This window comes from Lepisma saccharinum, chromosome 30 (assembly GCF_977018435.1).
Source record: "Lepisma saccharinum chromosome 30, izLepSacc3.1, whole genome shotgun sequence".
Taxonomy (NCBI): Eukaryota; Metazoa; Arthropoda; class Insecta; order Zygentoma; family Lepismatidae; genus Lepisma; species Lepisma saccharinum.
The window spans coordinates 4,573,121-4,645,209 of record NC_139258.1 but is presented as its reverse complement, the minus strand read 5'-3'; the positions used below and the strand labels follow the sequence as shown (position 1 = coordinate 4,645,209).

General features: G+C 37.2%; 1 protein-coding gene, 1 non-coding gene and 1 pseudogene across 2 annotated transcripts; all 3 read right to left on the bottom strand.

Moving 5' to 3' along the window:
- Nucleotides 1-8,499: 8,499 nt before the first annotated feature.
- TRNAP-AGG (transfer RNA proline (anticodon AGG)) lies at nucleotides 8,500-8,571 on the bottom strand. The gene has a single exon. It is a non-coding gene; the product is annotated as a tRNA-Pro (tRNA).
- Nucleotides 8,572-16,141: 7,570 nt separating this feature from the next.
- Nucleotides 16,142-36,148, bottom strand: LOC145981704 (electron transfer flavoprotein beta subunit lysine methyltransferase-like). The gene is made up of 5 exons (XM_083115106.1): nucleotides 35,888-36,148; nucleotides 27,600-27,751; nucleotides 23,358-23,618; nucleotides 17,286-17,416; nucleotides 16,142-16,517 (listed from the first exon to the last, which is right to left on the bottom strand). The coding sequence occupies exons 2-5, from the start codon at nucleotides 27,692-27,694 to the stop codon at nucleotides 16,153-16,155; spliced, it is 852 nt and encodes a 283-aa protein (XP_082971232.1). The 5' UTR covers nucleotides 27,695-27,751; nucleotides 35,888-36,148; the 3' UTR covers nucleotides 16,142-16,152.
- A 2,614-nt stretch (nucleotides 36,149-38,762) lies between these two features.
- LOC145981738 (vacuolar-sorting protein SNF8 pseudogene) lies at nucleotides 38,763-39,967 on the bottom strand (annotated as a pseudogene).
- Between the last annotated feature and the right edge of the window lie 32,122 nt (nucleotides 39,968-72,089).

The window sequence follows — 72,089 nt, the reverse complement described above, 5'->3', positions numbered from 1 at the left end:
ATGGGCCCCTATATAGATCGACCACAAGGAAAAAAAACCTTGGGACGAAAAATTCAAAATTGAAAAATATTTTTTTTTCAAAAACGAACAAAGAAGGTACGAAAAAAGAAAACGATTTTTTTTTCGATAAACGAGAAACGACATTTTTTCTCGAAATACCGAAAAACTAAAAATTCCATTTTCGAAAATCGAAAAACATTGTTTTCGAAAATTGCCATCATTAATTGCTCTCCAAGGAACACGACAATCGTGTAGTATAATTTGTTCATCTTTGCAAGACCATTGTTGTACGGAGGTATAGAATGACAAAGCAGAAGAGAATGATATATGATAACTGGAAGGCATTGCTGCAAGACAAGCATGTCATAACAAACCTTTCAATTAGACCTAAATTCCTTATTTTCGCATTGTTGTACCTCAACATCTGCTTTCGTCCCGGCGGCAGAAATTGTTTTATCGTGATTCAAGGAAATAGGCAACTGCAAGACGTTGCTTTTGTGTACACAGTTCACCAGGACAAATGCATTACGTCACAGCCGCTTTCGCTGTGATTTCTTTTCTTTTCAGCTACGGCCAATATTCGATTAGTAAAGCGATTTCAGGAAAGGACAATAAAAAAAATTGGCACCACAGTTCGTGGTCAACCAATCACCGTGCTGGGAGACAAGCACGTGACATTGTCTTTGGCCCAGGGAAATGTGCAGAACATGTTTCGTATCGGTAGAAAGTCGCAGCTGTTTTACCACCTCTTAGACTTTTTCAGTTCTAAAAAACCAAAATTTTCGCAAATCATGAACCCCAGATGTCTCATTGCCGCAGGCCCGTAGCCAGGAATTCTTTGTAGGGGGGGCAAAGTCAATCCTAGAGGGGGCAAATTTTTAATATATTGTGTCGCATTGGCAGATATAACAGGGTACACGGAGGCACTTACCCCCTCCCCAAAAAGAGATAAGTAACAGAAAAGGGATGATATCTTGAAACTGCAACGAACAAACTAACTTCGAGCAACATCAAATAGCAATATTTCGATAATGACCTTTCCAGATTGCCAAAGAATATGAAGTTTAACATAAATACCAAGGTAGGCTAATATGGACTGTATCTACTTGATATTTACAGGTCGATAATGTTAATAGATTATTAATATGCACCAACAACTTTGGGCCTCTCTGCAGAACTGATTAAGGGAGCCCTTTATAAATCATGCTTCATAATGATTCCCTCTAGTTTCCAGTATGCAAGATTTTTACACACAAAGGAATCTAACGAGAATCCAACAACACCATTGTGTTGTGTTATGCAAGAAAATAGAATTAATTAAATATTGATGGTTACATATTATCTATACTTTGATGAATTGTGTAAACATTTGTAGCTAATACATTTTTTTTGACCTTGCTAAAACATTAAAACATGGGTCCCTTAGTTCACCACGGACTTTATTTCTTCCAAAGGAGAGACTCTTGCATCACTACAGACAACGTTTGCCTACTGGTTACGTTAACCATTTTGCAAATTATTGTGTGAATTGTATTATATTATAGTTGAAATACATGTTTTGACACCTGACAAACAAATAGGAATCCCTTGATTGATCAATGACTTATTGGATTACAGTGTCATCAGTAATATTTCATATTAAGTTTCATAGAAAGAAATTTTTTAATAGGGTGCAATAATTTTACGGGGCACCATGGCATTCTGTTTAACATATTTTTTTTTTCATATAGATCGTTTGGCTTCCAGAGCCGACTCCTGCCGCCCCATAGCTATGGCTCTGGACTTGGACTGTAAGAATAGTAGATAATGCGAGCGAAGCAAGCAAGAAAATTTTACGAAATGTTTTTTTATTTGTATAAAATTTGAAATCGAGGGGGGCAATTACCCCTCTGTGCCCCTTGCAAGTGCCCTTGGCCGTCTGGTAGAAAAATGCAAGGAACACGTAAAAATTAATTCCATCATGAGTATGCAATTGTCCTGCTATTCTTAGATTCTCCTAGTCTTGTTTTTTTACTTCAATGTTTGCTTCCCCTAGAATGGATTTCCATCCAAGGTCGGGGAGGGACAATGCCCTCTGCCCCCTGTAGTTGTGGCACTGTTTATGAGTGTCTCTTCATCAATTTCACGTCATCCTTCATTGTTGCGATTAGCTATAAGTGACAGAAAAGCAACGCAAAGTAACAAATATCCACTCCCTCTCTCTACCACACTATTACCAAAAGATAGACTTGGGAAACAAAAAATTAAGCACTTCCAAGTTCATAGCAAGACATCCAAGAAAAACATACAAACACATTAGGCACCTTTAATACAATACTACTCAAAATGTCACTAAGTGTCTTTGTAATGTTGCTAGAGTAACACATGATATAATTGTAAAGATTAGTAAGAATTCCAAGTAGGAATGTGTTCTGTATTTTTCACAGGGGGGGGGGGGCAGTTGCCCCCCTTGCCCCCCCTCTAGCTACGGGCCTGCATTGCCGCCATGCTAAAGCACGGGAGCATCCCCAGCTAACCCCAACGCTCGACCAAACATACCCCGATTTCAAGTTTTCTACTTCCAACACCTCAACCTCAATTTCTAAAATTAAATTAAATGCTGTAACTTTATCCTATCTTGTGAGTGAACAGTCTAAATTTGTCATTTGCATAAAAATTCAACTATTATATATAATTAAGTTAGAAGGTACAAGATATTCTACATATTAATCGTTTGTTTTAACTTTTTGATTGACTTATGTTTTTTATTGTATCCTACCCGGGATGACTTAAACGGTTTAAAAAGTTTTAAAAAATGACCTTTACTCCAAAAAGGGTCAAAAAATGCAAAAAATGTCCTAACAAGGCATCCCAATTTATTCACTTACGTGTAGTTGTTGATTTGTTGTTTTAAGTCCACTTTATGCACAGTAAGGCTAATCGGGACTGGACCTACAGTTTAAAGTGGGATCCGAACCACTGTGCCAAGTGCCTCCACCGGGTATCGAACCCGGGACCCCTTGATTACAAGCCAACAGCCCTACCACTTTTTTTTTTAATTTAAGGAATACCCCTACGCGGTGGTATCCCCCGTCATTCACACTTTTTCAACTTTTACACTTTTCAATTTTTACAGTATTCTCAGTTTTTCATGTTTTGGACAAACACAAATACCCATGCCTTACCCGGGACTCGAACCCGGAACCCCTGGCGTCGTAGCGCGCTGTACTAACCACTCCGCCAAGGAGGTCGACATCACTGCTCCATTGGGGAGGACCTCACTCACGTGTAAAACACGTTCCTATCTACTTATGCAATGTTTCTGCCTTACCAAAAAAAGATGCATTTGCATCAAAATCTAAGCCCATTTACATTCTAACAAAACCCAAACTCATGCACAAAAACGTCTTTCGAACTATTAACATCGAAAACCTGACCAAAGTCCTATTGCTATGTATATATATTTTCTTAATTTAAACTATTACCACCTGTTATTTTTATCAAGGCAAGCCTGCCTCTTGATTTACTATTGTTTACTTAAAAATTAGCTATATATTCAGTACTTCGGCTATCTAAATGGTAACCGCACGCCACTGCCTTATTACATGTTTGGTGAGGTTCAGGGATGCCCCCCAATCATGTCATTTGTCCCCTCAAACCATGTGAAGTATTTAATTACGACAGCCTCTCTACTGAAAGTAACTTTTTCCTTAGCTTTACTGAACACTATACTTGATCTGCCCCTCCTCCCTAAACAGGGGTGCCCACCACCCCAACGCCGTGGATGCATTACCCTCCCCGCCAAGAAAATAGTTTGTATGAATAGTCCCCCAAATCAAAACGTTCCTTTGCCACTGATTTTGACCTTGAATTAATTCAATGGAATCCCTATCAACCACGTGTTTCCGTAACGGTTGACTTTCCAACGTCTTGAAGGTATAGAAAAGATTCCCGAAGGCAGCAGGAAGTCCATCGAAATGGCTGCCTGGAAAAAAGTGAAATTTTTGGGCGAAGTTCTTCCGCCTTCGTTGGCCAACTTTCCCTGGCTCGATCAGGTAGGGCCAAATTACACCTTCGGAGCCCAGGAGCAGGCGCTTGGGACGACATCTATCATTCGGCAGGAATTGGCTTTTCTTTCCTTTCTCCGTTTGCCCCATTCTCACAATGTGAAAGCTTCCCGATGCTTTTGGCGACATTTCCCAGCATGCAGTTCGGCTAACTGACGTATCAAGTAACTGAGCCCTGCTGGTATTCGATTTATTTGTTAACCAAGGACGTACTTAGGAAGGGGTCCAGGGGGTCTGGACCCCAACCGAAAAACTTACTTAGTACTTAATTAAATAATAAAATAGCTAAAATTAAATAATGAAAATATACTCGTTTAATGGAGAGTTATTTAATTCCGCCAAACTTATTGGAAGGCAAGGATTATGTATTGGGATCATTCAAAGAATGACAGTATCAAAGAATATGCAAGATTTATTACTACTTGTAACAATATGCATAAAATATTACCAGGAACTTTACTTTTCGTCAACTGGATCTAACATCCTTTTTTATATTCAATAAATATTCAATTCTTTATCTATATGACATTAATTTTCTTGCCAGGGCAGTTTATTTTTACAAATTTTGCTGATCTTCACTACACGTAAGCTAGATAATACGTGCTGTTATATCACTGTCCTTATACCGTATTTTCACCTATTCATGAAACAAAACTATAAAAAAAGGTAAAAAAAAGGTAAAGTGTTCCCCTGTGCATAGCACCACGCCATGAAGGCGTATAGGGGGTGTGTGGGTAACGCCCCACACTTTCTTGATCCGGTCGTGAGTGGGGGTGATGTGATCAGCACCACGCCCCTGACCTGACCCTGGGTTTCCCCCAGGTACCCATGTTATTCGACGCTGGGTGGGCGCCGGGGCCGCTTCCACCGTTAGAAAAGTTCCCGGATTTGAACCGGCCGGGTATCGAACCCGGGACCTTTAGCATGGTAGTCAGACGCGTTACCGACTGAGCCACCGCGGTTCACCTATTCATGAAACAAAACTATACTATTCATTAATTTTAATATTTTAATTAATGCTATTTTAATAATTTTAATATAATTGTAATTCTTTTAATTTTAACATTATTATTATTATTACTGTTTTGACGGCCGCGGTGGGTCAGTCGGTAACGCCTCTGACTACCATGCTGAAAGTCCCGGGTTCGATCCCCGGCCGGTTTAAATCCGGGAACTTTTCTAACGTTGGAAGCGGCCCTGGCGCCCACCCAGCGTCGAATAACATGGGTACCTGGGGGAAACCGTGGTGGGTAAAGGCGGTCAGGGGCGTGATGATGATCACATCACCCCTACTCACGACCGGAACAAGAAAGTGTTACCCCCACACCCCCTATACGTCTTCATGGCGTGGTAAAAGCACAGGGGAGCACTTTACCTTTTTTTACCATTTTTCTTTGTTTTACTATTTTGAGACACTTGGTTCGTCCGAAACAGTGGCGTACGCGAGGGGGGGTTATGGGGTTTAACCCCCCCCCTTGAGCTTGTGAAATGTTATGAAAAATGCTGTGGAAAGAAATTAAATGGCCAATTTACCACAGTCAAAGATCTGGGACAATACTATTACTATTACTACTACTACTACTACTACTAATAATAATAATATGTATTATTATTTCCATGCAGCACGGAGAAAAGCACAGCATTCCAAACACACACGTCTTTCAGAGTTAATGCCTTGAAAATTAACACGAATCCTTGCGAAAATAAAATATGAGGGCAACTATGATTTAAAAGAGAGAAAAGTTGTTTTGTATCTCAGTTGCAACAATGTTCAATACACTGGCGTACGCAGGATTTCTTTTTTTCGGGATGGGCTGGAATAGTAAATATGGAAAGCACATGGCTTCGTTTTGGAGGGCAGGATGCATAATAAAATATTTCGTATTTTTTGGAGCTTTTCAGTCTATTAAAATTATATTCAAAGACAAAAATGGTAATCGGGACTCGCTTTAAAAGAGATTTCGCATTTACACATTTTGATTTTTTAAAGTTCTTGACGGATTTTTATTTAAAAATTCTGATTTTCTCAAAATTTCGGTAGGGGCTGCAACCCCATCAGTCACCCCTCTACGTACGCCAGTGTTTAATGAACATGTATTTTTTGTGTGAAGAATTAGAATTAACTAAAGAAAGTTCTTGGTTCGTTGTAAGCGGCTAATGTATAGACAAAGGCTAGGCGGACAAGAACAGTCACCAGTCCACCTTCCCATTGTTTACCGCAGCATGTTTGAATGTCTCGCTTTTAAAATGTCTCACCTTGTTGACTAGACAATTATTCAAACGACAATAAGCTTAACTATTGTAAGATGTCTTGTTGGTAAGAACAGGGAGACAATCCAGATGTGAATTATCGGGGACATTTATGCCTGAAAAATTCCAACCAATTCCGGGAATCGAACCCGGATCTTCCGCGTGATTGTCAGAAGCTCTACCGACCAGACCACCGCAGCTCCTTGGATGAGTTCCATACTTTGATTATTTTAATTTATTTTAATATATTTTCTTGTTTTTATGGATTTTCTTCACACTTAAAATGTCTCATCTCGTTGACCAGACAATTACTTCGTAACAAAGAAACAAAAAATGCTCCCAGAATTTGATAAATATCGAATGACTAGAAAGTGATATTGTTCTATTGCTTCCGAAAATACTATATTTATGTAGATCTCTAGTACATAATAGTAGTAGTGGTATTTGTAGTATTATTAGTAGTAATTCAGTATTTTTAATTAATTGTGATTATTATTATTTAATTAGAGTGTAATAAAGCAATGGTAATGTGAATTTGGAGAAAGTTTTAGAAATAACCCCCCCCCTGATAAGATCCTGCGTACGCTACTGGTCCGAAATATATTTCTTGATACGTGCCTGTTGTCAGGCGTTTTTGGAAGTATAGTCAGAGATGTATGGTAACAGAACCAAATCTGATCTTCCTAATCTATCCACTTAGGCATATAAAAGCAGAAATAACCATGTAAATAGGTTAGGTAGTTTTGTTTATTTAAGCTATTATATGCATACGTGGATAGGTTAGGCACTTGGTGCTGTTAGCATGTATTTCCAAGTTGCTAAAGCTGTCCCTATAGACGCTTTCGTTACTTGTGACGAAGTTACAAGTCATTACTTTTGGAGAAATTCTCACTGTAACTAAGTAGCTACTTCTAAAAATAAGTAGCTGTAAGTGTTACTGAGAATTCACACGAAGCGACACGCGACACATGTCGCTTGGGAACTAGTCAATCAAGAACAACGCTTCGCATCGTATTGACATGACATGCCGCGCAAGCCAGCGTTAGGAATTCACACCGAAGCGACAGGCGATACGTGTCGCTTGAGTATTTTGCCAATCGAACAGGCTTGTGCGGCCTGTTATGCATCTACGGTGTGAAACGTTGCTGTTGATTAGCTCGTTTCCAAGCGACACGTGCCACCTGTCGTTTTCTTGGTTCTCCCTTAGATTGGTGAAATCTTCAAGCGAGACGTGTCGCTTCGATGTGAAATATCCCCAAAGAAGATTTCAGACCGAAGCAACAGGCATCAAGCTACACGTGTCTCTCGGAAGCGAATCATCAGAATCAATGCACGACAAGCTGCATGCGTCGCTTCACGCTACGTGTCGCTCGGACTGGGCCGTTTTCGCAATACCGTGCATCGTGTCCTCTTGGTCTGTTGTCATACTCGGCGGATAATTTGCTTTAGACTAAATGGGCTCGTGTTGCTTTGGCGTGAATTCTCCGTGTTGCGTGTGGCTTACAGCTTCGGTCTGAAATGCCCCTAACAGTTATTTGTTCAATATAAATAACGTTATCAACAGTTACTTTACGTGCAGGAAGGGCTAAATTTGGCAAACTCTGTTCCCAACCTGTGTCCTGTCTGGATGCTAAGGTGAAAGGATTTGGTGGAATCGTCTAAGGCAAGGAGGCGAGGTTTCGTTGCATTCTAAATTTAGAACATGCACGCTTTTGCAATTTGCCATTTTTAATTTCACGCGAAGATTTTAGTGTTTTGGGAGATTGTAAAATAATGTAAATGATCATTTAAGCAAAGCCGATTCTGTGCCATCGTTTGATTCTTGCAATAAAATAAATAAATAAAAATAAAACACATGTAAGTCTACACACGTGTAATTTATTACAGTTAATGATCATTGATGCTGTCTAATATGTTAGGAAGAAAATTCCTAGCACACAGTAACTGTGTTAAAAGTAATTTTACGAGCACTACTCATTAACAGGGCCAGGATATCGACCTAAATGCCTATTTAACTTCTGTAGTCAGTAGCTTGTGTTGTACGTTTCAAGGTAACACAATCATTAAGCGTAAATTATAGAGTATCTATAATTGTCTACTTTCGTTATTACCAAAGATTGCTTGCAGTGAAATGAAAAATATTTGTATCATAAACAATCACAACATTAAATAAACTTGAGATAGGGGAAGAAAAAGTTACACAGGGCTCGTCCGGGATTTGAACCCGGGACCTCTCGCACCCTAAGCGAGAATCATACCCCTAGACCAACGAGCCACGAAGGAAGTTACTCACAAATTACCAATATCATCAGTGTCCTATTCATTTCTGATTTTCATAAATTATAAACATGAGATTATATCTCCCAATGTTGCTTCTATTATAAATAATAGTATTACTATCGACGTTAAAGAATATTCGCAAATATCAACTTCAATAGTGTGAATATACTCGTCTCTATTTCCTGATTTATTGATTGATTTGCTACTGCTTACTACAGAAAAGAATGTATTGGTACGATATTTTTATATATGTAAACATTACATATATTTTACATAAAGCCAGATGTTAATTAAAACGAAACAAGTTGATATTGGGAAAACCCTACCATGAAATTCCTTACCACGAAGAGTGGTCTACTGCGTACGCTTCTGCCATCTAGTAACGAAAATCTCTAACAGCGCACGTTCCTGCCCTCTGTTGTTGCATTGGTAAACTATCTGCAACAGTACAGCATTGCTTCCGCCATGGTATAATTTTATTTACTGCCAGTTTTTTAATTATATTTATACATATTTTTTATTTATGACAATTGGCATGCCAAAGGGGGTACTGGTGGGGTCATAACCTTCCCTTGGGCCTGCAATGCTAAAAAAAAATGTCAGATGCTGAAAAAGGCTGACCACTAAAGAAATAACACATATTTTGAACTGGAGTTCAGTGCAAAAAAAATATTTTCTTTGAATAAAGTGATTACTGTAAACATTAGACAAGCCATAGATTTTATAGCAGCAAAATGTAATTTTCATATGTTCTTCACTTACTTCTTTTCACTTTTACAAACAACTTGTTTTTAAATTTATTCACTTTTCAGTTCTGAGGTGATAAGGCTGATTTTTTTTGATTTTTTTATTTTATTATTAATGATCCAGTGGCGTGCCCAGGATTTTTGAAGAGGAGAGGGTTGCCTACCTTTTTTTTTTTAGGAATACTGAACCAAAGAGAGGCTGCGATATCCACCGAGCCCCCCCTTTGGCATGCCAGTACATTGATCTGAGATAATAATGATAATAATAATAATAAATTCTTTATTTCCGTAGACCCATATCCATGGGTGTGAAAAACGTCATACAATACTAAATATTACAAATGGAGTAAGATTACAATAAAAAGAACAAAATGCAAACACAAAAATACACATAAATCATATGGGTTAAACATAAACAGTTATAAGTGTTACATACTAAACTTGTAAAACAGATAATCCAAATATAGGAGACATACAATATCAAAAGAATTTAAATGCTTCAATTTACTAATCCAGTTTAACTATTTAAATTCATTGAGATTATAAAGAGGTATATCTGTTAAATACTGTTTGATTTCAGTTTCTTGTGAGTTTCTGTAATTTCTTTGATGTATGTGGGAAGTTTGTTATGGTATTTTATTCCTGCAACATGAGGTGATTTGTCTGAGAGAACAAGTCTGTGTGCTTGCATGTGGAAGTTCTCTTTTTGACGTGTGTTGTGCTGATGGACGGTCAAATTCTTATCTAATTTACGGTGTTTTAGTACATATTCAATTACTTTGTAAATATATAAGGAATATATGGTCATAAATTTATTTTCTCTAAATAATTCTCTACATGAGTTTCTAATTGGTATTTTGAACATATACCTTATTGCTCTTTTCTGTAGAGTAAGCAATCTTTGAGTGTATTCCTGAGCAGCTCCTCCCCATGCTATTATGCAATATTCTAGGTATGGATATACAAGTCCATAGTATAGATTTGTGTTTATTTCAGACACATTATATTGTGTTAGGAGTTTTAGGAGATATACGTTTTTCCCTACTTTTTTGCATACATGGTCAATATGATATGTCCATCTTAATTTGTCATCAATAACTAAACCTAAAAATGTAACTGGATTTTCATAATTGATTTGATTACAATCTATTTGTAAGTTTATATTATCAAAATTGGGTTTATTTCCAGGATTGAAAGCCATATACATTGTTTTTTGATAGTTTACATTCAAGTTATATGAATTTAAGTGCTGAGTTATTATAATTACTGATATGTAGGTTTGTGTTTCTAATTGTTCTTGTGTATTTGCACTGCATGTTATGGTTGTGTCATCTGCGTGTTAAAATATTTGTATTGTCTGGAGCGGGTAAGTCGTTGGTATATAGTATGAACAGTAGCGGGCCTAGAGTGCGCGTCAAATCTCCTGCATATGGCCTTGAACGACTGAACAGCACCAGCGAATCACGGACGTGCGGTGTTGCCTAGTTCAGAAGCTGTTTCACCTCGCTACTAAATCGTGTACCTGGCGCTCGGATATAAATAGATTATTTCAAGTGTCAGTAGTTCAACAGATGGAAAGATAATGAATTTGCGAGTATGTACGAAAAACAAGCGTGATTGTAGCTTATACCGTTCCCTCTGTAGAAGCAATGTTATTATAAACGTATTTGCATTGTATCCTTTTTGCTCTCCCTTCGTTCCTGTTGCATTCTGAAACTTTCCGATTAGCTAAGGGAACAGGGCACGTTCGTTCCCAGTGATGGCAGAAGAAGTTGACGAAGAGGATACCGTCATTGTTAGTTTTTTTTTTCATGTGTTTAGTGGGTGTGTGCAGCATGTCATTGAGTAAACCAAGTGGTAGTGATGGCGAGAGAAAAATACAGTGTCGTACGAAGCCAGGCACGACAGGTGATTTTTCAGGTGTAGAATTTTTTTTAAAAAAAGTGTTCGAGTGACGAACAAAGAAGTAAAATTGACTTTAAGAAGTGCCAGGATCTAACAGCTCAAGCGTGTGGTGTGAATCAAGCTACCGTTTCTCGGATATGTTCGGGGCAAAACAATGTGGATCGGGGCCTGCTCCAATGTTTCAATAACCTAGACTAGAAAGCACATTAACATACCGAAAAGATCAACAAATTTAGATGACTTTGAAAAAAGACGTAGTTCGTAGAACAGTCTTTGAAATTTACGATCGTGGCGAATTTTCTACTACCAAAAAGATAACTTACTCTTTACGGGATAAAATATCTTACAAAGGCTCTACAACTTCCACCTTGAGAATATTGAAAGAATTATGCAGTCCCTAATCAGGTATGTTCTTTTCTCCCATTAAGTTTATAATATGTTATATTATCTAATGTTGCGTGCTCTCCGTGACAAGGCGTTTCGCTCGACCACTCTGTCTCTTTCCGTGTGAGATTTCGACATGGCACCGCTGCAGTGCGCTGCTATTGGCTATCGCCATATGCAGGAGATTTGACGCGCACTATAGTATAGAGCCTTGAGGGACTCCTGTTTTTGCATATTCAGTGTCAGATATAATTTTGTGAACCACGGAGTTTTCAGTATGTAGTATCTGGGTGTACTGTGGTCTATCCGTGAGAAAAGATTTTATCAGTTTGTATGTATTTCCTCTAATGCCAAGATTGTATATTTTTTGCATGAGCATAGAGTGGTCTAAGCAGTCAAAGGCTTTGGACAGATCCAGGAAAATAGCACAGGGTATCTCATTATCTTCTAATGCATCTATAATTATCTCAATAAATTGAGAAGTAGCTGTACTTGTCGATTTACCCTTTTGGAAACCATGTTGTAGTGGACTAATTATGTTATATTTGGCACAGAATTCATATATTTTGTTACAAATGATTTTCTCTAACAGTTTTGAGAAAGATGATGTGATCGTTATTGGTCTAATTTTTTTATTTCTGTCTCCATTCCTTTTTTGAGTATTGGTTTAATTATACTTTTCTTCAGTACTTTTGGGAAAATTCCACTATTGATAGAGGCATTTATAGCATACTGTAGTGGTAATGTTATGTATTGAGAACATTTTTTAATTAGATGATTTGACCAACCATCTGGACCTGCTGATTTCTTATTATTTAAATTTTTTATCGTAGTTTCTAGTTCATTTAAGGTTATTTCATCTAAATAAATGGAGTTCAGTACAGTATTTGATTCAATTTTAGTTGTTTGGGCACTTGTGGGGTCAATGGGACAGTTTACATAGGAGTTTGAGAAATACTTTTATTGAATGTATCCGCAATGTGTTTAGGGTTAGTTATTTCTACTTCATTTTCAAATAATGTGGTATTTTCATTACACTTATTGGTTTTTTTGCCTCTTCACTCATTTATGATATTCCAAATAGCCTTTGATGTATTACTATTATTTCTGATATTATCTTTGAGGTGTTTGGATTTTTCATATCTTATTAGTTTTTTATATTCATTTTTCTTTATTCTATATGACTCACAAAGTTTGTTTTCCTTAGTTATGCACATTTTGTCATAAATATCTTTGAGAACATTCTTTTTGTGTATTATTTCATTTGTGACCCAGGTGTTTGATATTTTGTTTGGTTGAACATGCTTTATTTTTAAGGGGCATGCAAGATTTATGAAGTAAGTTAGTATGGTCATGAACTTCTCCCATATGTTTTCGGTTTCACTTTCTTGAAATACTAGAGCCCAATTCTCTTTACCTAACAGGTGTAACAAATAGTTTACGTTGTCTTCCCCCATGTTTCGGCTTTCTATTTGTATAGGTTTTTTTGCGTTGTAATGTGGTTTGATTATACTAACTTCAACAAATTGTGCTGTGTGATCAGATATTAAGTTGTGTATCACTTCTGCTTGTATTGTGTCAGAGGGGAGATTGGTGATAACATGATCTATTAGACTTTCGGAGTTACATGTTATTCTAGTTGGATCTGTGATTATCTGCGAGAGTCCATAGGACCTAAGGAGATCAATGTATTCTGTGTTTTTATTATTGCTCTTGAGGAGGTCAATGTTAATATCTCCCAGGATAATGATTTTGCAATTTGATCTTGTTATTTTTGTTAACATGAATTCTAGCTTTTGATAAAAGTCTCTTAAGTCACTATTTGGAGAACGGTATAGGGTTATTATCTTCACAGATAAATTTCCCATATCAATTTCCATATCTGCTACTTCAAAGCCCTTTTCGATGCATAGTGATTCTAACCAGTGTATTTGTTTCCATCCAATTAGTTTTTCTTTAATGAATATGCCTATACCACCACTTTTGAACTCTTTTCTTGTAAAGAATGAGATTAATTTGTACCCTTTTAGCCTACAGAATTCTGTTTGTTCTTCATTGAGTCCATATTCAGTTACAGTAAATACATCTGCTTGTAATTCTTCTAGAGATATGATTATCTGATCTAATTTGTTGGTAATGGATTGAACATTGTTATGCATAATTTTTAACGAAGTGTTATTTTTGCTCATTTTTTTACTCTCACTTACCATAAAAAAGAGTCCCTTAGTTTGATTGGTTTTTTTATATTCCTTTTCAAAGGCCTGTCCGTGACACTAATTTTTTCTTCACCTTTTACCGTATCATCATTTTTGTTTGGAGTTACGAGGTTAGTATCACACTGCACTTCACACACTTCACTTTCCGTTTTTTCCTTAAGAGGGTACACTGATTTCTGCGAGGGTGGTGTATTAGTAAATAGTGCATAGAGATTATCACACAGAAGTGTTTTCCCTTTTCCGTTCAGATGTTGGCCATGGTTTGTGTGGCCATCTCTTCCAATTTCACTAACGCTTAGCATTTTTGCTGTGGGAGAGGATTTACACACTTTGTAAATTTTAGAGTTCACACTGTTAATTTCTAAATTTACACAGGAAGTTGGTATTAGGTCGTATCTGTGTGGAATGGCAGTAATGACGACGTTGGTATGTTTTGTTGTTTCAAGGCAGTTTTTAAGTACTGAGATTACCAATTTTCCTTCATTTCTTGATATATCATTGGAACCACCCATTATGATCACATGTTGGCAGTATTCACAAATAACATTGTCATTTAACACAAAAATGACAGCTTTGTCCTCACCTCTTTTGTAATTATAAATTTTGACCTGCCCCATATCATATTCTGGCCACTACTCTAATATTGTTAGTGCCCACACATTTTCCTGAAATGATTTCATCTTTTATCTTTAAGTAGAAAACTTCGAAAACATTTTCAGCAGAAACCTACTATAACAGAGCAATATATTGTCTACCAGTCTATAGTCTCTCCAGTTTATATTATTCGCAGTTCACATGGTGTAGTGGCAACGTTGCCTCAAGAGATCCTAGATTTAATCTTTGGTGGAGGCTCATTGTACAGTGATTGAAATCTCACTTTAAACATAGTTTCAGACCTGATCAGACTATGTGATCTATAGCATAAAGTGGATTTAACACAAACTTACATTACATTTTTCATGTTAATGTGTAAAACCTGGTGTTATTCTAACAAAGTGACTAAATCTGTATTATTTATTTATTCAGAAGGCTGGGAAAACTGCTACCTTAATCTTCCAATACAGATTCATCCTGAAATGTTCTTTCTAACTTTAAGATCTGAAAATGATCCTAGGGTTTAACATGATGACAGTGAGGCAGCTGGGGAGATGCATAGAGAAACATTTGCTAGCTGGGGAGATACCACCCCCTCACTTCGATCACTGGTTCCAAGGTTGCAACAACATACATTCTTGTTGACATCAAACGTTTGGAGACTTTCCAGACGAACCTCGTATATTGCTTTCTTTACCTTAAGGGTACGACGAACAGTTTCCATGTCCAGCCAGATGCAAGGACCTGAAACTAATGTTCCCCCATGACAAGCTGGAGAAAGAGAGGTCTGTGCACTGGATGGTTGTAGCTGGAAATTTCTACTGTTTTCAGTAGACAGAATCTACTGTTATCAACTGTACTCTACTGTGTGTCTCGAAAATCTACTGAAACTCAATGGTTTCCTACTGTGCATGTACAGTAGAAGTAATACAAGTGAAATATTCTCATCAGTATTACATGTAATATTGTATACATACAGTGTATGTAAGTCAACATGTTGGCTGTAAATATAACTTTTCATTCCTCCCGATTTAAAATTTGTTTTTATATCTATTTGAAAATCTAAACACAATAGATTCAAAACACCTATAGATCTACTGAAAACAGTACAGTAGAGAAATTACAAGTGAAAATAACTTCTTCAGTATTATATTTAATATGTATGTAGTGTTTTTAACTTAAAATGGATAAGTATTACATTTCATTCATCTTTATTAACAATTTTTATTTATATCTGTTTGAAAATCTAAACACAGTAGATGTTTCAAAACACCTATAGATCTACTGAAAACAGTAGGCAAAATTTTCAGCAGGGGAGGGGGAGAAAACTTACCATTGCACTCATGAGAGTAGATGGTGTAGAAAAACACATGAATGGGAACAGGCCAGGTTGAAGATTTGTTTGTGTCTGGAAAAGTTGAAGTTGTTTGTCCATAAGGAATACATGGGAGTCCATAAATAATTATTCTTTTTTGTACATATTATATCTAGCTTATCTATTATCATATCTATTATTATTATTATTATTATTATTATAATCAACTTTAAAAACTGCTTCTACTTGCAACACACTCTCTTGTGCTGGTTTTTTTTCAGTAGTTTCCGACGATACTGAAATAAATGCATTCCTGGTGTGATACTGTCACTCTTGGCCTTAAGACAGAAAGTTTACATCCCTACCAATGCATGAAGAAAATCAGTCACAAAAATACAAATATGGATCCTTTAATATCAAGTATTTACAGATTTGTGATCACAGGTGTACGGTTTGTTTCGTGCCAATTCCCAGACGGAACTTCTTGTGAATCCGTGATCTCCAGAGTTGGTGAAAACCTCGTACTCTTTGACTCTGTAAAAGTGGTTCTTGTACTGAAATAAAGTCCACCTTCCTGGATCCCCGAGCAGCACAAAGCTTCCACGATCATTCAGTTGTTCAAGCCACGGCAGAACAGCTTTCAGGAGCTGTAGATCGTAGCACATATCTCCCAGGAGGACACAATCCCATGTGTGGTCTATGTGGCCTATCAGATTGTCAGTCGAAATGTTCAAATTGACATTGTTGAGGTCAGCATTCATTTGGATGGCAATTCCTGCAACTAGAATAAAGAATATATTGGTTATTTAATGTTTCTGTACTACAATGCTCATCCTTAACCCATTAACGATCAAATTGCAGTGGTTAATGGTTTAACATTTAATCTTCATGGTCTCAATAAAACTGTTATGAATATTCCTGGATTTTAACATTGTCCTGCATTTAAACCTTAAAATCAAGGTTGTACTGTATTTTTCACTTATTTTTATAACATCTTAGGTTATTTTCTTCCAGTTTACAAAAGGAAAAGAGCCGATGCCGATAATTTTCCGGAATTTTGATCTTTCATGGGGTCCGGGAAAATGCTGCACCACACTTTCATGGAGTCTAATTATCCTGAAAGTTATGCAAAATTCAAAATTTATTTTTATTCTGCACCAATTTTAAGGTAAGACAAACTGGATTGTGTGATTAGGGAGTGGAAGTTGATGACCTAAAAAATATAGGTATATGACCTATAGAATGTCCTAAAAAATGGGGGGAAATGACGTAAAAAATGCAAAAAATTACCATTAAATTTATTAGTTTCAGGTTAAAAATTAAAATGAAAAGGAAATTAAACAAAACTTCTGAAAAAACACAATCTGGAGCCAGTATTTCCAACTCTGCGCCATCTCTCATCTAATTTATATGACTAAAGAAGATATTAAACATATCGCAACTAATCATTTAAGAAATTAACAGAAGTTGCTAAGAGGGAAAAAATCTGATACTGAAATTTGATGTGGATACATTAGAAAAGCATGTTTCAAAATATTGCGACAGATACCTGGATCAATGTCATTGGCTATGACCTCCTTTGCTCCACCTTTAGCCGCTGCTATGGCACATGCACCACACCCGCTTCCAATGTCAATGACCTTCTTTCCTTTCACAACTTTGGGATTATCCAATATGTATCTGTGGAAACAAGAATTGTGGTCTTAGCCAGATATCAAAATTCTCCAAATCATACTTACATGTTTACTATTGTCACTTTTTATTATTTCTGCAATTTTTATGTATTATCATTCACCATATGTATTTTTCTTTTTTTAATTTCTCTTGTCACTTTCCTATGGACAAGGGTTGGTTGTAAGAGCTGCTCAAGAGGCTGAAACATGCTTGCTTTAATAAAGACGATTACAGTGGAAACTCGATTTTACATTTCTGGGGGGGACCAAATTATTGAATTTATAATGCGGAAAAATATAAAATCAAGGAATGTAAAATCGAGATAACACTGTATTATTATTATTATTATTTAATTATAGTTGCCAGTCTTCTTAGGTGCAGGGGTGCCCATAGGGGATTTTCATGATGCACCTGTGTCATGCACTAGAATACTTTGTAATTGACTGAATGTTTAACTGCGCCTTTATTATTTTCCATCATTTCAAATTACGAATTCATCCTGTTCTGCTGATTAACCTACAGTCATGCCAACTTGCGAACTAAGGTGGACCGTCATTTGTTTGTTTGTTTGTTCCTCTTGCAGTCAGTGCACCCAGCTGGAATTTTCTATTGGTTCCAATTGGAATGTATCAGATTCTATCGGATGCCTAATATAGCAATCGGAATGTATTGGTTTCAATTGGATTCTCAACTGAAACCAGTTGGAAAATCAAGACAATTTCCAATTGGTGAATTGTATCGAATTGTAAGTTTGTATATATTGGAGAATCAATATGTTATGAAGTCATTTCATGACTCAAAGCATAGGTAGTTTAATTCTTGACACCACATTTCCTGTGATTTAGAAGATCATTGGAAAAACAGCACACTTGAACTGAATTTCTTCTGAATTCTAATGCATGCTACTGAAGTCATATTTGTCTTAATGAATACCTAAGAAGAACTCTTTCTTAAGAACCAACTCAAGCTTAAAGCAGCTAGTAGTTGGAATAAATGTTCATATTAATTCTTGATTTTTTTGCAACATGGAATTTCCATGGTTATTCTTGTGTGTACGTAATGCAATTGGAAAACGAATCTTTTGATCAACTAAGTCGATCTCGACAGTGTTTTGTTTGTTTATCACTTTTTCAAGTGTTGTGGGTCAGATTCTTTGTTTAACCTAATTTGTTGCTGTTTTATGATGTTTTATAAGTGTGTTAAACACAATGAAGCTACAGGTTTAAAAATCGTGTTCATATATTTTAAAAATTTTTGTATGTGAAAGTTCTTCTAAGTTACAAATTCCAGATGCTTTACCAGAGATTTATTTTAGTTGTTTTATATCATTCCTCCAGCATTTACAGTTATATAGATAAGAATTTTTCATAAGCAATATATTGAAAACGATAAAATACTTTCCAATAGAAACCAATTCATTACAATTGACCAATCGGTTCCGATAGTGTGTCTAAAAACTCATATTGGCTATCGGAACCAATTGAAAAAATTTCCAGCTGGGCAGACAAAACTTGTTTCCCTTCCCCCCATTTGTGTCCAAATGCCCCCATATTGTCATATCTCTAATTTCCCACCCTTGCTTTATTGCAGGGGTGCCCACAGGCAGGCCCGTAACCAGGATTTTATTTCGAGAAGGGTTCATCCCTTATCAGCAGCCACCATCTAAAGGCAAAAAAGTAAGGGGGTAGAAACCCTGAAGATGAATTTCTCAAGATGTTTAATCATGCTAAGGAAGTAAAATTAATTACCACTTTACACTGTATTTAAATTAGATATTTGTAGGATTTCGGAGGGGGGCTTCAGGCCCCTTAGCTTTCCCCCTGGCTACGTGCCTGCCCACAGGTGGATTAATGGCACAGACCACACAAATAAAATTTTGGGGAGAGGGGATTTTGCCTTAAAATAATATACAATTCGCATTTATATACTTTTCAAAAATGCAGTGGGCTCTCTTTAATTCAAACTCAAAGGGGAAATGACAAAAAGTTTGAATTATCCAATATTCGAATTAACAGAAGCTTCATGTCATTAAAGATGATTTCAAGAGATATAAACTTCTGTTAGAATTATCCATGTTAAAATTCCGGTCATCGTGAGATGCGGCGATGACCAAGCAAAATAATAAAAAAATTGCATTTTATATATTTTAGAGAAGCAGTAAAAATAATAAGTTAGAATACTCGCATATTTGTGCAAAATAAGCCAAGCGACAGCATGAAACAGCTCAAATACACAAGAGATTTGCTAATTTTAGCGCATCGAAATGAAGCCTCTCGCGCTGAACCCTCCCGCCAAGTTGCCTATTGAAGGCAACGGTGCTCGTCGGCCCAGCTCATCGCAGAATGGTGCGAATCTCTCTGATCTCTGCCAATGCCGAGAACAGACAACTTCCGAACAGGCAGACAGGTTCAACAACCTGTACATTCTCCCACTCTTGAAGGTCTGGGTCATAACAGGCCCTTTCTTCAGCCCCCATCCCCATGTTTACAGCCATGGCAGGGTTTGTCTGGAGTCATCAAGATTCTTCCGAGTGTCCAGTGGCATGCTCAAGGAGGGGTGGTGAAGATCATAATTCTGCTTAGGCTCAATATTCTTTGAAAAAAAGAAGAAGAAAGAAAAGGCAGGAAAAGATAGCAAAATGAGGACTTCAGGAATGACTTCTAAAAAGTACACGTAACACCCCCCCCCCCCCCTTCAAAAATCCTGGGCACACCACTCGAATGTCTGATTTTTCCACTTGTTAAGAGGAAAAGCACACATTGAACGATATGAATCTGCTTTTCATTATCAAAACAACAATTGGCGGCGAACCATAAAGGTTCTTCTTACCTCTAAACGTGACAATTGAGGTGCTTGCATTTCAGTTTGCATCATATTTAATAATTCTCGTCGTATCGGATAGAATTATGTGTCTTTTGTAGTCGTAAGATCTGTGGTATGAGCTTTTACATTGAATTGGCAGTGACCGTGGCGTTTATCACAGAGAAATATTGTGCTGTCTGTTGAAAGATCGACCCTGATGTTTGGCAAATCTTGCGATGACTACGTAAAAATGTCACGCTTTGCCACTGTTAAAATTAAACAGAATCCACTGCATATGTAAAAAAGTTTACACTATGCCACCATGCTGCAATATGTGTGATGGGGTGGGAAGAGAAGGGAATCAGAATATATTTCCTTCGTATTTCATTTACTTCAGCTGGTTCCAAATTACTTTAGATACTCGGTACACTATATTTAATTCGTTAGATGAAGAAAAGAAAATTTGTGTTCGGCAACAACGTCACCTTTTCTGCTAATGTTGCACTCGCTTTGATCCGATTTAGAGCCTTTTTGCATTCACTTTTCATTAAAAATATCACCCTTCCTGCAATGCTTTTTCACATTTTGATAACTTTTCGTGTGTTCATATTTAATTATTCGGCAACAATGGCAGGAAAGTTAACATTGTTGCCGAATAATGAAATATAAAGACATGAGAAGTGATTAAAATGTGAGAAAACCTTGAAGCAGAGGGAGGGGGGAGAGGTCAAGTTAAGTGTTTAGTAAACCAAAGTGACTTTCAGCAATATGATACTAGTAGACATGCTGTCGTAATTAAATACTTTATGGAGAGTATGACATGATCTTGGGGAACGTGCCATTGTCCTTGGCAAGGGACTTTCACTAGTAAAAAAAACAAGATGAAAAGCATAAATGACATTGGCAGAAAGTTTTCAAATATGCTGGAGATTATTTTGTGGAAAAAGACTTTCCCTGACCAAAGCAAGCAGTCTTTGATTCTAAAAAAAAAAAAAAGAGAGAGAGAGAGAGAGAGAGAGAGAGAGAGAGAGAGAGAGAGAGAGAGAGAGAGAGAGAGAGAGAGAGAGAGAGAGAGAGAGAGAGAGAGAGAGAGAGAGAGAGAGAGAGAGAGAGAGAGAGAGAGAGAGAGAGAGAGAGAGAGAGAGAGAGAGAGAGAGAGAGAGAGAGAGAGAGAGAGAGAGAGAGAGAGAGAGAGAGAGAGAGAGAGAGAGAGAGAGAGAGAGAGAGAGAGAGAGAGAGAGAGAGAGAGAGAGAGAGAGAGAGAGAGAGAGAGAGAGAGAGAGAGAGAGAGAGAGAGAGAGAGAGAGAGAGAGAGAGAGAGAGAGAGAGAGAGAGAGAGAGAGAGAGAGAGAGAGAGAGAGAGAGAGAGAGAGAGAGAGAGAGAGAGAGAGAGAGAGAGAGAGAGAGAGAGAGAGAGCTCTCTTTGTTTTTTTATTGATTTGCTTTATTTTACTTTTGCCTTTGTGCCACTTTTGTCTAATTTGCAAAGATGAGGATGAGTGATGATATGATGAAACTGATGAATGGACAATCACAAACATCCATGCCCAGGCTGGGATTCGAACCCAGGACCCCTGGCATCGTCAAAACTTTGTGAAGTGAATGAAAATCCTAGAACCTTAACTCTTTCGCTGCGGTCGTCGCATTTATGCACAGCACGCCAGGTGCCTTGCTCTGCGGAAGTCGCATTATTGAGAGTTCATACTTCCACTCGCTGCGGGTGTCGCATTTCCGCAGTACGTCACTTTTAGTAGCCTTCTGACATGTGTAGATACTATTTGAACTTGTAGTTTTGTTTATATCCGTATGATGTCGCTAATTACGCCTCCGTTTAGAATACGAGCGTTGAGTGCTCTGACATGTCCGTTTCAAATGCATGTTCGAATGTAAACAACATGGCTTCATCAAGTCGTCAACACTTGTCTGATAATGATGTTACTCAACTGTTGAATCAGAAGGTGAATTAAGTTGTGACGATAATAGCGACAGTTTTTATGAGACTTCAAGTGGTGACAGTGATTGTGTAGTGTCTGATGAAGAATTTGTACCGCCGTCCGTAACATCATGGAGCAGAGTGCAAAGCAGCATTGATCTAGGTGCGGGAAGTTCGACACAGGCAAGTGCTCAGTTACTTGGTGACAGTACAGTATTTAGCACACCATTTTCTTGTTTTATCAAATATTTCCCCCGCTCAGTATTTGAACACACAGCAGAACAAACTGAAGTTTTCACCACCCAGTATCTTGATACTACTTACGAATTTCCACGCCGCTCCACCACTCTGTGTCATCCCGTGTTTTGAGAAATACCATACCATCAGGGACTACAGAATGGTTTGCCAGTGCAAGGAATGACTTTTGTAATTTCTCTATAACATATTTTGCAATGTAATTTTTTAAAATTATTCTTTCTAAAATTTTTTTTTCAAAATTTCAAAATATTTCAAAATATCATACCACCAGGGACTACAGAATGGTATTCCAGTGCAAGAATGAATTTTGTAAGTTCTCTCTCATATATAACGCAATGTAATTGTGAAAACTATTTGTTTATAAAAAAAATATTTTTTCAAATTTAATTACGCAGCCAAGGGATATTGTGTGCCAGAGAATTCCGCAGCGAAAGAGTTAAGTAATGTTCATGACAAACCATTTTTAAAAATTGCAATAGTCGTCAGTATGAAGATTAATACACAAATACAATTATACAATAATACATAGCATGTCAGCATGTATGTACTTCAGGTTCATGCGGAATACATCTAAAATCATTCAGTAAACGGTGCTGATAGGGAGTCTGTAGGTTTAGAAAGGCCAGGAGATGTGGTGTTGGAAAGTTGCGTAATGAGGGAACCCTGTAACGAACTATAGCCAGGAAAAAGTTAAGAACAGAATCGATTCTGGAGAGCTGAGTGGGACATGCCACTTCAAGTTCATGCAGAATACATCTTGCTGGTGTGGAAGTCTTTGGAACAAATGCGATATTGACAAAAACTTTGAAATTTGCATCACAGAACCTGCACAATAGCATTGCAAGCTCTACCCTTTCCTGTTGATTGTGGGTAGAAGTGTTTTCAAAAAATTGCTGAAAGTGACTCGTGTTTACTTCAATGTTTTCACTTATTGGGCACATTCCTCCTACATACCTGGCTAATGGTTGACCGCCTGGCCAGTAGAATGCCCAGAAGGGATCTTTGAAAGGGCACGTTTCCAGAGTTGCTGTCCAGAGGGAACACGATGGGGTGATCAAGCGAAGGGCAATCTCAGGGGTCATGTGACTCCTGGTCACTTGCGTGTGGGCGATAATAAGTTGTTCTGTTTCTTTCCGGGCGATATTAAGTTCTTCTGTTTCCTTCTGAGTCTTGCTTTTGATTCGTGTTCTCTGCATTCTCCTCACAGGCCCTGACCTACAACCAAAGAAAACTTCTTGTTGAGTCAACTTTAACATGTTGTTGCCATGGGCGGAGTTTGAGCTCTTGCATTGGGGTGGCCAGACTCGGGGGAAGTATATGATGTACCTGAGGGTTGTTGAATATCCCCTAGCTTAAAAGGGGTCCGGAGACCTTAGCCCGGAAATTAAAAAACAACAACTTAAAAACACTGAGTTTTAGGCCTTTTAGATTTGAAAATGTTAAATTTCCTCGCTTAAGTAAACAAATATTAATTAGTATATTGGTTGTCAGTTTTAAAAGAAGCAAAACAGTACGATTATTGCATTTTGCATTTCATTATTTTTTTATTGATACAATACTCGTATTACTTTAAAAAAGTTATGGTACAATAGTAAGCTTTAGAAATTGTAGAAAAATTAAATTGAGAAGTTCTTTTCATGCCTCAGCCATAACTGTTGACTCAACACAAAGTCATTTTACGTTTTTCTTCCATCAAACTGTACACATAAATCAAATTGTCTAAGACCCGCTATTGCGGCGCAATTACCACACATGCCAAAGTCAAGATTTGCGATATGGCTTCATAACAAATGTAGTAACTGAACTTAATCATGTGTTATTTTTTTAGTCTCTCTTAAGTTGGGGGGGGGGGGAGCAGGCCCCCTCTGGACCCTCCAGAACTCCACCTATGGTTGTTGCTTTATTTTACTTCGTCTTGTACCACTTTTTTCGCTAATGGTGAAGATGGGGATGAAATGATGAATGGATACTGACAAATATCCATGCCCAGGCCAGGATTCGAACACAGGCCCCTGGCGTCGTAGCGTGATGTGCTAATATTCCGCCATGGGGGCTGACAATTTTAACATGTTGACAGCTACAATAGATTTTTTTCCCCCTGGGGCCATGATGTTTTATTACGATAACAAAGGGTGTCTCAAAAATATGGAACATTCAAAAACAAGTGTATTCATGGTTTGACTGATTGAATTATTGTTTTAAGTCCACTCTATGCACAGAAAGGCTAATCGGGACTGGACCTACAGTTTAAAGTGGGCTCCGAACCACTATGTGCCTACACTGGGTATCGAACCCAGGACCCCAAGTGTATTCATGGAGATGAATAGTACAGGGTATGCAATTAATTGTAAACATGTTCATGGATGTACGCATGGTTTTTTCCAGGGAGGGGCAAGGAAGGTATTTTTTCCAGGGGGGGCAAACAAGGCACATTTTCTCCAAAAATAATGCTATTCCCTAAAAAAAAACATTGCTTAAATTTGAATTTATGGTGATCATGCAATAATTAACACATATTATTGTGGCTAAAATGAAATTATATGTGTGAAATACATAATTTTTGGTTGAATTTCATTTTCCAGGGGGGCCTTCATGTTTTGAAGATGACGTGAGGAAGATGGCTACCGTTTGGCCAAACAACTGTCTTAATACTGCAATTGATTGTTTGTGGATGTCAGACGAGGCCCATTTTCATCTCAATGGCTTTGACAACAAGCAAAATTTCCAATATTGGGCCCTTGAAAACTGAATTAAGTGCCATTACACAGCAACAAAGTGACTATATTGAGTGCAGTGTCATTGTCCGGCATCTTGGGCCCTTATTTTTTTGAAGGTCGTTACTCTTATAACACGCTGTGCAACACTCCACTGCTCCATGACAACTGAATGGCATGGCACCTATTTCATGTTTTGTACGTTACGTGGCTCCACATTCCTTGCAGTGTTGCCAAGTTACGAATTAAAAAAATCCCATATTTTTGAGACACCCTTTATAATAAAAATGTTGAAAGTAATATGTTTCTTGATGATTAGATGAAAAATTGTCATTTCTAATTATTTTATGCACATGAGTCATATGCAACACATGCAGTGCTAGAATCAATTATTGGGGCGTTATGTGTGTGACGTTTCACACACAAAATGTAAGGTTGTAGACTTGAGATTGCATTAAAATATTCATAATTAACTGCTTTCATAGAATTATGAAGTACTTTCTGCTACCAAATGAAACAAACTTTAGTATGATGACAGTCTGAATGTATGGAAAGCATTAATGAAAATGTGTTACGTGTGCGACATTTTAAAAATGAAGCAAAATTTCACTTCATTTGTCTTGATAATTACTGTTGGTGAAATATGCAAATTGTAGGCATTTACAAGCATTTAGACCTTAATGCAATTAAAAACAATAGCATTTTTTTTGGATTTTTTAAAAATTTTATTTTTATTTATTTCACTGCTTTTTCGTCACTTTTGTTGGTGAAATATGCAAACTATATGCACTCACAAACATTTAAACCTTAATGCAATTAAAAACACTAAAATTTTCAGATTCATTCATTTTGTTATTTACATGGAGTACGACCAGTTTTCGTGGAACCCCGGCATATCTATTGTGTTTTTTTCTGAGCATTGAGTCTTTTGTCATTTTCAACATGACTCTGCTGTATACTATTGTATTGATATTGTTCGAGGATCTGGCTAGCAATAATTCAAGGCCAAACGCACAATCGGAAAACCTTGAAAACAGTTTATCAGTAAAAATGTTTGTTTTTTTTGTTTACTTGTCAGATTTAAGTGAAATTTAAAGGCAAAAATAAATATAAAAGAAGTTAATGTGCATATATTAATTTGATCAACACTTTTTAAATAAGATTTTCATGAACTACCTGAAAAATCTTGTCCACAGTGTCACTCTTCATGTAACATGTATGTTACAGCGCGGTTGCCTGTGCACTCACATGTGAGTTAAAGACCCTTCACAAGGCTCCGGGTGTAAAACTAGTGAGAGCAAAATACAACTCATGTGGCAGCTAACGTGTTAAAATGTTCGGAATCTTACATTTTCCTGCTTTATATACGAGGCATGTTCAGAAAGTAGTACCAAAATATACCAATTGCAAAAAATGGCAAACGCAAAGGATTCAAAATCATTGTGGAACAATGGAACTCAAACTTTATTATTATTATTAGCAAGGTGTGTCTTAAGTCTACCTTATCCTCAGGGCATACAAGGATATGGTAAGATATGCTAATCAGAACTTATATAGAATTTCTATTATGGATACTTTAGTTTACTTTTCTACCTTGCCATGTTAATTGCCATGATCTCTGATGAAGATGGATGATGATTAGATAAAATAGATGAAGGAACTAATACAAATTTGGCAGTATAATTCATCACAAATGCATAACAAATACAAGTGTTCAAGAAGAGTTACAACAGTTTATTCATAATATATTAAATTGTAACCTTTCAGTCATTTATGATATTTATGATTTAATGCAATTTTACATATTACATTATTTTCGTCCCATTATCCATTTCGTAAATGCAAAGTAAATAAAGTTTTAAAATATTATCATCACTTTGAGTATATTACAATACATTTAAATTTTAATAAAATAAAATACAGGATGTCCAAGAATTAAAATGCTCAAATGGCAACTGCCTGTAACTCCACATGTATTTGATATATCCAAATGAATTATACATCAATGAATATACATTGTCATGAAGTTTATGTGAGCAAAGTAGTAACTAGTACATTTTTTGTATGTTTCTACATATGTGCCCCACAAGTTGCATGAAGGATGTCCAGTGTATTCAACCAAAGTGACACTATGGAACAGCTTCGTGAAAGGATTACAGTTGCCATTGGGACAGTCACACACACATGCTACAGGCAACCTGGCAGGAAAACATGTATCAGCTGGACATCCTCCGGACGACTTGTGGGGCACATGTGGAAATGTACTAAATGTACTAATTACTACTTTGCTCACAGAAACTTTATGACTATGTATATTCCTTGATGTATAATTCATTTGGATACATCAAATACATGTGGAGTTACAGACAGTTGCCATTAGGGCGTTTCAATTAGGACACCCTGCATGAAATGATCACTTTAAAACAAGCCACTGAAATGCATGTATGAAAATTGAAAAAGGTGCTAATATATAAATACTTACAAATACTCCATAAAGGAAAGGGCCTGATTCTGAAGTCTTGATCCCAACTTGTTCACCATTTTGTATAGCTGTGACATCTTGTATAACTGTGACATCTTGTAATTAGGTTTTGGACCAATGGGAATTCAATACATTTTTAATCAGCACAAATTCTGAAAGAAAGAAATTATGAAGACAACAACGTCAAAAACTAGATGCAGTGCCTTAATTTTCTGTTAGCACTAAGAACACAGAGAGTTCAGAATGCAATGTTACAATTAGTTATGATTATTTTACATACATTTTTTACATCTGGGGTAAATAACAATAATGAGAAGGATTTGTAGTTTGTTTTTTTAAGTCCACACTATGCACAGATAGGCTAATAAGTACTGGACCTACAGTTTTAAGTGGAATCTGAACCAGTATGTGCAGTGGCATCGCGTGCTGTTCACATACGGGTGTTCACAATAATGTTTTTATACTGAATGGACATTTACTCCTCTCCCCTGTAACTTCATATTCAGTTGAAAAAGTAAGAATAACCAATTCAACTTATTTTCAACAATTTCCCCCAAAACTCACGCTATATTTGAATACAAGATTTTTATTCAATTAACACCCTTTTAATTACGTTATTTATAATTAGTAGTGGCTAGTGCAAACTAATTAGTATAACAGGCAATCTCATGTATGTACAATGCAAGACTACTTACTGATTTGCCCGAATAAGTGGCTAAAGAAGTGCATGTTTAGTGTGTGTACTTTAGCCACTTATTCAGGCAAATCAGTAAGTAAACTGCTTTTCCGGATTCTCTGGAGTAGCGACGCGCAGAGGGGAAAGCTTGTGGGAAGGGCCAGACTAGGTGGGGAAGGGTGCCTGATGAAAGCAACGAAGTGCTGCGCGGTGTAACGGCCGTAAAGCAAAACACTTTCTGCTGCCAATTTCTTCTTTTATTCTTAACAATGGCCAGTGTATTGTTTTACACAAATGACAAATAATATTGCACGTTTATTTGTCTTTTGAAGCTACGAAGAACAGAAAAAAAATTAAAACAAATTTAAACATACATTTTCAAAAAACATGCAAATAACCACAAACTATGAAACATCATGTATCAAAATGTGTTTTAAACAAGTCTGAAAAACATGTTTAAAACACTTTGTTTTAAACGTTTTAAACATTTGTAAAAAAATAAAGCCATGTGTTTTAAACTTTTCAAACAAGTTGTTCTCAAACACATTCAACACTATGAGGCACTCTCCTGAATGCAGAGTTCCCCTAGACTTGCGAGCTGACATGTTTACTACAGAACTACTGGACCACGAATGAGCAGTTGAGTCGCCCCCTCCCGTGGATGCCCCTCCCCTCCGCATGTTCATTGGACGAGGCACACACCCTTCAACATGCGCACAGAACGCGTTCGCGTTCTCTTACTCCAGAGAATCCGGGAAAGGAATATAGTCTTGTTTACAATAGATAAATTTGAACGAACTCGCTCCTGAAGGATGACAGACCGAAGCCTTGTAATTGAGCTCTAGATATTACACAGAAAATAAAATTCTCACTGTGGGTCAAGTAATTGAACGCTACACACCGACGCACAATGCACTTAATAACGATATCAAGAGAAATAATTAAAATTAAATTTTAAATATTCAACTATGTAGCGCAGACCGTCTCAAGTACCAATAGACATGCCTTGTATATGCTGTGCTCTGGTGCCTAATGCAAGAACTATTGCCGCTTGCATCAGGGCTCGCGTTCGCACAGCGCAGTGAACATTTTCGGGGTATAGTGGCCAACAGCCCCTTAGCTGTCAGTTTGATACAACACGCACAGCAATTGTGTTCAACGCCCTCCGTGGAACACCGTGCGAGTCAGTGTTACCAACTATCTAAAAAAGTTATCAGTCGTGAAAGACATCGTGTCAGAGTAAATTGTGTATACACTCGAACATCAAAGAAGGATTTTTTCGAATAAATATGTGTGTGTGTGTGTGTGTGTGCATTTAATATGTACGTAATTTAAAACATATATACATGACTGTTCACGTGCTCATGCGAACATTATCAGGCAACGTGCCTTCAGTTATCAAACCTGAGACTCCTTTGTTACAAGATGGCAACATTACCACTTTGCTATCGGGGAGGTCCTGAATCGTGGGATATACACAAAATCCTGTCCAAGGTATGCCATTATGTTAACCAGTGACTAACTGAAGCACTGACCCCAGCATGAAGCACTATGATATAAGTAAATTGGTCATATTAATAAAATAGGATAATAATAAAGTATTGCAGTGCACAGTGGGCCAGAAATAAAAATACAAAAATGGTCAGATTTATTACCGGATGAATAAATGTGAGTTATTATTTCCAATAACATAATGATAAGCATAGGAAACATAATTCATGTTAAGACTCGCAGAACATGACAGTTAAATAGAATATGCTGAGCTCACGCACACAGAAAAAAATGTAGGAATTGTAGCTTTCCTTGCGACATGATTCGAGCAAGTGTCCCTTGGTTACCAGCCAGATTAATACCACATTAGTGTCCAACGCTTCAAGAACATACTCATCATCATATTCAAATCTCTTCACACAATACTACCATTTTTGATTTGATTTGCTTTATTTTACTTCGCTTTTTGTGCCACTTTTGGCTAATTTGCAAAGATGGGGATGGGTGATGTTATGATGAAATTGATGAATGGACACTCACAAATATCCATACCTAGGCCAGGATTCGAACCTGGGACCCCTGGCATTGTAGCGTAATGTGCTAACACATGCATTGCTATCATTCCCTGATAATGAAAGGAATTTATGTGCTCGAAACGTTGGATGCTAATGTCAAATAAACCTGATTGGTAATCTGAGAACACTTGTTCGAAAAAATCTTAGTTCTCACTACCTTTGTAGCTAGAGTAGAGATTTTCACTGGCATACAAATCATGATCAGACAGGTTAAAGAGTAACATCTGATGATGTTCCTGGATGAGTGATCTGAAAATAAAGGCAGCTTCTTGTTGGCAAAGGATGAAGGCTTAACATTTGTGGACCAGACTAGATGAGATGATGTGCAAGATCTTTTTTGTGGAAATTCAGGGATGTCACTCTTTTTGGCTCTTGTGTTCTTCCTCCTTAAGCCTCCTCAGACCAATTGGAAGCAGGCTGACCTCTGTGGCAGAATGGTTAAACAGCAAACTACAACGCCAAGAGTCCCAGATTTGAATCCCGGCATGGGTGTTCTATGTGAGTGTCCAGTCATCAATCTCATCTTATCATTACTCATCCTTATCACGTTTAGCCAAAAGTAGCAGAGAAGTGAAATCAAATCAATCAATTGGAAGCAGAACTGTTGCTAGGAGCATCTGCTTCATGAAACATCTGCTAGGAGAAGTTTGGCATTGTTCAAAGCATATTCTCCAAAAAGTAGTCAAAATGTAGGATGTGCTGTTTATGATGTACAAAAGAAGGAATCAATTATGATACATTTACCGGAAGATTTTTCCATTTTTACAGCTGAAGCTTATGCAATTTACCAAGCACTAATTTATACACATAAATTGCAAGAAAAGAAGATATTAATATTAACGGATTCCAAAAGTGTATTATATTCAATTCAGTCCAATTATGATTTATTATTTAAATGCTCCCCATACATTATAAACTGTGTAAAAACTTTACAAAATTTAAGGAGCAGGGGAAAGATAATTCATTTAACCTGGGTTAAAGCACATTGTCAAAATTTAGGAAATGATATGGCAGATTTGTATGCAAAACAAGCTAGGGTAATTCAACCTGTCCTGGAGCAAAAAAACCTGGTACACAGACCTTCTACCGAGGGTGAAGAAAAAGTTGAAGGAAAACTGGAAGGAATGGTGCAAAGGTGAATTTCAAAATGCAGGCAGCTTTTATCAGAGGATAGCTAATTTCAAAAGAATGAGGCCTTGGTTTACAAAAGTTCAAGGTTCACGGAATGTGATAGTATTACTAAATCATATTAGGTCAGGACATACAACTACTAAAAGCCATTTACAAAAGATCCGGATTGTACAAAACCCAAACTGTACATGTGGCAACAAGGAAGATATACACCATATCATGTTTGAGTGTAATAGATACACACAAGTAAGAGAGACATTCTATAAAACTCTTATAAACTGTGAAATTCCTTTTCCTCAGTGTTTGGAATCTTTGATTTGTGAACCTAACCTTACAGTTGGATATATATTGTTATCTTTTTTTAGAAAATGTGGCTTAACTATTTAGTAGGAAAAAAAAAATTGTTGATAGTATCTTTTAATAATAAGGTTCTAAAAAATGTAAGTTTATGTACAGTACATATATCAATATGGGAAAAACTGCTTAGCGGTAATCCCAAGTAAAATGTAAATAAATAAAAATAGATGTTGATGGGTGTAAACTGACAATATTGCATGAACAATGACCCCACATTGCTGCAGTACAACCTTTTTGAACTCTGTGAATGCATCATTAGATATGCCACTCCCACCTAATTTTGTCTTGTCAATCATGATGTCAGTATTCTGGATTTCAATTTCTATTGGTTATCTTCGTGTGCCTGTCACCACAATCAAGTTGTGCTTGAAGTGGTAGTGATACAGGAGATGATATCTCCCGAGTTAATTTTCATAAAACCCCTATCTAGGATAATTTTTGTAGGCATCACCGCCCACCTACTGCATTGCCTCCGTGTTGATCGATACAAGCATTCTCCTGCCTATCTCCAAATTTAATCAAGCATCACCCCTCAGCCGAGAACTTCCACTTCCAGCACTGGTCGATAGGGACATGTTAAGTTGGTACCTAAAGAATTTTGCTGTACTATGGGTGACCATAACTAACAAACTCTCTAGCCTTCTTAAACCTGAAGGTTTATGGCTGCAGCCATGGGCGAAGTTTGAGCTTTTGCTTTGGGGGGGGGGGGCAGCCTCGGGGAGAAGCATATGATGTACCTGAAGGTTATTCAATATCCCCTAGTTTATAAGGGGTCCGGAGGCCTTTCCCTGGAAATTAAAAAAAACAAAAACTTATAAATACTGAGTTTTAGGCCTTTTAGATTTAAAAATGTTAAATTTCCTTTCTTAAGTAAACAAATATTAATTAGTATATTGGTTGTCAGTTTTAAAAGAAGCAAAACAGTACGATAGTAAGCTTCAGAAATTTTAGAAAAAGTAAATTAAAATGTTCTTTTGATGCCTCAGCAGTAACTGTTGACTCAAACTGTACACATCGATCAAATTGTCCAAGACCCGCTATTGCGGCGCAATTACCGCACATGCCAAACATCAAGATTTGCAGTATGGCTTCATAACAAAAATGATAGTTGGGGGGGGAGGCTCCCCCTGGCCCCTCCAGAACTCCGCCTGCAGCAACACAACCATGTAGGCTTAGAGCCACAAATATAGCACACCTGGCCAGATAAAAGGTAACGGTAAAGTTCCCCATGCATATAGCACCCCACACATTATCGATCTCTGCCATTTTTGAGGTGATGTGATCGGCACCATGCTCTGGCCATCTTTACTTCCCAATGTTGTCCACAGGTGCCCATTGATTTGAGACTGGGTGAGCCCCAGAGCCACTTTGGACAGATAATATACTATTTACTGCATTGAAAACTTGACTGGTCACCATATCCAGCACAAATTTGTGAGAAATCATGTGTGATATATTGAGCAAAGGTAAGGCTAATCAAGACTACATCTACAGATTTAAAATGGGATCTGAACCACTGTGAAATGTGCCTTCACCAGGATTCAAACCTAGGATGCTTTGAATTTTTTAAGTCCACTTTATGCACAGATAGGCTAATCATGATTGGACCTACAGTTTAAAGTGAGATTCGAACCACTGTGCAATGTGTTTCCACCAGGTATTGATACGATACCTTGAAGCAAGAACATTACTACTATGTCTGATCAATTAGTTTTGCAGATCCTTTCATTTCTTACCTAACCTTCCTAATGCAAGGAATAAGTTCTGCACTTGGGGAGGGGACATTATCACATCTTCCCAGGATGCAGAAGATTCAGTTTTTCAAGTTTTGGCCATAGTTAGGTATTATTACATCTATGAGGGTGGATCAAATGAAAACGGAACAGGGGTCACAGAATGAAATCAACAAGGTTTATTTCAAACGTAATCTCCAAAGTTACAAATGCACTTGTCCCACTGTTTCACCCAGCGGTGAATACCCTGCTCGTAGAACTCCTTTGGCGAACATTGTCCATGACTTTATTGTCCAAGTGGAAGCGCCGACCCTTCAATGCCTTTTTCAACGGACCAAAGATATGGAAGTCGCATGGTGTTAGATCAGGGCTATACAGTGGGTGTTCCAAATGTGGCCGCACGTTGTCATGCAGCAAAACCACTTTGGCCTTGATTGCTGTGCGCAAACGGTGGAAGGTACTGCAGTAACAAGCAGCGTTGATCGTGGGGATCCTTCATGATTGAAAAAACATGTCAGCATCACTTTGCCACTACTCTGCAAACATTCCACCGCTGCAAGTGAAGCACTGACTGACTGCCTGCTCGCCTTCTTGGACGATACTGCTGCCCGACCGCCTACGCATATCACATGCTCACATGCAAGGGTGAGCGAGTCCATTTTGCAGCAGGAGTTTCCTTCCTTACCTCCCGCCCTACCTCTACACAGGGTTGTCGCCACACACATACATAAATATAACCTATACATCCACTGTTCCGTTTTCATTTGATCAACCCTAATATTACTCTTTACAGTGCTTGAAGTGGAAATTTATAGTTGCAGCATACTTGGTCTAGTTTGAGGACGGGTGGGGGAATGCTCTATGCAAAATTCCTTAACTGGGAGGACAGCATCTTCTTCCCACAAACTTACTTCAAGCTCAGCTAGAGTGACATTTTCTAATTTCTGACCTCCTCTATGTAGAATTATTTTAGCTGGGCTAAAATTAAAGTAATACCTCGTTAATCCGTTATTCTTGATAGTTCTGAGTATAGAACAGTGGTTCTCAACCTTCATGAGCCTGTGGCCCAGTAAATTCATTTTTTAAAAAAGTCAATGTCCCAATCCGAACAATTTTACTCATAAATAGGTTTCTATTTTTTAAACTTTATACGTTAATTACTAGGTAGTCTTGACATTTCATGTTAATAAAAAATTTAGTGTAAATTAGATGACAACGATCGAATCTAATGGAATATTATAGTTTCCTCTGGCCAATAGCATTAAATTAATTTGGTAAGTGCTGGTTTTCATTGGCATATTCCATTTCGGACACAAAAAAGTACAATTAATCAGAATATTTGAACTTCAATATATTTGTTAAAAGAAAATTGCTGCACAAACTAAATTAACCGTGGTGCCCATCCGTCCAACCTACAAATTTATAGGTGGAAGCAACACGCACATTGTTAGATCCTTTGAGTACTCACCACTACTGTTGTGAAAGCATTTCCTATTATAGCAGCTGAACTCATACCCGAGCGAAAGGCCATCTTTGTAAGTGGTTGCCAGCTCAGGCTGCAAATTGCTTCACCCTCCCGGCTCTAACTCGAGAAAGACCCAACCGTTAAAATTCAAATTTGGTTTTTATTTCTTACCAGCACTGGCGAGAAAGGATTTCCTCTTATCGCTCGTGAATCCCGAACGAAAGGCCACCTTTCCAGGTGGTTACCAGCTTGGGCTGCACGTTGCAGCCTTCAGAACTTCGCACAGCCTGGTATAATTGATGCCAGGGTCTGCAGCCAGGTGGATCAGAAACACTGGTATAGAACAGTGGCATGCCGGGGGGGGGGGGGGGGATGGTGGGGTTATAACCCCCTCCCCCCTTTGGCATAGTATTCCTAAAAAAAGAACATCAAAGGTAGGAAAAGATGATAAAATGAGGGCTGACTACCAAAAAAAGTAGTCCCTTTCGAAAATCCTGGGCACGCCACTGGTATAGAATGATGACTTATAAGTAATTTTCTGAATGAAAGCCTAAACAGAAGACTTAATATTATTGCTGACATAGATATTGCTATTCCATAGCAAGATATCTTGCAAGAACATATTGACATTCTTCTCTTTTCTATCAATGTTACATCCATGCCCAGATCCAAAGCCTCGTGTCACAGCATGCTGCGCTAACCACTCTGCCACAAAAGTCTGCTTTTTCCTATGGAATAGCCACTCTGAAAAATACTCAGAATGTTCGATCTGTGTCCATAGCCTTTATTATAGTTATCATCACAGAATATTCACCTGTGTAACCAGTATAATTTAATTTAGAATTTCTGATCAGGCTTACCATTTTACGTTGAATCCATATCTTTCTTGAAAACTGCCTGATGAATGAAGAAAATTTCAATGGCCTCATTTTTTTGGGAGAGAATTTTCATATATTCCAGACATGTCTCCGGTTTTTTGGAAGCAAGGTTTGTACCCTCACTCCATTAGCCACGGTTGAAGAGGGTGCGAGTCATTTTAATTACTAATTCTTTTGGGAGAATTAGTAATTTGCTAATTCTCTTGCACGAAGCAAGCACTATTACATTCTTGGTATGGTAGATAGGTTTTGGTTACTAAGCAACAATGAGGTTGTGTAAGAAGAGAATTGTAGTTCCTGTTCCCTCATTGTTGAATGTCTTTCACATTTTGCAAAATATGCAGTGAATCAAACAATCCAATGGCCGTTTTCAATAAAGTTTCCATCTGTAGTTTTGGATTCATTGATTGAGTTGGTGTTTTAAGTCCACTTTATGAACAGTAAGGCTAATCGGGACTGGACCTACAGTTTAAAGTGGGATCCAAAACACTATGTGGCTCCACCAGGTATCGAACCCGGGACCCTTTGATTACAAGGCGACGACACTACCACTGTGCCATCGAGGAGGCTGTAGTTTTGGAAGCACATATTAAAAAAAATATTACTTAGTGGCTCACAAAGTTTGTGGACGAATACTGGTACTCAATGCGGTAAGATATACAGTGGTTGTTCGCTTTTTATCCGACCATTGTCAATTTGGTGCTGCCACCTGGTGTATAATGCTGGAACTATGGGTCTGCTGGTGGGAACAGTGCCGTGTCTGACCTTGTAGGTGCGTGAGTGTTGGTAGAGAATGTTATCAAATGGCGCCGAAAATCAACCGGTATTGGGAGGCTTACGTAATGGCCCTTTTCCATGCTAAGTTTTCATACGTACACATTGTGAAATTGTATGAAAAGTACCTGGCAGGTTACAAATGGAAGAAAGTTGTCACAATGGATGAATCATATGTCCATCTCACTGCTGGTGGTCACATTCAGGCGATCACATACCGTGACACTGACGGCAAGGGGCGCAGCAACTTTTTTCAGCAGTGCAGGGAAAGTTTCCCTCATGGCTTTATGGTTGTGACGGGATTCAGATATGAGGGTAAGTTGATGATACGCAAGGTGGACAAAAACGTGAAGGTGAATGCCAGATACTTTCAAGACTCCATCTATCTGAGAGACATCAGAATTTAGATGTTAACAAGGATAGTTTATTGACATTTAAAAGAAAGTGCAACATAGGATTATAATGGGGAATGTTTATATTTGTTTTCATAGACCTATTATTACTTCTGTAAAATAACAGAAAGTCCCACACCATGGCCATGCAGTCTAAGGTCCAAGTTTTGGGTTCCAGCTATGGGATGTGTGCACATTCGAGTCTCCTGGTGAAGCGTAATAGCTTTTCTCCTGAGATTTCGACTCTGTGTGGGGCAGATGACCGATCCACGATTGTCAGGATATTGGGAAGCTATGAATGGGTAGTGTAACCCAGTTGATTGATTTGTTTTATTTTTATTTCGCTTCTTGTGCGAAGCATGCATGTTTCGTGGGGTTTTTGAACCTGGAAAAAAAATACAAAATCAGTAACACGAAAGTAGGTATTTTTCGATGAAGAAGGTTGCAACACTGCATAACCACTGATCATCAACAATGCTAGTCAAGATTTCTCCGCCATATTGTGTGTAACGCAAGCGAAAACGAACAAACAAGAATTACTCAATACGTCGAAAATTGAGATTATTTGCGTGATAAAAGCTAAATCCCACCTTCACGAATCCTCAGCAATGCAGACAGTATATTTAAGTACCAATGTGAAAAATAAGAAAAGAAACCAATTTGAGACGTTTCCCGGAGATTAAAATGGTAATGATGAAAGTATGAAAATATATGAACTGATGCTTATTTGATACCCTGTACATACATAAGTGTGTGTTATGATGTGTCGGTAACAGTATGGTATAGTGAAAACACATTTCACTCGTTCATTTCCTAATTATTTACATTTGTACTTAACTGTTATGCATAGCGGAACATTTTTGAACGAGGGATTTTGCTTGTTAGGGTGTCTGACTACCATGCGAGAGACCCAGGTTTGAACCCCGGTGGGGGAGAAGCAGATTTTTTCCACCTGTTCAAGGCAAGTGGCTCCAGCACCCACCCAGCATCGTATAAAGTGGCATTTTTCGGTTAATAAGTTTGGAAACACTGCATATCAGCTGACGATAGACAACGTGAGTCAAGATTTGCCCTCCATATTGTGTGTAACAAAAGTGAATTAGCAACGAACAATAAATACTTGTAATGTGAAAAATTACGCTTTTTTCAGTGAAAAAAGCAAAATCCCTCGTTCAAAAATGTTCCGCTATGCATAACAGTTAAGATACATTTATGTCAAAAAATACATGATTTACCGGCCGAATAAGTTGAACAAAGGGAGAAAACACTTCCATGAGCTTCCAAAAGTCTACAGAAACTCAGTTCCATAAGTAGTTTCTCCTGTAAATTTGAAGAAATGTGTTTTCACTATACCATACTGTTACCTGATGTGTCTGCCACTCACTCATTTTGCCCCTGTGATCACACAGCATATTTACGAGGTATATATATAGCGTATCCATATATTACAGGTCAGTCAGTGTTAGGATGCATGTGAATACAGTAGTATTTCTCAAATAAAATGAGCAGAATTGCTCCAGAATTTTATGTACATTGGCCACATTTTGGAACCAAGCATCTGGTGCTTGAAATACGTTTTACATTAAATATTTTTGGAACCAGGCATAGAACATAAAATGCAATATATAACAATACATACTTTTTCTTAATTGTAGTTTTCTATGTTTACTTGTGAATTACATAGTCCAAATTTGCATGCATTGTGATAATGCTGTCCTCTGTCAACATAGTAGTAACAAATTAAAAGATGAATTATATTTCCCATTGTACAGAATTTGAAGGGTTGCACTGAAGAATGCACAATAAAATTTTCAATTGTTATTTTTTTTTAATAAAGCAAAAGCATTCCAGTATTTACATGTATATTTTTATTCCTACTTTTAAGATATACAGTTCCACGCAGGTTTCTTTTCCCTAAGAAAGTAAAGTCAAATTGACAAAGTGCAAGGAAGAAACAAACTGGGAAACCAGTACAAAGTTTCTCTTGGGCACTGCTTATCAACCCATGATAATCCATTCCTTATCATGTAATCAAGAATCCTCTGCGACCTTTCTTTCTCCCAACCCAAATCTCTATGCAAGAGCTTCACTGACGTAAAAGCCTCATTGGAAGAAACGATTGCCTGAAGAAGTCTAGTGTGATCCATGTTGAGCTCTCCTGGCACAGATTGAACTAAATGCTGACCCCGTCCCAGTGGGAACACAGAAAACCCACTACCAAACACACGAAGCTTTCGGCTTGCACGTAATAAGTCATCTACGGTGATTTCTTCGTGACTTCGAGAACGACCCCGTGCCTTTACTAACCGGTTTCTAAGCTCATGCAAACTTATTAGACCCCCATTATTGTGTGAGGTTGACAAACACACTTCAATAATTTGAACTGCGAGTTCGTAATAAAAACTACCTAGTCCCAATACAGACCAAAAACCCTTTCTGGAAGAGAGGGGATCAACACCAATTGCGGCGCACATGTCCTGAAATTGCTTGCGAAAGATATGATTTCGCTTGATTTCATGTTTATATTTGATTGCAAAATCCTCTAACTTTTTTCTAAAAGTTTCGATCTCTCTGAAAAGACGTTGTACTTGATTTTCTTCTAATTCTGTTCGCTTCTCACGATATTTCTCTTTCGTAAACTTGTCCGTCTCTATACCAGCAAGTCCTACTCGTCGCCTCATAGTTTATGCTCATGTCACACAACTGGAAAAAAAAGTGTGCTCAATTGATAAGTTAACGTCTAGGAATTAGAAAATGTAGTTTTTATGGCCGCCAACACAATGTTCCTATTACACAAATCACCATATATAACAAAGCACATCTGTGTCACAAACTTCCAAAAACCGTGAAGAAACTCACCTGACTAATGTTTACATACAATATAACAGCACATGTCCATGACTGCAGTATCTCAAAAAATATATATAAAGGAAGTAATAATACAATATAGACTACTATATATTTATGACAAATAAAATTTAGAAAGTTTATGTGCAAATTATTGTGTATATTTGTAGTTTTTCAGAGGAAAGTCTCCGGTTCACCATTTACTTTAATTTTGGATATTTCAACTTATCCTACTATGCATGGTTCACGCAAACCAGCCAGTGTTGCCATAATATGAGGGCAGAATTTCCCTTTCCAAGGGACAAAATTTCCCTTTTTGGACTAATTTTTCCCTTCACCTAAGCAAATCATACAATGGACATTTCCACTCAATTTTTTTTACAACAATTTTAAAAACTACACCCTGGAAAAATGACCCCTGCAAGTTCTCGCGTTTCTCTGCGTCCAGTTTAAGGCAGAAAAGAGACTTCAAAAGTTGCGAGGCTAGCGTTGCGCTGAAAACACGCCGCCGCCATGTTACTACGTCACTCCTTAGGGAATGGCTCGTTTGTCGTCTGCTTCGAGCGTCCAGTTCCGGATGGGTAGCCCACGGTGAGCGAACACGTGCAGCGGTTTTACAAACCTGTACCGATTTAAATAATGGAAGAAGGAGCGATAGGAGAAAGGAAAACTATGCTTTGTAATGATCATTCTTCTATGAAATATCCCTGCTGCTCACGTGCAAGATAAATGAAAGGGTTCAGCTGCGTGTGTGTTCTCAGGCCATGCGAAAAATATTGCTTATAAAATTGGTTGCTGACCAGACACTCAAAAATATTTTTTAAACTTATATTTATCGATATATACCGTAACCTATGTAGTGCAAAATAGGAATTTTTCACATTCTTCACTTTATTTATATAGCCTATTTAACTTTCTTTTCCATAAAGCAATTCAGTTTGTGTTCTATTTCTGTTGCGCAAATTATGATCAAATATTTTTGTGCAGATAAGAGAAAATACACTGAGAAGATTACATTAGTTGCACAGTACATATCTATACTTAGTTTATGTATAATTATTACAAGGAAATAATGTGTAAAACCATGGGCATATTTAAGGGGGATTCAACGGGTCCAACCCATCCCCCCTCTTTTTGGTTCACTAAAATTACCAGTTTCCTTGTTCTATCCTATTGTTCATAAAAAATTCCTTCGGACTTATTTCATTCTCTTAAATTAGAGACGTATAGGACGGGATATGGATGGGAAGGAAATTTCGTAATTCCACACATCAGATGGGACTGCAGACCAATATCTGCAATTTCCTAATAGTTTCGGAATTTCTGCGATAAGAAACTGCATTGAGACTATCAAATCAGTTATTTTTTCCCCCTCGAATCATATTAAAGAAATTTGGTTCTTAAAAACGTAGTGACACAAGATGAACAGAAAAGTATCAATACTTCGTGACTACAAACACACAACTTTGTCGGGTCCAACATCCCCTCCCCCCATGCTCCCCAACAAGCTTCCGGCCAGCAGTGTCCTGGATTTTCACTTACGAAATATAGCAACCCTAATCATACCAAAAGTTGGTCCATCCCTCCCCCCGCGAACTATATATACGCCCATGTGTATAACAATATCCCATACTGAAATGGTACGATATAATTATTTTGAATTTTCTACTGCGAAAAAAGCCGCCTCATCTCGTTACCCCGAACGCATTAATTGGTTGGTTCACAACTTCACCACTAAGGATCTTATCGAGACGAGACATGGTAGCCTTGGTCTCGTTCTCGTTGAGTTGTAAATGTCTGTCTCGTGTTTATTTGTAAATGTCTCATTGACAGTCTCGTCTCAATTTATAAACATCCGTCTCGGTTTGGGAGGGCAATTCTCGTTCTTGTCTCAAGTCTAGAAAAATATAGAATTAACAACGTATGCAGAGGCTTATCATTATAAATACAAAAAAAACTTTCTTAATATTGTTTTTTATTATTATTATTTGACTCCTCGTTTCGAAGGTTTGAGCCCTCCAAAAGTAAATATTATCCTGCTTATATATGCAAACCAAGCTGCAGATTCAGAATTACCAGGAATGAACTGGCGTTGTAATTATTATACACAAAATTCATGATTTATCTGAGGAAGTCGCATGTTCCAGGTTTGACTCGACCTGGGCATGACTGTTTCCTTGTGAGTGACATTTCATTGAAAAGGAAATTGTTACATGGGAGGATGTTTGCTCGAGACTTTGGGGACAGCTAGGGGGATGCTTCTATTGTTAATGTTAGTGTTGCTCACGAGACGAAGTATGTTCCGTCTCGTCTCATAAAAGGAGATGGGACAAGTGAATGTTTTCGAAATGAGATGGGACAGAAGAAAAAGTTCGTTTCTTATCATGGCAGGTTGGGTGATACTTAGATTGTGCAGTTGGTGGTAGTGTGTGTGTGGGGGGGGGGGAGGGGTGTACTCCTGCACCCCGACTTCGAATACAGCTTTTAGTTATTCATCTTCATTGTAGCGATTAGCCAAAAGTGGGAAGAAATATGATGTTAGAGATGATACATAATAAATTAACCATGCGTTCTCATCGTTGCGGTTAAACGAAGTGAACGGAAAAGCGACGTAAAAGTAGGCTAAATACAAAAATTTGCAATATATATATTGACTGAAGAAAACTGTCATTTACTGCAGGAAATTTCAAAACTCACCGTACCTTTTTATACCGTATCACCTCTTATATTGCAGAAATTGGCGTGTAAACTAGCGTGTTCTAAAAGTATTATCTTAAAATTTGTGAAGAAAATATTATGACGAAAATAACTATAATTTCAGAAAAGGCATAACCTATGTATTCGCAATGAACAAGGCTGTTCACGTGTTCAGCCATTGACTGTTACAAGGTTTGCTTTGTCACCCTAATGGGAAAACCCTCTACCGAGTGGCTGAATTATAGTAAATACTACTATACTGCTAGGGCGTAATTCATCTCCAAGAAATGGAGCACATATTTTTGCACTGGAAGTTACAAGATACTTGTTTTACACAGTAACAAGTGAATTTTCTGTCGCTTCCGCGGCTCATGCTAAGTTGACGGGACGAGCAGAAGCCCCACCTGCACGCATTTCTAAGTGATGACGTCAGAGGACCTCCTGTCTGTGGAGAGGACGTTTTCAAATCCGTGACGTAGTAGGTGAATTTCAGCTGTGTTTGAAGGCGTGTTTCTCGAGAACCAAAACAAATATCGCCGAGATATTTTGCGCATCTCATGTTTGTGTCATTATCTGTAAAATTAATGGATTTAAAACGTTTTTCACGTCAAAGTGGAAATGTCAATTAGTGTTAGTAGCAGTGCCGTATGCTGGTTCTATCGAATGGGTAATCTCCGACCCTTGATCCTCAAACTCCAAAAGTTTCCGTGTAATTTATGTCAGGATCCATATTGGATTTAGGAATATTGTGTCGGAATGTTTGTCTTATTGCTACGACCACAATCAATTAATTCTCGTTATTGCAGTTTACTATACGTGTAGAATTTCAAATAATAAAACAAGACAGTATTATAAAGCTATAAAAAAACAGCCTGTGAAATATAAAATGAAATACGTGCACTAGTGAAATAAAACCCCGCAATATTAATTTAAGTGCAAAATTCAACTTACTCCAGGACTCGATTACTTGTGCTGTACCACATCCAAAGCATGCTGTTTGTCCAGTTGCACGTCAAGACGTGTCTGTGCGAAAGATTGCAGCTTAACAATGGAAGTTATGTGACTTTTGGATTTTTCATGTTTGGCACAAGAGTTGCAAAGATTACAGTATCCGCCACGCGTCCATACATTCTTTTCAGCCCCGAAAAGTAAGCACGGCCAACAAAAAAGCAAAGCTTATTAACACTTATACTTCCTGTCAACCATGGTGTTTTGTCATAATTTGCTTGCGAAAATGCCTCACATATTCCCGATTTTTGTCTTTGTGTGTAGAAATAAGTTCAAGCGATGACACTGGCCTACCTGTATTAACAATTTGCAACTTCTCCTGAAAAGATCTTGTTCCTAAAGGTTTCACCAGCAAATCTTGTATCACATCCATTACCCTTTAACACAGCACTATCACGACAAACACTAACACCTAAATAAATAATAAACACGAAGCACAGCACGAAGCCAACGACTACACGCATTCAGTTTCACGCGCCAAACTTCTGTTGTTGTGTTCCTGGCTCAGAATGAAATTCCCTATAGTAGTATAGTTGATGCTATAACAAGCACCACTTACAAGTGTAGAAAAGGCGAGGCTATTTGATTGAACAATCAGATTTGCTTACACTTAAAACAATGCCAAGAGGGGCCTATACCCCAATTCTTCAGGTGTGATATGCTCTGAATTTTAAGAAATTCTGAATTTCAAGTGTAGAAAAGGTGAAGCCTCTCAGATAGATTTGCTTACACTTAAAATAATGCCAAGAGGGGCCTATACCCCAATTCTTCAGGTGTGATATGCTCTGATTTTTTAAGAATTTTGAATTCTAGAGTAGAAAGGGGGAGAAGCTCCTCAGACAGATTTGCTTACACTTAAAATTATGTCAAGTACCCATATCATCTTATTGTTCACAGTGTGTTTTTCTGTCAAAATCCCAGGAATCTTGAATCCCCCCTCAGACAGATTCGGCCATGTGTGTAAAAGCTATATCTGTGTGATTGTTGTTTATAAACTTGTCAAAAATATGGTTTTTTTTGTATGAAAACATGCAATCCTGAATACAATTCTGGTTTTGTCTTGTTCTGTTAATATAAACACAAGTGAGACTTACAGAATATTTATTGCACAGTTCAAAATCCAATTTTGAATTGTATTTAGTTGATATAGAGATGAGGTTTTAAACCTGGTGAAGTGTGTTGTACATCAGGATAATAGAGCAAAACTATCACCAAAACCTAGTTACTGCTGTTGTTTGGGTATAAAAGCACCAGCTCAGCCACTAACTGCTGAACCCAACTGATATTTTGTATAGAATTTTGATTTGAACCCCAAGAAATTTTATATAATAAACAACAACAAGAAAAATGTCAAAACAAAAATATTGCAATCAGTGTAATAAAAATATATCTAGTTCTCATTGGGCTAGGCACCGGCATATTTGTAAGCCTAGGAAATGCAGAAAGGCCATGAAAATGTGTCCAAGATGCCATAAAATATTAAGCAAGGCATATTACAAATGGCACAAGTGTAATTCTTATGTACAGTCATCAGCATTGCCCTCACAACCATCTACATCTGGTCTGAAAAGAAAGCATGAAGCACCTGTTAATGCTGGACCTGCAAAGCAGCCACGCTATGCACTACCCATCCATAGCAGTTTTAATAGCCAATTAAGAGATTATCGGTTTGTATCAGAGCCAAGATGTGGCATTAAGAATTTTTTGAACAGTATAAATCCTGATCTGCAGGCAATTCTAAATGCACAAAATGGCTCTTATAAGCTCTCCCTGAAATTGTTTACACAATATAAGAAGCCAAACGGCACAAAATTTACACAGCCCCACAAAACAGAAACTGTACCTGTATATTCAAATGCAAATTCAGATACAATAATAAGCAGGTTGATAGATCAATTGAATATCAAACACTCTGAATTTGCGGCAAAAGAGTCTGGATGGAGCCTATGCGGCTCTCCACACAAGTTATATGTTAATATTTCTGAATTCACTCCATTACAAGGATCTACATATTTGCCATTACCTGACAATATTAAAAACAGAAGAGCCGTAGTTAATATTGAAAATACCGACCAGAAATGCTTTTTGTGGTGTATATTAGCTGCTTTGTATCCAGTTTCAAGGAATCCTCAGAGAATAAGTTATTATAAACAATATGAACATATTTTTGACGATGCAATGGAGGGTTTAGAATATCCAATATCTGTTCAGAATATTGATATATTTGAAAAAAAGGCCCGGGATATCAATGGCAAACAATTATCTATTAATGTATTTATTTGTTCCACTGGCAATTGCCCGATAGAACCTCTCAGAATCAGTATATTTGATGATGAATCTGCTATTCCGATTGATTTGCTCTTAATTGAAGGGGATGGCACATATCATTACACTCTGATACATAATCTTGAAGCTTTAGTGAGAACACAACTAGATAAATCCAATATAATATTCAAGTTGTGCAGAAGATGTTTAACTGTATTTGATGGTAGAAAAATGGTGAATGGGGTTCGGGAAGTGAATGCAGAAATTGCCAAAAACAAGTTAATTGAACATTTAAAATACTGTAAAAATCATAAACCTGTTCATATGGTGATGCCTAATCCAAGTGAAAATTGCAAATTCAAAAAATTTGAAGCCTTGTTGGAACACCCAAAATATATAATCTGTGATTTTGAATCAATTCTCAAATCTCTTGCATTCTGCAATCCAGATCCTGAAGAATCTTCAATTACACCATACCAGCTACATGAACCTTCCAGCTTTTGTTATGTGATTGTACAGGATGGTGTTGTTACCAAAAAAGATTCATACTTGGGGCCAGATGCCATCAAAATATTTGCACATAAAATAGAAAATGAGTGCCGTGACATAGCATCTAATATTTTATTAAAATCAAAGCCTATGTTGCCTTTAACAGAGAAACAGATTGAAGATTTCAACAATGCAGAAAAATGCCCGGTATGTGATTCTGAATTTTCAGATACAAATATCAAGGTGAAACACCATTCTCATACAGATGGTAAATTCTTAATGGCCCTGTGTAATAGCTGTAATATTCAGATCAAGAGACCAAGATTTGTCCCCATATTTTGCCATGGAGCATCCAATTATGATTTTCATCATTTGATCAGATATGAGGGGTTTGACAAGCAGAATTTAAATATTTTAGCTGAAAATGATGAGAAATATATATCTATTAGCAAAATAATTAAAGTTAATGGTGTTCCTATTCACATAAGATTTCTTGATTCTTACAGAATTTTATCTGCTAGCCTGGCCACACTGGCCACTCAATTATCTGATGATCAATTCAAAATCACACGTGCATTGTTTCCAAATCAGGACCTGAAATTAATTAGGCGGAAGGGTGTATATCCATATGATTATGTCACAGATTTTTCTAAATTTGATGAGTGTTCCCTGCCACCACAAGAAGAGTTTTACAGCAAAATCAGAGGATCTGGAATCACTGATGAAGATTATCACCATGCCCAATTGATGTGGAACAATTTAAAATGCCAGACATTTGGTGATTATCACATGGCTTATTTGAAACTTGATGTGACCCTCTTAGCTGATATATTGCAGGCATTCAGAAAATCTTCCATGCAAAATTATAGACTGGACCCAGTGTATTTTCACAGTGCCCCGGGCCTAGCATGGTCTGCAATGTTTTTAAACACCAAAAAGCAATTGGATCTGATCCAAGATCAAAACATGTATCTGTTTATGGAGAAAGGTATAAGAGGGGGCATGGTGCAATGTTCTCAGAGATATGCCAGAGCAAATAACAAATATATGCCTGATTATGATCCAGCACGGCTATCAAATTATATAGTGTATGTAGATGCAAACAGCCTCTATGGTTATGCCATGATGCAAAAACTGCCATATGCAGGGCTTGAATGGGTTGAAGATTTTAATATTGAGGATCTTCAGGACTTTGATGACAGTGACTATGGCCTCTTCTTAGAGGTTGATCTGACAATTCCTGATGATTTACACAATAAATTTTCTGATCTGCCCCCAATTCCTGAGGTTAAGTGCTCACCTGGCTCTAAACAGAAGAAGCTCATGATGACTCTGGAGCCAAAACAGGGCTATGTCACATATTACAAAAACCTCCAGTTCCTGATGAAACATGGTGTTCAAGTGACCGAACTTGGCAAAGTTTTGAGGTTCAGGCACTCAAGATGGTTGAAACCATATATTGATACAAACACGGAGCTTCGAACATCTGCAAAGAGCCAATTTGATAAGGCCTTGTTTAAATTGATGGTCAATTCTGTATATGGCAAAACAATTGAAAATGTCAGAAAACATACCGATGTTAAAATAATTACTGACTCCAGCCTGAGCAAAAAATTGGTTGCAAAGCCTAATTTTAATTATAGAAGAATTTATGATGAAAATATGGCACTTTTCAACATGAAAAAAACAAAAATTAAGTTTGATAAACCTATTTATGTAGGGGCTGCAATATTGGATTTGGCCAAATTACATATGTTAATATTGTATTATGATGTGTTGAAACCTTTTTATGGTGATAATGTAAAATTGATGTACATGGACACGGATAGTTTTATTCTTGATATTAAAACAGAAGATGTTTATCAAGATATGTCCCAGCCTGAATTGTTTCAATATTTTGATACCAGTGAACATACAAGAATTCAACCCCACAACAAAAAGGTGCCTGGCAAGTTAAAAGATGAGACACTTGGTGATGTTATTGTGGAATTTGCTGGGTTAAGTGCCAAGATGTACAGTTTTAAAACATGTAGTGGTGTTGCTGCCAAAAAGGCCAAGGGTATTGGCAAAGTAACTGTTGATAAAGAGCTCCAATTTGAAGATTATAAAAATTGCCTCAAATCCCAGAATTTAATCAGAACATCAGAATCCAGAATCCAGAGTGTGGATCACTTATTGACTAGCAATATTGTAAGGAAAGTGGCTCTGGACCCACATGATGATAAGAGATGCATTTTATCATGTGGCATACATACTTTACCATGGGGGCATTGTGATTTGAAAAATGGGGATCAATGCCCAATTACAGAGCATGATTTGAAATAAATAAACATGCCTATGAACTTATTTGGGTTCAAAAAACGGGCTATTATGGAGCTGCCAACACCACAACCCTCTTCTGATATGCTGTCTAAACTGAGTGGCTTGTTAATTATTCATCTGAACAGCATACTTACAGATGTTGATGATAAAACAGGCAAAATATTGTACATATTTAACAATAATTTAAATCATTACCAATTACCTGTAGGTGGGCAATTGCAATTTATTACAACCCCTGAGGGTGATGTTAAAATTTCAGTAGGGAGAAATATTTATAGAATTAAGCACTCAAACATGATTTCTGGCACTGTTTATACTGTTTCTGCTGGTGACTGCTTATATATTGAGGTCCCTGGATCATATGACAAGCTTATACCCTTTTTTATAGAATTAAGAATCAGATATTCAATAATAAATAACCACTAAACAAAATGCCTAATGATATTTTTGGCCATACAAGACATGAAGATCACAGTGATGAGATTTTGATGCTTGATGTCAGAGTCAAGAAATTAAGAAGTGATTTACAAGCTTTACAAACAACACTCAATGCCAGCCTTCAATTAGAAATTACAAATTTACAATCACAATGCATGGACCCTCTTCTGAAAATTGATTCTGAACTCAAATTGCTGCTTCAGAAATATACTGATTTGGCCACATTGGATAATTTTCAAAGTTTAGAAGAGGCTGTAGCAGCTCTTCAAGCCAAATTTAAGACCCAAGCTAACAACTCTGAGCAATTGAAACAACAATTAGAAGAACAGATTAATAATGTCCAGGCACAGCTCCAAACAATTGTCAAAAGCATAAAATCACAAGAAGATTTTGATCTAGTGATTTCCACTCTAAAAGAACAGATTCAGTCACTCCAAATACCTAATCTGGACCCTCTGAACAATGCCATAGCCGAGGTTAAAGAAAAAATTGAGACACTTGAAAATTTTATGAACAATTTGCCATCTTCTGATGCTTTGAATGCAATAACTCGGAGTGTAGCAAATATTAAGCTGCAACTTGAAACATATGAAGATTTTGGAAAAATTCAAAGTTCCATAACCCATCTTGAAGGTACAATAGCAGCAGTGCAAAGTGATTTGGCAAATGTACTAGAATCCAGATTGCCTGGGATTGTAGATACACTTGTCAGTGTCCAGCAACAAATCACAAAGCTTGAAAACCTCAATACTGAATCTGAACTATCTCATTTTCATCATTTGATTGATGATATTCAAACAAAACTTGAAATTTTACAACATTCAACACCCTCTCAGGCAGATATAGCCCTGCTCCAAAATGCTATGCAAAATGTGGCTGATGCTTCTGAATTAAACAATGTAAAATTGGCACTTGAATTTTTGCAAAATACAGTATCAAATCTTCCCACATCACAGGAACTTAAAAATATTAAGAGGGCAGTGAATAGGATATTGAAATCAGAAGATATCAAGAATATCCAGGCAGAGATCAAACAACTCACACAGACAGTGGCCACTCTACCAACAAATCAACATATTAATGAACTGCATGCCCTGTTTGAGGATATCAGAAGACAGGTCCATGATCTTACAGCTCAAAATTCAAAATTGGCAATTGTTGAAAATTTGCAACAAATTGTTGCTAATATCAAGCAACAGCTAGGGACCATGGAATCCAATCTAGCAAATGCTCTGTCTGTTTTTGCCACCCAGCTCCAAGATATTGTGCAACAATACAAGAGACTTGCTGTGGACATAAAGATCAAGCCAGGCCATGATGATGTTGTTAGGACCATCAATGAGCACCTTGAATCTGTAACAAGCAGATTGCTCACAGCAGAAAAGGAAATAACAGGCATAATCGAGAATCCAAAACATACAGTAATTCTTGAATTGTACAGCATCCCCAACAAAGAATATGATTCTCCATTTACACCAGGTGGCAAAATATATATGCTGTCCCCTGCACAATTTTATTACCAATTTTTTGTTAGGGGCACATTGAGACCAATCAAGATCAAATATTGGCTTCAACCACAGGCACACCACTACCCTACCTTATCAATAACAAATGCTGATAACAAAGTGAAAATCACCAGTGTAGAATTGGAGGATTTTACAGATCCCAATACATTGGAAACAGCCTATACTGAAGATGATGGCTCTCTGGAATTTAAAATACAAATAGGGGACAAATTATATTTAGAAAATCCTGCAGTATCAGCTGCTGAACACCCTATAGTTGCAATATTCTTGTTTACATATTATGTCTAGACAAATTATTGTTGATGAATTACACAGACAAGCCCGACATAATTTTAAGAGACTGCCAGTAGTCACAAAGGGCATAGATGATTTATGGCAGAGTGACTTGATTGAGTTGTCAAGTGGACAGTTGAAAAACTTAGACAAAATCAACAAGGGCTACAAGTATCTACTCACTGTAATAGACACATTTTCAAAATTTGCCTGGGCTGTGCCACTCAAATCCAAGACTGGAAAATGTGTTACAGAAGCTTTGAGAACAATCATCAATCAGAGTGGAAGATCCCCGCGCTATTTGCAAACAGATAATGGCAAAGAATTTTATAATTCTGTGTTCCAACAATTTATTAAAAGCCAGGCAATAAAACATTATTCGAGTTACAGTGATCTCAAGGCCTCAATTGTAGAGAGATTCAACAGAACCTTAAAAAATCTTATGTATAAACAATTTACACTTCAAGGTAATTATAAATGGATTAATATTCTTCCAGAACTTCTACATAAATATAACAACTCTGTCCATTCCACAATCAACATGAAACCCTCTGAAGTAACTTCATCTGATGAGCAAAAATTGATCAGCACTGTTTATTATCCTAAATATCAGCCAACAGCAAAAAAACCTAAATACAAGGTGGGTGATCAAGTAAGAATCAGCAAATATAAGCACTTATTCAAAAGAGGCTTTACAAGAAACTGGAGCACTGAATTATTTACAGTGGTTCAAATTAAACCTGGGACCCTTAACACATATATAATAAAGGATCACCGAGGAGAAATTCTCAAAGGCAGGTTCTATGAACAAGAGCTCAGCAAAATTAACAGCCTGACACATATCTCATAGAAAAAATTATCCGCAGAAAAGGCAACAAGTTACTTGTCAAATGGCTAGGACTCCCAGAACACAGCTGGATCGATGCAAACAAAATAATAATATGAGCACCTGGGATGTTATAAAGAGGCTGCCAGAACCTGAACAGCAGAATAAGAGAAATGGCAAATTGTTACCTGATAATATTAGGTGTCTTATTGTTGGGCCATCTGCTTGTGGTAAAACTACACTAATGGTTGATAATTTTTTATTGGCACCCAACTGGTTAGACTGGAAAAACAGGCACTTGTATATCTTCTCTAAGAGCTTGGAACAATTAAAATATCAGCAGCTGATGAAGCTATATGATGGATTGGATATAGCCACTTTTGAACCAGATGTTAAGCCACTTCATGACTGTCTCGATAATTCTGTTGTTGTGTTTGATGACATTATACTGGATAATCAAAACAAAGTTAGAAATTTCTTTACACAGGGCCGACACAAAAATATAGATTGTTTCTACCTGGCACAGACTTTTTCAAAAATACCCAAGCAGCTGATCCGGGACAACAGCAATTTTATATGTGTGTTTCATCAGGATCATACCAACCTCAAACACATACATGATGAATATGTAGGTGGGGACCTGAGCTACAATGATTTTTCCAAGATTTGCAGCAAGTGCTGGAACCAGGACAGTTATGGGTTTGTCACAATTGATATGACAAGAACACCCAATAGTGGCAAATATAGAAATAAAATTAACAATTTTCTAGACATTGAAACATAAATAAATAAACATGAAAAGGCCAATTATTGATGATCTTAAATTAAAAGATTATCTTGTAAAAAGATTTAAGGGATGGAAATCAGAGAACCGTGGAATTTATGAAAAACACAAACAAACAGAACAGCCTGTAATTGATGCTATTAGTGAATTAGGTAAAAATATCAAAACTGTTACAGAGCAAAATCAAAATTTGCTCACAGAGCTTGTACCTGTAGCTGCTAGGAACATATTAGATTATCCATTCACCCCACTTTCCAGTATTCATACACCTAGTCCTATTGCTCCTAGAAGAATTGAGGCTAGTCAGGATCCTATTGAATTGGGTCTTCTTGCTCAAAAATATTTAACCACACCTAAAGACAATAAAGATGAGGTGTTTGGCTTATATGCTGACACAGAGCTTGATGGCAGCATCATACATAGAATTGGCAATTTCAGAGTAACATTTATGGGAGATGATATAATTGTATATTCAGAATCTCGACTTGGAGAAAAAGGTGCTTTTGTTAAGTACACCGGCACACCTGGATTATGGGAACTGATGACTAGGAAAAGGCCTGGCAGCTATACAGATCAAGATTATGAATATTACAAAGAAATATTAATAAAATCAGATGCTCTATACCAGAACAATGATCCCACACAAAAAAGAGTCAAGTCGAGCAGTGGAGCAAAATACAATAATTTAATCAAGCCCATATGGTCACAGATCAAGACTGGCAGTGGAATCAAACAATACAACACCCTGCCCAAAGAATTTGTGTGGGTTGATGATGTCAGGAAACTTGTAGACAGGTTATTGGTGATAGCTGGGGAGGAAAATGCTGGGAACCACAATTTTTACAATGAAAAGGTTGGAATTATGGACATGATAAGCACAAAATTGTCTAATTTTATAGTGAATGACACTAAGGGGATTGGATATCTCATAAAAATTATTAATACTCTACCACCTAAATTTTGGAATATTTCTGAGGGTCGGGGCCTTGTTAATGACATTATAAACAAGCTGCCATTTGAACTACACATTCCAGGCTATCAGTATTGTGGTCCAGGCACAAAATTGGATCATAGATTAAACAGAGGTGATCCTGGTGTTAATCCCCTAGATGCTGCTTGTAGAGACCATGACATAGCATACAACACACATTCTGATCTTGACAAGAGACATGTTGCAGACAAGAAATTAGAAGAGGCTGCATTTGGTAGATTTGTAAGCAAAGATGCTTCTTTAAGTGAAAAAATAGCAGCATTGGGAACCACCATAGCTATGAGCACCAAACAAAAACTGGGGTGGGGGTTGTGAATATGTATATAATAAACCTACAATGAAGGCCAAGGGTGTTATGTATCAAATACCGTATGCAGGTCTCAAATCTCTTGGGCCTATTGACAGTCTTTTGACCAAAAAGCAGCGCAAGAAAAAAAATTCTTGCCTTGCCAAGGGGCATGGTATGAAATTGTTGCTTAGTACCCCCAATTAAAAAAATTACAGCAATCAAGAAAAAAATCACATGTGGGGGGATTTATATTTACCATCCCTGCCATCTTAGCTGCTCTCGGGGCTGTGGGGAGCTTGGCCGGGGGATCAGCCGCCATAGCAAAAACAGTAATAGATGCCAAGAAGAATAGGGCAGAATTAGATGAGCAGAAGCGCCATAACCTGGCAATGGAGAAACAAGGCAAAGGTGTTAAGAGAGCCATGAATAAGTTTAAAAAAAACAAGAGCCGCTTACAAACCAAGATATTGAAGCTTTAATCAAGCCACTGGGCATCAAACATTTTAGAGGTGTGTACATGTCTGATTCTTTACCAGAACAACCACTCAACAAAGAGTGTGGCATTGTTAATTTGGATGAGTACAAAAATCAGGGCACTCACTGGATTTGTTATCTTAAATATTTAAAAAATGAGGCATTTGTGTTTGATTCATTTGGAGGTGCTCCACCTGAAAATTTAATAAAATATCTAAATTCAGCTAATCTTTATTACAATAATGCCCGTGTTCAAAACTTCAAAGATGTTAATTGTGGACATTTGTGTTTATCAGTTCTTAGATACATGTCTCAAATAAATAAACCATCAATTGAAGATTTTCAAAAAGCCTTGTGGTATCTGAAACATCATGGGGGTATTCCATCTCACCAGCCAAAATTCAATATTGAAACTTAAATTGCATGATGACATAGTGTATCCCAAAACAATAGCTCTCAGGGCATTTTATGGCATGTACCTAATCCCCAATATTACACACCACAACAATACAATTGCAGTTGGTGATGAAAAAATTGTCATCACTCCAGGGCAATATAATCTATCTACTTTAAATGCTCAATTACCCAGAGGTGTAGTGTTAAGTCAAAATTCTGTCACTCACAGAGTAGAAATTGTATCTGCTACAGAAACAGTGGATCTGGGTACTATAGGAGAGCTGTTAGGATTTGAGAACAACACAAAACTTGAACCAGGCATCAAACACACTGCTATGAATATACCTAAATTCTTAGCCATAGAGACTCTGAATATTCACTGTAATGTGGCTGAGGGTATGATCACCAAATCAAATGGCATAGGAACTCACAAACAAACAGGCATCATTGCAACATTCAAACCTAATTCTGAATTCATGGAGCCAATCATCTACAATCCATCCCCAACATTATATTTTCCTGTGTGTCATAATAGAATAGATAATATTGAATTGATGGTCACTAATGAAAAAGAAGAATTAGTTGATTTTGCTGGAGCCACAACAACTGCAATCATAGAGATTAACATTTAAATAAAAATACATACAAGAAGAAAATGGAAAATATTGAGAGTTATGAGCTACAATCATTCCCTCCAAACAGGAGGACATTTGCAAATTTAAATCAACCCAACACAGAGGTTGAGGTTGATCTTGATGTAGGGGATGGATTTATACACCCCCACAGAGCAGATTTATACATCAAATTTGATGTTGTAAAGCTCGATGGTACAGATTATCCGGCAAATTCAAATATAAGATTGGTAGATAATTTTGTGCCACATCTATTCTCTGAAATTGAGATCAGAAAGCATGGCGTTGTTATAAACAGAATAGATTATCCCGGCATTACCTCCACAGCTTTGGCCACATTAAAATTATCCAAAACCGAGGCTTCTTACTACAAAATCGGTGGATTTGAGGCTGGTGATAAGATATTATCTAAGAACCACACAGTGCTGTTCCCGATGCGCCTATTGCCAGGATTCTTCTCAGATTACAAAGAAATTATGTGGAAGGGGGGGTTAAGAATTACATTTAGAAGAGCTGCCAATGATAACAATGCTTTGATGAGGTACAGTGCAATAAACCCTACAGGGGAAGCTCTGCCTAATACCCTACCAGATGCAGGCAAATGCATTATTCAGACTATGGAGTTAAGAATCCCAGTTGTTGAATACGAGGCCAGTTATGCTCTTAAATACAAAGCTGATATAATAAAAAATCCACAGGTTCCTCTGCAATTTTATACATATCAATGTGTACAGAAGCCCGCAACTGGTTCTTATTATGAGTTTGATGCTACAAATTCATTCTCCAGCATTCAATATGACATGCCTGATTTTGTGGTAGTACTGTTTCAGACTGGAAGACACAATAATCAGGAAAAAAATTCAAGTAAATTTGATAGCTGCAACATCAAAAACATATATCTTAAAAATGGCAGAAATGAGGTCTTTCCTAGAGAAAATTACAATTTAGACATGTCCAAGAATGATTTCCTCAAATTATATGAGGCTTTTTCGGCTTTCAAGAGGGTCACTACTGGCAATACTGACATGTACTACACACCAGATGAATTCAAGGCACAGAGACCCATGTTTGTCATCAACACTTCAAAAAGGAAACAAGTTGTGGTGAATGACAGGACAAACATTAAAATTATCTGTGAATTCCATGAGGCATTACCTGATGACACCATATGTAGTGTTATTCTCATAGGAGAAAAATCATATGTTTATGATGTAAGAAATGAGAGGGTCACAGAGCAAATTCTAGAAGATATTTGCTCTATTATCCTGTTGTACAACACACAAACCTCAACTGTATATCAGCTAGCAGTGAATATCTTATGTGTGGGCAGTTGTATGTATTTCAATCTTATATATTTTATCAGAACTCAAACCTAGAGCCCCCTGATTACAAGGCCACAATATTAACACGTCTCCAAATGGAATATGCCCTCATTTTACTGGCTTCTGAGACCTTAATAGAGACAAAATTGGATTTTGTTTCTGTCATAATATTTTCTAAGTCTTTGCCTAGGTTCATATTATCAGAATAGAATTGCTTTTCGGCATGAAGAGCAGTTCATTGCCTCTATGTCAGAAAATGTGTATCTTTATCTTAATCTTTGTTGCACTTTTTCCCCCTGTCGCACAGAAAGATTAATGGCCCCTTCAGTGAATCGCACAGAAAAATCATTAATGTTCCCTTCTAGCATGTAGATTTTATCTCTTGCGTGCCGGCAGGACATGCAGGCAATTAATTATGCCTACCCGCTCTTCTTCTATTGTATTGAGCGAGTGGTTATAAAACATGAGAAAATAAGAAAATTGAGAAATTCAGTTTTTGTACAATATATTGTTGTAAAACATTTTTTACCAGGTTTTCAGGGGAGGCTTCACATTTTTATGAGGACTCAAACCCAAAAACCTCCTGATTGCAAGGCAATAAAAACCATGGAGCTATGCACCACACTCTACTGGGTCTCCTGGGATTTTGACAGAAAAACACACTGTGAACAATAAGATGATATGGGTACTTGACATAATTTTAAGTGTAAGCAAATCTGTCTGAGGAGCTTCTCCCCCTTTCTACACTAGAATTCAAAATTCTTAAAAAATCAGAGCATATCACACCTGAAGAATTGGGGTATAGGCCCCTCTTGGCATTATTTTAAGTGTAAGCAAATCTATCTGAGAGGCTTCACCTTTTCTACACTTGAAATTCAGAATTTCTTAAAATTCAGAGCATATCACACCTGAAGAATTGGGGTATAGGCCCCTCTTGGCATTGTTTTAAGTGTAAGCAAATCTGATTGTTCAATCAAATAGCCTCGCCTTTTCTACACTTGTAAGTGGTGCTTGTTATAGCATCAACTATACTACTCCCTATGAATGATAAAAAAAATCCCTTTCCGAGCTCGAAATGACAGGTTTTAAAAGTTCGAATCATTGCAGGCCAGAGCCAGAATTTTATTTCGGGATGGGGATCATCCCTTATTAGCAGCCGCCACATAAAGTTGAAACAGTAGGGTTAGAAGTCCTGAAGATGAATCTCAGATTATTACAACGTATTATGCAAGGTGTTTAATCCCGCTAATGAAGTAAAATTAATTACCACTATACACTTTTTAAATTAGATATTTGTAGGATTTTGGGGAGGGGGGTTTCAGCCCCCCCCGAGTCCTCCACCTGACTACGTGCCTGAGATGTGTTTTTCATTTTATGTTTAATTCGTTCATCTTCATCACTATTAATCTAAAGAGGCGGAATATAGCAACTTAAATTAACTAATATATATATATATATATATATATATATATATATATATATATATATATATATATATATATATATAATTTATTTTTGATATCTTTCCCTTCAAAAAATATTCAGTTCCGTGAAAGAAGTATTTTCGCTGCTTTTGAAGATTAGAGAGGAGAAACAATCACTATTTTTGTAAATACAAGGATGGGGGGAGTCAGCATATAGGTGCTTTAATTGCTTAAGCTTTGAATTTTAATTTAGTTTGCGTCATCTTCAATTTTTAAGCTTTTTGCTTTTGATAAATTTATGTTCAAGTAACAGAAATCAGCAAGACAGAAGCAAATGTAAAGTGAAAATTAGCGTAGAATTGGTTTGCCCATGTTATTCAATTTTCCTGTTCTTCGCACTCTACCGGGTATGTTTTCCCTAGTTCAGCGGAGGGAATGGTAAAGGCTCTGAAGGTTGAGAGTGCGACCGGTGGACTCTCACAAGAAGGAGCTTACCCTGGGCACGGAATCACCGCGCCTGAGAAGCAGTGTTTCCACCCCCTCTTTTCTTTCTCCTCCTCCTCGCCAAGGGTTGTAAGGAAAGCGGGAGGAATGACGTCAGGGTGAGATTCCCTAACGTCATTCCACCGGCTGGAGAAAGGTTCCCGGACATTCAGCGGCAAACGGTTGGAAGCATTCGCGAGCTGGAAGCAAAGAAATGTATGCATCGAAGTTGGTTTAGAAGAATATTGCGAAGAAATTGGTTTGGTTTGAGTTGCTGTTTTAAGTCCACTTTATGCACAGTAAGGCTAATCGGGACTGGACCTACAGTTTAAAGTGGAATCCGAACCACTTGTGCCTCCACCGGGTATCGAACCCGGGACCCCTTGATTACAAGGCAATGACGCTACCACTGCGCCATGGGGGAGGCCCTATTGTTGCGAAGAAATGTATATACGAGTATATATATATATTTTTTTTTTTAAAAAAAAGAAGAAATACAGCCGGGTCATCTGCGATTACCTAGATTACCCAGAGCAGTGGCGTACGCAAGGGGGGGGTTACCGGGTTTAAACCCCCCCCTTGAGCTTTTGAAATATTATGGAAAATGCTGTAGAAAAAAAATAAAAATGGCTAATTTATCACAGTCAAAGATCTGCGACAGTAATAATAATAATAATAATAATAATAATAATTTGAATTATTATTCCCATGCAGCATGAAGAAAAACACAACATTCCTAACACAATCTAAGCGGCCGCAAAGTTCAATTTTGCAATTTGTTTTGCAAAAAGTCGCGCAGTGACTCTCGCGAGAATTGTGAAAATTCCTTGCTTCGTTGCAGTGTGCCGACCTTATTGCAAACGTTCTTCCCGGTACTGATTTCACATCCCCTTGTGAACTCTCAAGTGATGCTGAGTCTACATCCACATCATTAAATAATGTAGAAGAAGTGCTTTGTGAATCACCTAGAAGTGATAAATGTGTTGGGATGTCTATAAACTTACTTTTGAACGAAAACATAGACTCAGTGGAATTTGGCAACATGTATTCTCGCGCCTCATCATCATCCTGGGCGAGTTCCATAGGTAAAGGTAATGTAAATTCCCCCCTGCATATAGCACCCTGCCATGAAGGCACACGTAGTGGTGTGGTGGGCCCCAAAGATTCTCGATCTCGAACTATTTTGCAGGTGATGTGATCAGCACCATGCTCCGGCAGCCTTCATTCCCCAGGGTTGCTCTCAGGTACCCACCCATTGCTATGAGGTTGGGTGCGGAGACAAGGCTGGATAAATTCCAACTAATTCCGGGAATCGAACCCGGATATCCCACGAAGTTGTCAGACTAGACCAGCGCGGCTCCTTGGATGAGTTTCATATTTTGATTATTTTAATAAATTTAATATATTTGCTTGTTTCTATGGATTTTCTTCACACTTAAAATGTCTCACTTATCTAGACAATCATTTTGTAACCAAGAAACAAAATAAATGTAATTTTGTTCTATTTCTTTCATAAATAGCAGCTGCATTAGTAGTAATTATTAGTAGTAATTAAACTAATTAATTAATTATAATAATTATTAATTAATTTATTATTATTAATTAAAGTATAATAAAACAATGGTAATGTGAATTTGTAGAAAGTTTTCGAAATAACACCCCCCTTGATGAAATCCTGCGTACGCTACTGACCCAGAGTATACGCCGCTGGTTAGTAGTGGTAGTAAAGTGCGCGTCAAATCTCCTGCATATGGCGATAGCCAATAGCAGCGCACTGCAGCGGTGCCATGTCGAAATCTCACACGGAAAAGAGAGTAGCGAGGTAAAACAGGTTCTGAACTAGGCAACGCCGCACATCTGTGATTCGCTGGTGCTGTTCAGCCGTTTAAGGCCATATGCAGGAGATTTGACGCGCACTTCAGCAGTAGCTGTAATTATTATTAATGGTGGTGGAAGCAGTAGTATTAGTATTTCCGTTGGTCCATGTCCATGTGAATAAAAAATGTTAAATTCTTCACATATATATATATATGTCACTTTCATTGCTTCCTGACCAGATGTTCCAGGTTTGGATCCTGGTAAGCAATCCATTTAATCGTTAATCCTCATCGTTACTATTATCCGAAGTTGCAGAAAAACGATGTACTTAACATAATTATATATAGATACAGGCTATATTCAAGGGAGCAGAAAAAAGAACAGAAAAATGAAAATGTGAATATTAAACTGGAACCTAACATATACTGTAATAATGTAGTCAGATGTCTTAAAATTTCCCTGAAATAGTGATATTTTTCATCGAAATTCCCTTTCCCTTTTGGCTAAGATTTCGGTCCGAATTTCCCTGCAAAAGGGAAATTTCCCTTCATGTGGCAACACTGAAACCAGCACCTTCGTCCACTGACGTCACGGCAGGTTTAGGTCCGTTTATCTCAGCTCCCCATAAGAAGAATGGATAGCGTCTGCCATCTAGCGTGACAGTTCAGAAGCAACTCGAGACAAATAGTCGAATCGACTGCTCATAGATGTCGCTAACATCGCCGACCTCACCCGAAGACCACAAGAAACGTCATAAAGTTTCATCCCGATGGGTTTGTTTTAGCATAAATCAGGGCCGCCGTTAGGAAATGCGAGGCCCTTATGTTTTGAAAAGTGAAAATATAGACACCTTTCTTTCCTTGTAAAATTCTACACTCAAAACTCCTTCCTCCTCCGACCCCATCCTCAACACACATTTCAACCACTGACGAAGTTTGGCAGTCTGTATTGTTCGAGTTTGGAGATAGAAGTTGGAGGGGAGGGGGGGGGGGGTGTTTATACATATGAACATTGAGACGCACTAGAGGGAATGCTTAGTCAAATTAGCCTAGGTTTATAGAATTTGTTTAACTGAAGGAGTGAAGCTGCGTTTTACCTTCTACAGTTTGAGCGCCGATCTTGAGTGTATGTAGGTGACATTTTTTCTGTCAGATAACATACTAAAGATGTCAGTATTCTATGGAAACCAGATCATGCTAGCCGACAGGGTGAAACCCCTGATCGCTTAATTCATGCATTGCTGCTTAGCTTATCGTCATAGGCGTAATTTAGCGTGGCAAGGGGGCTGCGGCATTACCTTCTCAATATGAAAGCCTGATGGCTTGCTCCGGTCACGTGACTAAACGTCATCAACTGGAGGCGAGATATCCGCCATGTTTGATTTGCTTCTTTGGAATCAATGTTGGACCTTTTTAGTGAATATGGAATTGTAATGCCAATTTAAGAACTGTAATCGAGTTTACATGACGTGTAAATATGCTTAAATGTGGAAGAGGTATGGTGTATAAGTCTTGTGTACTCAATTTGAGAGGCAATTACAATGAAATAGGTAAGAGTAACATTCACATTTCTTCAAGATATTGTTAAAAATGAGAAATTTTTAGGGCAATTCCATGTGATTCAGTCACTACGAAAATATACAAGTAACAAATGTATTATACTAAAAAATAAATAATAGTAATAGTTCATGATGTAAACATTTCATGTGTCCGAAATAGGCATCAAATATACTCGTAAATGTGGACAAAAAGTCAACATTTTTTTTAGAATTATCAAATAATTTACCCTGAATTACAAACGTTGGTTAATATTACGTCTACCAAAGCAATTTGTTAGTGTAAATTTTATGCAAACATTCGATAAATTATTTATATTATTTACACAAATTTTCAGTTTCAAAATGTGCTTAATGAAAGAAAGCTATACAACGGGGCAAAGTTGATGCATGTGTACATTTATTCTTATTTTATCCCGCTTTATGCTTCTTTATGCTAATCGGAGGCTAATGGAAGATATGTTGTACATTTAAATACAAAGGTGCGATGTGTAACAAGAACGTCGATGAAATATTCGTGTGTAAAACTATCCAAGAATATATATATTACTTATGTTTCAAATACAAATGTTTTCACACAGAAAGCATTTTGTTACCTAGCTATGTTAATATGAACTACAAATGTATTACATTTTTAAAACTGTTTCATATGAACTGATTTTTATTTTTTGTCTTTGTGAAGCTTCAATGTTCGTAACTTTGATTATTAAATCAGTGATAATGTTTATTGTTTCATAATTTATTAACATTTTTCACGATTTTTCTAACGGAATGTAAAAAACAGTGTAAGGAAATATTCCAAATGTTTATTTCCAAAGTGAACGTTAAAATGGAAATATTAATCTGCTTTTTTTTCTCAATGAAACTCTTAAGTTATTGTCACAAATCTTACTAACGACAATGAAAAATTCAATTTGTTTATTATCTTTCGTTCAATAAAGTCCATAGGATCGAAATTACAATGTGACAAATTATTTACGTTTAGTCTTTATACACAGAAATGTAACATTGCCCTTGTACCAATTTATTTCGCTTTTGCTGCAAGAATATAGAAATTAAGGTTTTGTATTGAGATTGTATAGCTACACAGAATATCTGCATTATCTGGTTGATTAATTTTGGGTAAACTTAAAGACAATTTAATTGATCAGGTAACTTGGAAAGTTTACGATCAACCTAACTTGTTTTTTATTTAATCAATTGATTTTACATACAAAAGTTCATACAAAAGCGGTTACGAGTTTTACTGTAGCTGACCAATATTCCAGATAATATTTTTGAAAGATATACAATGTTTAAATATTTCCGACAGGAAGTTTCTAACGGTTTTCAACTCTTTCTTTGTGCTATGGTAGGAATTTTTGTGGTGGCCATAGTGACATCCTGAATGAAAATTTTGGGGTAAATATTCAATATTATACATTTTTCTTCTAACTATATTCGTCGGGAGGGTAAATGTCAAAATTTAACTTCATAAGAGAAATAAATATACCTTAATTAATAATAATAACCCACAGCTCTACAGCACCTTGAAGGGCCTTGGCTTACCTACCGACTGCTGGTCTCCCTCCCACACTGTTCCGCCGTCACCTTGTTGGAGCGTGGAGTTCTTAGACCAGTAAAGGGGGACGGGTGATCAGCCCGACGAACCCCCAGCCGTTTACTGTAGGTCTTCTCGACCGGGTTACGCTCACTCACTCGGAGCATATACCTTAATTATCTACGGTAAAATCACGACAATGGGTTTACAGCGTTAAGACGATCGCCTCCAGATGATGACGTCTTGACTGAGCGCTGTGGCCTGAACCTCAAGATGGTCTTGGCTGCGGCCAAATCTCCACGTTTATTAAAATATACACACATGTTTTGGAGTGTTAAACTTTTTACATATTTAGAAACCTGAGGTTCATGTTCGACCCCTTGTTAAGTTTTACTCAGAGATACTTATGGACAGCTTGCTCTGCGACGACATTAAAGAGCATTACTACATTCTAAGTTCTTCATATAGGAGAAGTATTTATTTTAGACGAGAGCGCTCAACTAAGCTTATATTACATTTCTTGGATCTGAAGTGACGCATGCGTCACTTGTGGGAAAATAATTATTACTTTCTTTCACTTTAGACGAACTATGCCCTTAAAATACTATTTTTTTGTGTATTTATAATTTCACCTCAAATAACATTTTTAAGAGAAATGCATTCACCTCAAATAACATTTTTAAGAGAAATGCAAGATAAATATAACCCAATTTGATTTCTGAAAATTTGAATGAAAGAAAAACACATTTTCATTGTAAGTGATGATACGAAAATAGTGAAAATTATTTAGAAAATATTTCGTTATGAATATTTCATAAGTTCGTTTCCCTTCTTTGGCCAGATCTCAAAATCGTATCCTTCACATTCGCATAATGTAGTGGAGGCAAGATTTTCCATTCAACACTTGGAACGTCCAGTTCACTGTTAACCTGTCGCGTATTTTATGATTTCTCTCTAGTTATCACCAGCAAATACTTACATACATTGTCAGCCATTGAAGTATTCAAGGACCTCTGTCGCTCTGTACTCCTCCATCAGAAATCAGCAGAGCTGGGTTGACAAAAAGGCACTTACAATGTGACTGTCTTCTACATTCACAAATAACTAATATTTACTTGATTTATATTGCATACAAGTTTATAAAATTAACAGGGAACTATTGAGATTAAGAACGCTGTATAAATGTCGATATTTGTTTTAAGTTGTTGATTCAGATTCGTTTTTGTTATATGTAAGAAGATTGACTTAAAAATGTCTTGTGTCAGAAATTAAAAATGAGTTTATATCAAATGTTATAAAGTGAAATAATATTTTGGAAGTTGAGTTGTGTTGTTTAATTATTGCAATGTAAGTATAATAACATTATGAAAACCAGTTGAGCGCTGAGGACTTGCAATTTAATTTAAAAATTGTGTTAGTCTGCTCATCCTTTGCGTACAATATATATTCAGTGTGAAGTATCGTTGCAACAAATATACTAATCCTATGGCTATAAGTGCTGGAGGTTCTTTCATGATACAGAAATTTTATTATTCTAACATCCTCATGTTGACAAAAGTGGATCACAATATCCAACTCTAACCATGTCAAAACGAGTAAAAACGATTGGGATATTTTCCAATAACTACACATTTCCGGATGGCCTTAAGCTCAAAACACATTCCCCTTCATAAACTCTTATCGTCTCACATAATATCTATGAAACAAAGTTAAAATTAACAACAAAAAAGCAGTAATTTTGCCTGTAGTATTTTATGGATGTGAAACTTGGTCCATTGCATTAAAAGAGGAACATAAATGAAGAGTATTTGAACATCAAATCCTTAGAATTAGAAAGATATTTGGACCTAAAAGGGATGAGGAGACAGGTGAGTGAAGATGGTTACATAATTTAGAATTGTATAATTTGTATTCATGTCCAGATACGTATTATTAGAATAATTAAATCAAGAAGACTTAGGTAGGCAGTTCACGTGGCACGAATTGGGGAGGAAAGAAGAGTTTACAGGATTCTTGTTGGGAAACCTGATGGTAAGAGACCTGTAGGAAGGCCAAGATGAAGATGGAGGGATAACGTTGAGATGGACCTAAAGGAAATTGGTAAGGATGGAAAAGATTGGATTTATTTTACTCAGGTTAGGGACAGGTGGAAGGCTTGTGTTGCTGCAACCATAAACCTTCGGGTTTAGAAATGCTAGAATGTGAGGGAGTTACTTAAGCTGAGTACCTTTCAGCCTTCAAGATCTGATAAATTAACAACTTGCAAGTAAAGAAACCACCTGTTGCTGACATGTTATGAACTAGATGAGTTGATAGCAAAGAGTGGATACCCAAACTTCAACCCATTCACGTGATGTAACAGCACTGCTGTTTTTGTTTCTTAATGACTAAATAAGTCGTAATGATGTGACATGGGTTTGACGTCACTCAAAAAACCGTAAATCTTCTGAAAACACTACAGTTCTAACTTTTGCATATTGATATTGAATGTACGTACCGTACATATACATACATTCAAAATATCGACGGTTCCCGGCTAGCCACAACTATATGAAGACGATAAAAGAGTCACTGGCGCAGGAATGTCTTTCATTTGGGGGGTACAAAATTCAGCCTCCCATATACACACACACACACATATACTACTTCACCGATGCCTATACCTAGTAGGCACGTATCTAGAGATAATTTCGGGGGGCATTCCAACCAAGTGTCTCAATAATAATAATAATTAATCATAATAATAATAAATAGAGTTATATTTATTTTAAATTAAAATATTAATTAAACATGTAAATTAATTAATATTGTATTGTTATTATTACATGAATAGGTAAAAGATAGTAAAAGAATAGAGATATTACAGCACATATTCATTATATAGCTTACGTGTAGTTAAGATCGCCAAGATTTGCATAAAAACAAATGCACTGGCATGGAATTTAATGTCAAATGGAAAAAGGAATTGAATATTTATTGAATAACAAAAAAAGGAGCTATATCCAATTAACGAAAAGAAAGTTCCGGTTTAATATTTGAGGACTAAAAGTGGTAAACGTTGTAAGTGCCAAAAGCGAAAGTGTTGGGAAATCGCATCGTTCCGCACATCAGCCCTCTTTACACGCCCTTTGAACTACTTAGAGGGCTACCAGCTACATTTCACGTTTACCACATTATAAAGCATGGCACATTTAAAAGTTTAACGTGGAATTCTTGTGGCACTTACAGAGTTTACCAATTTTAGTCTTAATTTCAGGAATATTATCATTAGTAATAACCCACAGCTCTACAGCACCTTGAAGGGCCTTGGCTTACCTACCGACTGCTGGTCTCCCTCCCACACTGTTCCGCCGTCACCTTGTTGGAGCGTGGAGTTCTTAGACCAGTAAAGGGGGACGGGTGATCAGCCCGACGAACCCCTATTATCATTAGTAGTGTGCATAAATCTTTGGAACCCTTCAAAGCGGTATGAGCCAAATTCCTTGCCTTCCAATAAGTTCAGTGGAAATAACCATCGATTATATAACAAATGCTAAATAATTATATTTTGATTTTTTACTTAAAGTACTCGGTAAGTCTTTCGGGGGAAGGGTTCGGACCCTTTGTACCCCTCTAAATACGGCCGTTATACCTAGGTATAATGTGAAGCCATGGGAAATATTCTATTTTAGAACAGCACAGACGAATGTCCTGTTTTTTAATGCAAAATTTGCATAAAATTTTTTTCATTGTTTTTCTTAGAATTTATGTTTTTTTTAAAAAAAGATTTAAAAACCAGATAACTTTGGACCTCGTTCTTGGCTTATTTGGATTTAACGGAACGAAAATCAGGAGTTCGAAATGTGAAAATTACGAACAAAGATACATTTATTCATTTTAATGCAGGTTGAGATTATAGGGGGTGAGGCGGATCTTGAGCCACCCCATCCAGGAATAATCATCTCGCACCCACTGAACATAGAAACCACATTATTCAATATGTCATACTTATAGAGTTTCACTTCAATTCAGTTCATTTTAATTTTAAAGTCCCGTATCTACATAAATATATCTTTAAACAATTTATGGCAGATGTGTACCACATCCAATGTCTTTTGGAAGCCATGTATTTGGCATTTACTCATACATCTGTAGGGCGTTGTATTAAAAAAGAAAAAAAAATGAGTTGAGATGGTTCCCTATCAACTCGTAAAAAGTCCAACTTTGAAATATTTGTGAAACATTTGACAAAGCATTTATTTGTTATATAATTAGCTGTACAGTGGGATCCACTAGTATTACCGTGCAAATTGTCCATCAACATGTTCGTGCACTTTATTTGACCCAATAAGAGCTTCAAGAATTAAAAGAAAACTCAAAACAAGCTGTTGATAACTTCTGCACCAGCACACATAAAAATCGATCGTAAAAACGCATACGATGTAAGAGAATAATTAATGAAAATAGTCATGGACAATTTGCAGGGTATTACTAGTGGATCCCACTGTACCTAATGACGCTCTTCAAGCACTGAAAGTACTATCATTACATACATACATTCTGTATACAAAACCGAATACTTCAGATCTCAGAGGAAGCAAGGAAAGCCATACGCTTGAAAGTCATTTATTCCGTGTGCAGGTAATAAAAGTATTCCATCTTCATCCGCCGATTTTCGCTTATAACTTTCGACTAATGACCGTGTGCACAAACGAAGATCAAATTTTAAACTCGGATCGGGAAAGGATCACTGGAAAATTCCATTGCACGAAAACGGTTCAACACTTGATCGCGATCTAGGAACATCAAAACGAGTTTATCTTCTGATCGGCCATTCGCCACCGTTTTGGTGTCTGATCCTGGTTCACGATACTGACGCTTCGGCTGCAGGCAGTTGTTTTTTAATATAAAAAGAGCGGAAAGTGATATCGAGGGCTTGCAAACGCTAGAGATGTTGGATGTATAATGCTGATAATTCGAGAACTGTGTAAACTAAAAACTGGCAAAATAATAATAATAATTTGTGGTTCTGTGGTGCAAAGTTGTAATGTTTCAAAATACTCTACTTTCTATCCCAGAACACAAAACATATAATTATAAATGTCATATATTACTTGCAAGTTCAAGGTAAATTAGAACAGAGCAATAACGATATTGCTACATGGTGTTCGAAATATGATTGTATAAATTTACGAAAATACATGTTACGGGCTATTTGCACGAGACGCCAATATAAATATATGAGAATTAAGAAATTAGAATTTCAAATACTTACCACAGTACAGTAATAAGTAATAATAATAACATATCTTTATTGAGCGGGCGAGGTAGCGTACGTACGCTGTTCTCTCAAAATCGAATGCATTTCGTAAGGCATTAAAGTCCCGTTGAAGAAGGTTCCATGCTTTCTCCTTATACTTTTGTCTTGTGCCCTCAGTTCTTTTTTAATATTTTTTTTTTTTTACACTCTACTACATCCTTGTACACGTTGACAAGGTTGATTAGTACATCTCTCAAATTCAGAGAAGTTTGCAGCCCGAATTATTTTCTTCTCCTACATGTTGATACTTTAACACATCAAACTACTCTGTGGGGTTCTTGATTGTCATTTGTTTTAGCCAACCAATCAGGTATAGCCTTACAAATTAATCTCGGATCAGTTGAACGGAATCTCGTGATCGTCGTTTTTCGTTGGTGCAATGCAAATCATTAAACCAAGTTCATTTAGAGTGGATTAAAATTGATCTCGTTCATCTGAACTTCGAAATAATCGGCGTTGGTGCACGCGGCCATAAGTCGTTTCCAGACCAGGGTTCCTTATCTCAAATTGATACATGTGCCCTTCTCCATCATCAGCCCGGAAACACCCTGTATATAATATATGAATACAGATGGAAAGCTTGATTACACTAAAGAGAAATAAAGAATTTCACATTACCTACAATTACGAATATCCTAATTACAGTAATATTAGTCATAAGATAATATAAATGTGAAAAAAACACAAATGTAAAAAGGAAAAATATAAATGTGAATGTTAACATAAGGTTGCCTTTAAGTAAATAATATAGTAATAACATTCCAATAGTTACAGTCATAGAATATGAGTGCTTTGTCGTTTGTTTAATGCCAGTTCACTTCTAGTGTGCTACTGTTCTGCTGCTGTTCCTGTACAAGCATTTATTTCAATTTAATTTTGAAACCCTTATTGAGTTTTATGGATTTAACATTTTTTGGTAGTGCATTCCATGCTTTCGGGGAAGATATAGAAAAATATGAGGTAAATAGCGTAGTCGAATGGTGAGGAATGTCAAGTTCGTTGTGACGACGTGTCCCGTGTCTGTAAATTGTGTTGCGATTACATAATTTTTGAAATAAGTACGCCGGTTTACGTTCAGTTTGCAGATCATGAATAAAATATAGATAGTGCAGTAGCCTCCTGTTGGCCATTGTTAAAATATTATGTCTGTTTAAGATGGGAAGAATGTGATCGCGTTTATTCGGGCCAAAAGCATATCTGACGTATGCATTTTGTGCAATTTGAATTTTCCTACGGAGTTTTTTGCAAGTTTTGACCCATACACAGTGTCATAATAATCAAATAGTGGAAAAATTAAAGATTGAACTAGTCTAAGTTTTATATTCTGCAGGTAGTTGATCTTGGAAACGGTAGAGGTTTCTCAGAATAAAATATGATTTTTTTACATTGTGCATTGATGTGGTCCGTCCAGTCCAATGTATCGTTAACAATGAAGCCAAGATTTTTGCTGAATTCTTACATGGAATGGTTTCACTATTAATTTTAAGTTCAATTGGTTCAACAATAGACATTTTTTTGCGATTGTTTCGTTCCAATTAGCACATAAAGTGATATTTCAGGGTTTATCTGAAGTTCATTTGATGTACACCATGTGTAAATATTATATAACTCGGTGTTGAGTGTATCATCTGCATAGAAATGTGGTGTGAAAACTTTTATAACCTTATTTAAGTCTGCGGTGTAGAGGCCATGTTAGAGGGTGATTGAGTGGTCTTAAATTGATCCCTGCGGAACCCCTGCTTTTAAAACTACAGCTTCGGAGATCTGCGAGGGTGAATTTTGAACTTTCGGGTCCTTCCTGGCGTCTGGCGTTGTGTGTCGCAGATGTTTTGTCAACACGCCACGAGAGGGTGTTGATGGCCCCATATCGGAGAAGAATGAACCTTGGAGTTGGCCGAACACAATCATTTACATGGAATGAACTAGTTAGCGGGAGCGACAACAGATGGCAGCGCGACAGAAAAGTGGAAATTATAATGATTAATAATATACATATAGATTAAATGTATAGCAAAGTAAGGAAGTCGGGATGTCATTCCAAAACCATGTCTTTCGGTCTTTGTTCGAATTTGTTTCTTCGGTTACCTCCGGCGAGGAGTATATCGCTAGATTTTTGGTTGACTTGTCCTTGGTGGCGCTATAGTTATCTTTAGCCCCCCCCCCCAAAACCACTACGGTTGTGCTAGCTCTTTTAGACGCACTGGGCCACAGGTAGCGCCAGAGTGTGGTAGCGCTTTTCTTTAGCGATCATGGGTTTACCCTTTTGGTTTGATATTGATAGGAGGTGGCGCTATATGCAGATTTGTCGCCCCTGAATATATTTGAGCTTTTGTTCAGGTTTTCACGCCTATAGAAAGGGTACAAGAAGAAATAAAAAGTGGATGATCCATTCTTCAGAATAGATAAAATAAATAAGAAGAGAGTGATCAATTTTTCATCCCTGGAAGAAAGAAGAAGAAGGCAACCAGGTTAATAGAAGAAGAAAGAAGAAGAAGCCAATTTGCCTTCCATCCAAGAAGAATCTAATCTCTATATATACATATATATATTATATAATCCTTATATATAATCTCTGTAAACTGTGAAGATTTTCAGAATATAGATCCTCATTTCTTACATCCCTTGGCATATGTTTGCTTTTTGATTTACATTCTCAAAGAAAGAACCTATTACCCTGAAGATATTGCAGCCGTGGTATATTAATTTAAGCAGTGCACACAAGGCACGTAGCATAAGTGGCTCTCACAACATGGGGCATACACAAACGGACGTAGCATTCTGTTGAGGCAACACGGAAGAAATAATGAAAACTAAAAGTTAAAGAAGTAAAGCCCGCATCACACGGAACTGGATTTCCAGTAGGTATGCCCTAGTTGGCGCTGGACTGGCTACCAATTTGCTAGTTTTCGTCTCACACGATACTTATCAGCGTACTTGTCGATAGACGTTTGTTCCCATACGAGGGAAGATGTAATGGTGGCCGCGTGAGATGTACACAATGTATCACTTCACATTTTTAAAAGCCGATAACTATTCAACCGAGAGGAATAACGTTTCGTATAAAACGTTATTAGGTAAAAAACAATGGCGCTGCTTAAATACATACTTTACAACGTTTACTGTACACGTATGGAAGAATATTTTAGTTGCTTCAAATGTAAACACCGTGCATTCACCATAGATGGTGTAACTCAACGCGCCTTTCATGCTCTATACGTTATACATTGCTGGAGTAATACTCGGAAACCACAGACAAAAGCGCTCCTTTGTACACTCACAGATTATCTTCACATGGCGAAACTTTTCTCTGAATGGTTGTT

Excerpts from the sequence above, each read along its gene's own strand:
- LOC145981704 (XM_083115106.1), bottom strand. The coding sequence starts at position 27,694 with ATGTCACAGTTATACAAGATGTCACAGCTATACAAAATGGTGAACAAG. Across the intron at positions 23,619-27,599 it reads CTTTCCTTTATGGAGTATTT|GTCAGGGCCTGTGAGGAGAA; the intron begins GTAAGTATTTAT and ends CTTTGGTTGTAG. Across the intron at positions 16,518-17,285 it reads AGCCAATGACATTGATCCAG|TTGCAGGAATTGCCATCCAA; the intron begins GTATCTGTCGCA and ends TCTTTATTCTAG.